This window comes from Cornus florida, unplaced genomic scaffold (assembly GCF_030987335.1).
Source record: "Cornus florida cultivar Cherokee Brave unplaced genomic scaffold, ASM3098733v1 CherokeeBrave_3.0.0_Hap2_Chr01, whole genome shotgun sequence".
Classification (NCBI taxonomy): Eukaryota; Viridiplantae; Streptophyta; class Magnoliopsida; order Cornales; family Cornaceae; genus Cornus; species Cornus florida.
Window position 1 is genome coordinate 21899333 of NW_026775571.1, and position 72089 is coordinate 21971421.

At 38.5% G+C, this 72089-nt stretch overlaps 1 pseudogene; it reads right to left on the reverse strand.

The window, feature by feature from the left end:
• Window positions 1-25995: 25995 nt before the first annotated feature.
• Window positions 25996-56424, reverse strand: LOC132269895 (major allergen Pru ar 1-like; annotated as a pseudogene).
• Window positions 56425-72089: the final 15665 nt, after the last annotated feature.

Consider the following 72089-nt stretch of genomic DNA (forward strand, 5'->3'; position numbering starts at 1 on the left):
AGGATCATTTCCCACTCCCATTTATTGATCAAATCCTAGAAAGGTTAGCCGGCCAAAGCTTCTATTGTTTTCTTGATGGTTATTCCGGCTATAACCAAGTGGCCATCGCCCCCCAAGATCAAGAGAAAACAACATTCACATGTCCCTTTGGTACTTTTGCCTATCGACGCATGCCTTTTGGTCTATGCAATGCACCGGCAACGTTCCAAAGGTGCATGATGTCCATATTCTCCGATATGGTTGAAAGGTTCTTGGAAGTTTTCATGGATGACTTTTCCGTATTTGGCTCCTCCTTTGACTCGTGTCTCAAAAATTTATCTCTTGTGCTCCAAAGATGCAAAGAGACGAATCTCATTCTAAGTTGGGAGAAAAGCCACTTTATGGTCTAAGAAGGCATTGTTTTAGGACATGTCATTTCTAAGCGGGGAATCGAGGTAGACAAGGCAAAAGTTGAGTTAATCTCTAATCTTCCTCCTCCGAATTCCGTCCGTCAAATCCGTTCTTTTCTTGGCCATGCCGGATTCTATCGTCGCTTCATCAAAGATTTTAGCAAAATCTCACGGCCCTTGTGTAATCTCTTAGCCAAGGATGTTCCGTTCAATTTTGATGACGCTTGCATGGAAGCTTTCATCAAACTTCGCATTCTCCTCTCCTCTGCCCCGATCATGAAACCCCCTAATTGGTCTCTTCCCTTTGAGATCATGTGTGATGCATCCGATTATGCATTAGGGGCGGTTTTGGGCCAACGTGTGGATAAACTTCCGCATGTCATTTATTATGCTAGCAAAACTCTCTGTGATGCCCAATTGAACTACACCACCACTGAAAAAGAATTGCTAGCTGTGGTGTACGCCTTGGATAAATTTTGCTCCTATCTTCTTGGCTCCAAGGTCATCGTCTTTTCAGATCATGCCGCCCTTAGGCATTTGTTAGCGAAAAAAGAGACAAAACCCCGCTTAATTCGATGGATCCTCTTACTTCAAGAATTTGACATTGACATCCGGGACAAAAAAGGGACCGACAATGTTGTTGCCGATCATCTCTCTCGCTTACTTATTGAGAAATCTTCGGAATTTGCAGCCATCCGTGATTCCTTTCCGGATGAGCAACTTCTTCAAGTTTCACATTCTACTCTTCCGTGGTTTGCGGATATTGTCAATTATCTTGCGGTTGGCAAAATTCCAGCTCATTGGTCCAAACAAGAGAGGGACCGGTTTTTCTCCCAAGTCAAGCATTTCTTTTGGGAAGATCCGGAATTATTCAAGTATTGCCCGGACCAAATCATCCGGCGATGTATTCCTGAAACCGAGGCCACAAGCATTTTAAATTTTTGCCATACTCTTGCTTGTGGAGGCCATTTCAGTGCCAAAAAGACCGCTAACAAAATCCTTCAAAGCGGATTCTTTTGGCCTACCTTGTTCCGGGATGCATACAATTTTTGCAAATCGTGTGAACGATGTCAAAAACTTGGATCCATGTCCCGAAGAGACATGATGCCCCTCACCAACATTTTAATTGTTGAAATTTTTGATGTGTGGGGGATTGACTTCATGGGACCATTTCCATCTTCTTATGGCTATGAGTACATCCTTGTAGCGGTGGATTATGTGTCTAAATGGGTTGAAGCCGCGGCTACCAAAACCGATGATCATAAAGTCGTGATCCATTTCATTCAATCTCACATCTTTAGTCGTTTTGGTACACCCCGAGCAATCATTAGTGATGGCGGATCTCATTTCCGAAATCGTTATCTCAAATCCGTCCTTGCTAAGTATTCAGTCATTCATAAGGTTGCTACACCTTACCACCCTCAAACGAGTGGTCAAGTAGAGATTTCTAACCGGGAGATTAAGCACATTCTAGAAAAAACGGTTAGACCGGATCGCAAAGATTGGTCATTACGGCTAAACGATGCACTTTGGGCTTACCGGACAGCTTATAAGACACCCATTGGCATGTCACCATATCGACTTGTCTTTGGCAAAGCTTGTCATCTCCCGGTAGAATTAGAGCACCGTGCTTATTGGGCCGTAAAAAGGTTCAATTTTGATCTCAAACAAGCCGGCTCTAATCGTGCGTTGCAATTGAATGAACTTGAGGAATTGCGTAATGACGCGTATGAAAATGCAAAAATTTACAAGGCAAAGACTAAAGCTTTCCATGACAAACACATCGTCAAAAAGTCTTTTGCCCCGGGACAAAAGGTCTGGCTTTTCAATTCCCGCTTGAAACTCTTTCCCGGTAAACTCCGTCAAGATGGGATGGTCCATACATTGTCACTACCGTCTTTCCTCATGGAGCAATCGAACTTCATGATCCTGCAAGTGGATCACTCTTCAAGGTAAATGGCCAAAGGCTTAAGCCTTGCATTGACAGCACAATTCTAACCCGAAAAGTTGAGGAAGTCCCCTTGACGGATCCCATTTATGAGGAATAGTGCCTGCTCCAACTTCGTCTAGCTATCGACATTAAATTTAGCAAAGCAAGGGAATAAATTCTTTCGATGTTCCAAGCTTCTCTACCTTCTTAAATTGCTCGTGCCTTGAAATTTTCTGGGAAATGGTTTCGATAAGCCAAAATTTTGATTTTTCTAAAATGGTCTTCAGTTGTGTTTCGCAATTTTAGACTGGCCTCTTAGACCTTCTTAGCTCTAATTTTCATTCCCGGAAATTTCTATCGCTTTTGAGCAATTTCATAGGACCTTTGGCATGCAACTCATGTGCACAACCTCTCCTTTTCAATGCATTGTTGAATCATGGTTCCTCAAAAATTTTCATGCATTAGAGAGAAGCTGCAAGGTTTGAAAATTTTCTCAAAACTTTCCAGGCATTGGAGATGAAATGCAAAGTTTGAAAAATTTTCATCCAGGCATTAGAAATGTTGAGCAATTTGACAATTTTTCCAAAAATTTTCTATCCATGCATTGGAGAGGTGTTACATTTTGAAAAAATTTCCAATTTGATCCATGCATTAGAAAGAAGTTGAAAAGTTTTCCACATTTTTCTAAAAATCCATCCATGCATTGGATTGGAATAATGTGTCAAGTTTCAAATTTTCCATGCATGCCTTGAATTTAGGACTGACATGCAAATTTTCAAAAATTCTCTATGCTTAAAATTTTCATTTTTGAGAATTCTATCCCTTTTGCATCATGTTGAAATGTTTTAAGTTTGAAATTTTCATTTTTGACAATTCTATCCCTTTTGCATCATGTTGCCAAAAGCTTGAAAATTTTCTTAAACTCATCCATGCATTGTGTGCAGTGCAAAGTTTAAAAAAAAAAAAAAAAAAAAAAAAAAAAAAAAAAAACATTTTTTTTCATCCATGCATTGGAATGGAATGAATTTGCAACGTTTAAAAAATTTTTCTTCAGAAATTGCATTCATGCTTTGTGTGATGTTGTAAAAGTTGTAAATTTTTCCATGCAATTTAAATTCATGCATGCATCATTAAAGAAAAAAAAATTTCCATGAAAAATTTCCAGAAAAATTTTTTTCCATGCAATTTTTTCCATCCATGCAAGCTCATGCATGGCCATGCAACAGCATTCAAGCTCCATTCAAGGTTCAAGCACCAAAAATCATGAGCCTGCTGCCTTCATTTAGAGCATTCTAGCTCCCAGTTGGAGTGCTCTAAGCTTTTTAGCCCATCTTCCGCAGCTGCATGCTACTGCCTCAGAATCGAGCACTCGTAGCCCAAGCTTCGAGTGCTCGAAGCTTCACCATTTGCTTGGCCAACTCACTGCTCTCATTTCGAGCACTCGAGCTTCCTCTTCCGAGTGCTCGAACTCCCCATACAACCCACTCGAGCCTGCTGTCTCCATGCAGAGCACTCGCCCTCCCCCTTGCGAGTGCTCGAAGACTCCATCCCACTCAACAAAACCTCTATACACCTTCTCTCAACCTCCACCACCCTGCCTGCATGCATGCACGCCCATGCGTGCATGCCACCCCTCTCACCTCATCACCCCTCCCACACCCTCATCCTCTCGGCTTACCCCCATGCATGCACAACACCATGCACAACCACCCTTCCCACCCTAACCAACATCATCCCACCTCTCTGCAACCCACTTCTCAACTCACCCATGCTTGCACCACCTCACCACCTCGCACACATAGAACCATGCATGCATCAACTCAAACCTCAACTCCTATCTCTCTCCTCAACCCAACGCACCCAACCAACCTTCCAACCTTCTCTCTTTCTCGGCCTCTACAAACCAAACATCACCACCTCTTGCAACACCACACCAACCCACTTCAAACCAAACTCCCCAAACCACCCTCCAGCTCATGCTCACCACAACCCAAACCATCCACCTCCTCTCGGCATCTCTGCAGACAACCCCATCAACCCACCATCTCTCTCTCTCTCTAAACCATACATCACCACCCTGCATGCATGCATGCACGTCCATGCATGCATGCCACCTCTCAAACCCACATTCTCTCTCTCTCGGCAACACAACAACAACACACCCTCCAACACCATGCACCACTACCACCTCTCGGCCTCCACCCCTCACCACCCAGCTAACCACCTTCCTGCATCCACCCTCTCGGCCATGCATGCATGTAGGCCCATGCATGCATGCCACCCCTTCCACCCCTCACCACTCAGCTCACCACCCTCCTACCAACCATCACAACCAACCATCACAACCAACCTCAAACCCTCACACTGCTCAAATTTCGAGCACTCGAAGACCCAGCCTCGAGTGCTCGAAATCCCCTTCCCACACCCGAGCCCCTCACCCAACTCTCTGCCCCCATTTCGAGCACTCGAAGAGGGCCTTCGAGTGCTCGAACCAAGCTCTCACTCTCCTTCTTTTAAACCCCGAAGCTACCACCTCACTCTCCTCCCCCTCTCTTGGCTCCAACTTCCCCACCCTCATTGCACCCACTTTTCACCTCTCTCTCTCTCTACCTTCCCCAACCACCTGCTCGACCCTCTCACACACCACACCAGCTTTTCTCTCTCTCCCACTCACAACCAAGTGCACAACCACCAGCATGCACCACACCTTGCATGCATGAACATCCAACACCCATCATCCTCGCAGCCAACTCCTCCACCCACCACCTTCAGCATCCACTTGCATAACCAACCCACCTCCATACCTCACCACCCCATCCTCTCACCTCCCTCTTCCTGCCTTCCTTCTTGCTCTCGGATACCCTGACATTCAGGTTTGTGTCCTCTTCCTTAGTTTTTCTTTTCCTTTGTTCATTCATGGTGTTTTACACGGAGGATGGGCTAGTAATGTTGGAGTTTGGTTTTGTTGGTGATTTGTTGTTGCTTTGTCAATGCTAGAGCTTGTTTCTTTGTTAAAAATTTTTGGGTTTGCTCCTCCATCCCACTCACTTTCCTCTTCTCCTTTTTGTGGTGCACGCCAGGTGTTCGCTGAAATTCCTCAACCAAGTCCACCTCTCTAAATGTCTTGTACCGGTCCTTCTCGCCCTCCTCGACCCTCTTCAGGTGCCCGTGCTGTCACTCGTGAGCGACCACGTGATCCTTGGGATCGCAAACAACTCAACTACGAACTCTCATTTCCGCTCACGGATGCCTTTGACATTCTACCCACAACTTCGTGGGCTGTCGCCGAATTGACTAACCGGCGTCTGCAACACATTTGCGCACCCCTTGCCAGGGTTGCCTACCCCCGTGTAGTGCGCCTCTTCTACCAGAATCTCCAGTGCCCTGAAGAGCCACCCATTTCTCTCACTACATCCATTGACGGCACCGCCTATGCTTTCACTATGACCGACATCATTCAGGTTTCTGGTTGCCCCATTGAGTGCCCCGATGACATTGTCAATCGTGAGAATCTCCCTTTATATGAGGAGCCGGATACATTAACTGTGGCGCAGATTGCCGCTGCCATTTGCCCTATTGACGATCCTACTCGGCCCCGGTCTTTTATCCGCAAAACCAATCTTCCGGAACGCCTATGGTTCATTGACACTGTTTTCAAGCACAATGTTTGCCCTTTGGTGCACAGCACCGAGCGTCGGGGCCTCTTTCTGCAAGCCTTATATGCCATGGACCAAGGCCAATGGTTCTCCATCCCAGAGCTCATTTGGTCCACCTTTATGAAGTTTTGGCATGATGCTCATAATGCACGGGCTCCGCGAGTTGAAAATCGGAAATTGCCTTTGCCGTTTTTCATCACTCGACTCCTTCAGCACAAGGGTTTCGTTGTTCCTCCCCACGAACCAAGAGGCGACAAAATCAAAATTTTTACCCAGCGCCGGTGGATCAATGTTCTGAGCCATTCTAGTACCCCTCCGCCTCCTGCCCCCCTGTTCATCCACGCTCCACCTCCTCCTCCTTCTGAGGCAGTTTCCACCGTCGCAGCCACTGCGAGGATAGAGCCTTCGGTCGACTCTCACCAGGACCAGGCTTTCATCCGGGCTTCCATTGCCGGTATTCATGCGCGACTAGATCGTTTTGAGCATTCTTTGTCCGCGTGCACTCAGGCTCTGTGTGAGTCTTCTTCACGTGCTGAGGAAGATCGTCGTCTTGCTGCTGAAGACCGCCGTGTCGCCGCTGAGGACCGTCGTTTGGCTTCCGCTGAACGGCGTAAGACTCAATCTCTCCTCCATTCCATCCTCGCCCGTTTACCTTCTGGCCAGTAGCTTGTTGCGCGTGTGGACCTTCTCTTTTGTTTCATCTGTAACTATTTCTCTTGTATATTTTGTTTTCCTTTTAAACTGTAAGAATTTGCTATGTATAGGTTGCTCTGGTCGACATGATCCCTGTACAGTTCTTTTTGTCATCATGTAAACTCTTTTTGCAATGCAAGTTCTTTATGTTCTGTTAACTTTCGTTACATTCGTTTTCTGTCTTTATGCTTGTGCTATTAATGTGTTTGTGGTTGTTTCTTTTGGTTCTTCATATTGCTTTCCAGGTTGCGCAGTCCGGTTCAAGTTCGGGGGTTTTTGTCTCAAAATGCCATTCCCTCCCCCTGGGTATTGTTGTTCCTTTTATACTCGTTGTCATTTTTGTCTCTCACTTGCATCCATGTCCATATTGAGGACACTGTGTCGTTTAAGTTTGGGGGTGCATCAAGCATTCTTGGTATATTTTTGGTTCCATAATTTTTGCTAAGCAATGATAGTATAACTTGACACTTGTCGGAGATGAAACATATGTTTAATACCTTGTGTATAGAAGCAATTGAAAAATTTTGAAAATAAAGAAAAATTTGAGTTGAAATGATCATGTAAATACAATGTAGTCTGTATAAATGCCTCAATTAGATTCTTGCTGGATTTACACTCTTATAAGCTTCACAATGCACAGATGCACATTGGAAACTTAACTGTGAGGCATGCAACTTGATTGACCTTGACCTTGGCCTAGTTAATCTGATTTGATGAACCTGATAGATGGATACCTTTGGCATGTTTATTCAAAAAAAAAAAAAAAAAAAAAAAAAAAAAAAAAAAAAAATGGAAAAAAAAATGACCAGTTGACGTTCGTAGCCTTTCCAGCTCGAGCTATTAAGCCCTAGGAGTGTCTCTACACTTAGCACCCTAAAGCCATCTGGTTTGGGAGTTGTTGGCCTAACGCTTGCTACAAGGGTTGGTTAGAAAGCTTAAGGGACTTAAACATTGCACGGTCATTCAAAAAAAATTAAACTAGTAATAAACATGGTTCGTTGGAGTTCGTAGCCTTTCCAACTTGAGCTATTAAGCCCTATGGAGTGTCTCTACACTTAGCACCCTAAAGCCATCTGGTTTGGGAGTTGTTGGCCTAACGCTTGCTACAAGGGTTGGTTAGAAAGCTTAAGGGACTTCAGCATTGCACAACCATTCTATGTTTCGCTTATGTGTTGAAATAAATTGTTAACAAGCAACAAAAGTTGTCTTGAAAATAAAATCATGCCTTAGGGACTTCATGTAAAAGGGAATTCATTGACTTGAAAACTTGTACCTTGGAATTGGAAAAGAAAGTAAAAGCCGCATGTTGAGAATCCAATTCACTTTCACTGAAGCGAGAGTTGATTTCCATTCAAGAGATGATAATTGAGTTATTTATATAGACTTTGATGTTGATGCATGTATGTAGAAATGTATGTAGCCAATTTTTGTATCAATGCTTCATATATGCAAGGTAGTTTTCCCAATGACCCCATCTCCAGTTTTTGTCTGTTTCAAGTTGTATTTGAGCTATGTTTCTATCTCATTTTACCATGGAGGATATTTTTGTAGTAGCATGCCAATGGTTGTCTTTTCTTTATGTTTTTCATTGTAGTTTTGCTAAGGGACTAGCAAAATGTAAGTTTGGGGGTGTGATGAGCGCCGAATAATGTATATTCAAGCGCCCTAAATTACATTGACAAAGTCCAGTTATTAATTATTTTATGTAGATTAACTCCAATTCTATGTTTTTATGCATTTTCAGGTTCATTGGCCAAAATGGAACAAGAATAAGGCCTTGTGGAGTCTTGAGCAACAAAAGGGTGCCAATGCTGAATTCTGGCAGCAGTAGAGCCTGGTCTTTGCTTGCCATTTTGACCTTCCAAACTCGAGAACTGGACTTCCCTCATAACATGAAAGATTTAGAGCTCTGAATCAGCTTTCCAAATCTTCAAGTGGTTCATCATTCGGAGTTCGGAGCAGAGAGTTATGATCTTCACAACAGAGGTGCGCAGAACTGCCTGGCAGCACTGATGTACTGCCTTTCTCCCCATTTTCGACCAACCAGACTTGAGATTTGGGTCTTCATCAAAACATGAAGTTTTTAAAGCACTGAATCAGCTCTCCAAAGCTTCAAACAGATCATCATTCGGAGTTCGGGGCACAAAGTTATAGCAGTTTTCCCAAAATAGGTCAGCACTGAGCAAGAGGAGCATGTTGCACATTGCACTAAGTTAGAGTGCTCGAAGTCACCAAGCGTGCGCTCGAAAATCAGGTAGAATGCCCTTCGGAAATGGCTCATTTCAGCCCACTTGCACATTGGTTTCCTCAATGCCATCTTCCCTCTTTATGAAGTGGTTGGAGGTGTCCCTTGGAGGAGAGAGGGTATGGTTGGAGCATAAAAGGCTACCCAAAGGCCACATATATGATTAAGCTTTATCTTGAGCAAGAGAAAAGGAGAGAGAAGAGAGCAAGGAGAGGGTGTTCTTGAGTGCTACAGTAGGAGCTCGAAAATGGAGATGAGGATGATGCTTCTTCCTTCTTCTAGCTCACCAATGGGTAACTAAACCTCATCTAGGGAGGTGATGAAACCCCTCCCTTGTAAGCATGTGTTAGTATAGTTTATTTTTGGGGATTACAATGTATTTTTGATAGTCTTTCCATGGTCAAGAGCCTCATTTTTGTTGTAATGAATGTTGAATGTTTTAAATGATTATTGTGAGTTATTCATCTTGTCTTGGATGGTTGCCTTTCTTAATCATATTGCTTGCACTTCCATGGTGACAATGGAAGTTAGATCATGGAATGGTTTTAATGGCATGGAGTTGGAGAACCTAGATAGTTCATAGCTTAGGGTTTCCCTTTGATGGGCTATACTTGATTCTTAGCTTTATGTGCATTCACCATTTAAATTAGGGCTTGATAATCCTTGGCTTAGTAAGCATGTTCTAAGCTACATTTTAGTTTAGGTAGTTGATCATGTGAACCTTTGATGGTTTATTCTTGCCTTTCTAATTAAATGAACTTCTTAAGGATATTATAGCAACCTAGTATTGTTATGTATCATGACTATCATATATGTTGTTTTCCCCTTAAATTAATCTTAACCTAGCATGTGTATAGGGATGGAGGTGGATTCATTTCTCTAGCCTTCTTTACTTGTACTTCACTCCCTTGAATTCTTGCAATTTATTGTTTTATGCACTTTTAATTTCCTAGCTTAAGTGACATCCAACAAAACCTCTATACACCCTTCATCATTCTAAGAATGATTCTAGACATTTAGGTTGTATTAGACTAGCGTAGTCCCTGTGGTTCGACTTACCCGACCAATAGCCCTATTTTACAATGATTCGTGCTATTGCGAAGGTTGATGTTAATTGACCAACCGATCAACAATGCAAGACTAGATCATGGCCTTACACTTGTCACTAATCCAATGCCTCTTCCAAGACTTAATCTTAAGCTTACACTTGCCACCAATCCAATGCCTCTTCCAAGACTTAATCCTAAGCTTACACTTGTTAACAATCCAATGGTTACATGTGCATCAGTCTAAGGCCAACACATGGATGAATCTCCACCCACCAAATGTCAAGAGGTCATGGTGCCAAGTCTCTTCACCTAAATGCCAACAAATGGCTCCATGAGAGTGTGACACTTGTCACACTTTCCAAAAATTACAAAATGGTCCTTTTTCAAAATATCTTCTAAAATAAATTGCAAAAAGGTCCCTCAAACGAAAAATAATAATTTTGCATAATTACACTAAAATTCCAAAAGTCATGAATAATTACACTAAAGTAAGCATTCATGCCCTTTATGAAAAATAAAAGCAATTAGCATGCTTTTCAACAAAAGTGAAAATACCAATGTCATGAAAATCAAGTATTATGAATGCATGAAAAACCAGATTCAAATCCGAACATCCGAAGTGAGGTTAAGCGAGGAAAAATAATAGACGAGTAAAAGACGAAAAAAAGAAAATCATCAAAATGAAAAAGGAGGAAAAAGTCCGGGTCATTACAACTTACTCTCCTTAAAAGGATTTCGTCCCCGAAATCTAGCCGTACCTGAAAGAGAGAACAAATGGGGATACCGAGAGCGAACCTACTGCTCGAGCTCACAAGTAGCCTCCTCAACGCCGTGATGTCTCCTCAAGACCTTAACCAATGGAATGGTCTTAGTCCTTAAAACCTGCTCCCGTGAATCAAGAATCTGGACTGGACCCTCCTCGTAGGTCACATCCTCATCAACAACAACATCAGTCCACCGTAAAACATGCAATGTATCCGGCTCATACTTCCTCAACATAGATACATGAAAGACGTTATGAACTCTATCCAAGTCTGGCGGTAATGCCAAACGATAAGCAACTTCACCAACGCACTCCAAAATCTGAAATGGTCCTATGAACCTAGGAGACAACTTGCCCGTCTGTCAAAATCTCAGAAGTCCCTTCCGTGGAGAAATCTTGAGAAAGACATGGTCCCCTACCTCAAAAGACAAGGATCTCCTCCTCTTATTAGCATAACTCTTTTGCCTGCTCTGAGCTATAGCCAACCGCTGCCGAATCAACTTGATCTTCTCTGTAGTCTCAATGACAATGTCGGGACCCAAGGCGACTGTATCACCTACCTCAGTCCAACAAACTGGAGATCTGCAAGGTCTGCCATACAACGTCTCAAAAGGTGCCATGCCAATACTGGTCTGGTAACTGTTGTTGTAGGCAAACTCAACCAAGGGTAAGTAGTCTTCCCAACTACCCCCAAAATCCAAAATGCAAGCCCGTACAATATCCTCTAATATCTGAATGGTACGTTCTGACTGACCATCACTCTGAGGATGGAATGCCGTGCTAAAGTGAAGCCCTGTGTCAAGAGCCTCTTGAAAACTCTACCAAAAGTGAGACGTGAACCTGGGATCCCTATCCGAAATAATGGATACTGGAACCCCATGAAGCCTGACAATCTGCCCCACATATAGTCCACTAAGTCTCTCTGCATCGTCCGTCACTGAGATAGGCAGAAAGTGAGCCGTCTTAGTCAATCTATCAACAATGACTCAAACGGCATCATTCCCTGCCTTGGATCTCGGAAGTCCGGTCACGAAATCCATAGTGATGTGCTCCCACTTCCACTCTACCACCGGTAGTTGTTGCAACAAACCTGCCGATCTCTAATGCTCTACCTTCAGTTGCTGACAAGTAAGGCATTTAGCCACGAACTGAGAAACATCCCGTTTCATACCCTTCCACCAAAACTGTCTCCACAAATTGTGATACATCTTCGTACCACCTGGATGAACTGCGAGTCGAGAATGGTGAAATTCCCGAAGAATGTCGTCACAACAAGACAAAGGGACAAACATCCTCCCTCTGTACTTGAGACTACTGTCTGAATGCAAGGTCCAACCATCTACATTCCCACTGCCTGAAATCTGGTCGTGGATGGACTTCATCTCCCCATCCTCCTGTTATGCCTCAATAACTCTGCTAACAAGAGCCAGTTGAGCCATAAGGCTAAATAAAATAGCCGGTGAAACATCCTCATACAACTACAAACCAAGATTTGCAAGCTCTTCTAGCATCTTCCATCTGTGAATGGAAATGCTAGCAAGAGTACCTCATGACTTCCTACTCAATGCATCAGCCACCACATTGGCTTTCCCCGGAAGATACTGCAACACAAAATCATAGTCCTCTATGAACTCAACCCATCTGCGCTGTCTCAAATTCAAATCCTTCTGAGAGAAGAGATATTTGAGACTTTTGTGATCGGAGAAAACTTCAAACTTCTCCACATACAAATAGTGTCTCCACCCCTTAAGGGTAAAAATAACTGTTGCCAACTCCAAATCATATATCGGATAGTTCAACTCGTGAGTCTTCAACTATCGAGAACCATAAGCTACCACCCATTCAGTCTGCATCAGAACACAACCCAAACCTTCCCGGGAAGCATCACAATAGATCACATAACCCAAACCACATTCAGGTATGATCAAAACTGGAGCTGATGTCAACCTGACCTTCAACTCCTGAAAAGCAAAATCACACGCCTCATTCCATATGAACTTGACTCCCTTGTGAGTAAGTCGAGTCATTGGTGCCGCTAGAGGAGAGAAATCCTGAACAAATCTCCTGTAATAGCCGGCTAGGCCAAGAAAGCTCTGAATCTCAAACACTGTCTTCGGCCGCTCCCAATCCATTACAGACTCAATCTTTGACGGATCCACAGCAACACCGCCCCCTAACACGACGTGTCCAAGAAACTTCACCTCCGGTAGCCAAAATTCGCATTTCTCGAACTTAGCATACAATTGGTTATCCCTAAGGATCTGCAAAACTGCTCTCAAGTGATACTCATACTCTTCCCTTGAAGCTGAGTACACAAGAATGTCATCAATGAACACCACCACAAACTTATCAAGATAGTCACTGAATACATGGTTCATCAAGTCCATGAAAGCTGCTAGAGCATTGGTCAAACCAAATGGCATCACCAGAAACTAATAATGGCCATACCGTGTACGAAAAGCAGTCTTGGATATATCCTCATCCTTAACCCTTAACTGATAGTAGCCCGACCTCAAATCAATCTTCGAAAAGCATGTCGCTCCCTTCAACTGATCAAACAAGTCATTGATCCTAGGTAAAGGATACCTATTCTTGATCGTAGCTTGAATCAACTTGCGACAATCAATGCAAAGTCTCAAAGACCCATCCTTCTTCTTCGCAAAAAGAACCGGTGCTCCCCATGGTGAAGCACTAGGACGAATAAAGCCCTTAGCTTTCAAATCATCCAACTGACCCTTCAACTCATCAAGCTCTGCCGGTGCCATACGGTACGGTGCCATAGAGATGGGTGCCGTGCGGGGAATGACATCAATGGCAAAAACCACTTCCCTTAAAGGAGGTAACTCTATCAGTTCCTCTGGAAGACATCAACAAACTCCTCAACAACTGCCGGAAGAACACGGCCTAAACTGCTATCCTCGTCAACTAGCAAACTAGCCAAGTAGGATATGTGGCGACTCCAGTCACCAATGCTGAAAACCATTGCCGAGTGGGAATTGCTCCGATCTCCCACAAAATGGAAACAATCTCCCTTGGGAGTGCAAACAGACACCCTCCCACGGAAGCAATCGATCGTAGCCCGGAAGAATGACAACCAATCCATCCCAAGAATGACGTCAAAACCCGTCATGTCAAGAACAACAAAATTGAACTCCAAAGTCCGTCCAGCTATCTCAATAGCACAACCTCGACAAACACGATCCAAAGACACTGGAATTCCTACTGGTGTGTCAACACAGAGAAAACTATCCCGAAGTGTGACCTCCAGACCCAATGAATGTGCAAATGATGCAGAAATGAAAGAATGTGATGCACCCGTATCAACAAGAACTCATGCCCAAGAACTAAAAACTGGAAAGATACCTCGAACTGAAGAGGTACCTGCGGAAGCATCCACCTGTGGAAGAGCGTAGGCTCGTCCCTGAGCCCTGTTGTGAATTACCTTGATAGCCTGGCTAATGTGTAGAAGCAGTAGGTGTAGAACCTCTGGCTAGATAAGTGCCAACTGGCACTACTGGCTGTGGTGCCTGAGGAACTCTGAAACCAGACTAAACCACTGCAGACTGTGCTGGTACCATCTGTGAATCTGTGCCACTTCGTGACTTATTCAACAACTTTAGACAATCCTTCCTGAGATGACCTGGCCGCTTACAATAGAAGCAAGCTCCCTGCCCTATCTTTGTAGAAACTGAAGTTTGACTGGCCTGTGCCCGAAGCTGTGGGCAACAAGGCTTGATGTGCCCCGGCTGCTGACAATGGTAACAAACCACTCCCTGGGTTGATCCCGAAGATACATGAACTGTGGGTGTAGAATGATTCTGCTGTGATGCCCCCTATGAGTGAGTACTATTCCCTACCTTAGCCTTCTTCCACTGACTCCTGGAAGATGATGGATTATCTCCACGAGGCTACTTGCGTGAACTCCTAATCCGTAACTGATCCCGTTCCTCTGCTTCAGCTAGTATAGCCCTCTGAACCACCTATCGGTAAGTCCTTAAATCAAGAATTGAGACCCGTGGCCTGATGTCAAGATGTAGCCCATCCTGAAACTTCATTGCCCTGGCCTCGTCTGTTGCAACCATATCCTCGGCATAACGAGAGAGAGAAGTAAATCGTGTCTCATACTCAATGACACTCATAATGCCCTGATAAAGACCTGCGAACTGTGTCCTCATCTCCCGCCTCATAGCTCTAGGAAAGAAGCGCTCGAAGAATAAACCCCTGAACTCATTCCAAGTCATCAACTCAACATTGTGGACATTGGTCATAGACCTCCACCAGATATCTGCATCCCCCATGAACAAAGAAGCAGTCAAAGAAATCCTCAACTTGTCTGTGGGCACCGCCATACTGTCTAACTTGCGAACCATAAGGTCCAACCAAGCTTCTGAGACCAGCGGATCTAAACTCCCTATAAATGGATCAATCCTGACCCTCTGAAGTCGCATAAAGTACTCTAGCGCCTCATTGACAATCGGTGCAGGTGCCGGTTCTGGAATCTGTATCCCTGCCACCTGTCTGAGTATCATCTCCTGTAGGGATTCAGCAATTCCCTGAGTGATACCTTAAGCTACTCGCTCCTCGTAAGTCTGTGCCCGCGGCGGATCAGCATTCGTGCCACGAACTAGAATCCTGGGCCTCCCCGGACCCCTCGTGAACTCTATGTCAGCCACCTGCTCCTCAATGCCCTGACGTGAAGACTCTCCACGCGTGACAACCATGATTCTAAACTTGTAAAAGAAAGGAAGACAACAATAACACAAGTTATTATGACTAAATGCAACTCATACTATGAATGCAATGAAGCAAGAAGCAAGACTAGGTATGCAACATACTATCATGCTAAAGACATTAACAAAAGCTTCTAAAATAGTTAAGCACTTAAACAGATAAGCATACATGTCAAACAAAGGCACTCTTAACCATATAGGCATATAAGCATAAAGACATGTCATACTACTAAGCATGTTATCACGAAACATCTAAACATGTTATAAAGTCAAAACATGTTATCAAAAGCATGTGAATGCATCAAAGTACATCAATAAAAGTATGATATGCACCCAAAACCCATCGTCCTAAGGTGTTCAAACCTAGGAGCTTTGATACCACTTGTGACGGCCCAAGGTTTTTCAACACTGTGCGCCAGTGATGAACCGAAAGATGACTCGATAACGAATCCGAATTGCAGAAGCAAAAGATAAAATGACATCCCTAGGGACACAACATGTCTCTAGGACACCAAAGAGACCCTCAATGAGATCATGGAGCCCAAAGAAAAATAAATGCGTAAACAAGACTTCAAAATGGACAAAAAGGAACCCAAGGGTAAAATGGTTATTTCCATCCTAAAAGTGAGTACTACCAAGCACATTGTTTGAAAGACAACAAAAAATTAATGAATTTAGACTCAAGAATCACTTGATTCGGAGTCCGGACGGCAAAGATATCAAGTCTTGAAGTCGACGGAAGAAAAACCTTATCCCGGTTCGAGCCAAAAACTGACACCCCTCCACTAAAACTTGAATAACTTGAGTTACCAAAGGAATCTAAAACTCTAATTGGTACCATTGGAAAGCTTATTTTGATGTGGTCAATTTAGACTCAAGAACAGACCAATTTGGAGTTAAAACGAGGAAGATATGATAATTTGAAGTTGGAGGTGCAGTGCTGAACCAAGACACAAAAACACTCTATGAACAGTACTTTGAGCGCTCAAACTGGGACTTTGAGTGCTCGAATAGTACCTGCCCAAGGCCAAAACTTTCTGCCCAAACTTCGAGCACTCGAACTCCCATTTAGAGCGCTCGAACTCCTGTAGCTGCACCTGGAATGCAACCTTGAAATGCCATTTTGAGGACTTTTTGGGCCTTTTTTGGAAAAAAGTTGTAAAGTAACCCCCCTTAAAATCATGTTTTCTGGTCAACCATGTCAAGACCAACTTTGTTTTTTCAAGTGAAATACCAAAAATGCCCTTGAGGTCTCATTTAGCAAAAATATGTAAATGAATGCTACTCTAAGTGTTCACTTCTTCAAGAATGGTGTTGTGTGCCAAAGTGAACATGCACACATATGTAAAATGAGTAAATACACATGTTCCAATAGCTCATGGTCACATAACATGTCATATACAAAATACAACCTGTCAAACCTCAAATTCTCATCATTTCATAAGACAACTATGGGATTAAACTAGCATACATGTGATATAAATGTACATGGCACTTGGCCTCATGTTATGCATACAAAATAGACATCCTCAAGTGTTCTTAGATATAAATTACACATCAAGGAAGCCATCTTAGCTTCTACAATACCATACATCCATGGTATACAAAATTAACATCCAAAAAGGAAAGAATGCTAAACAAGTGCATGTCAATATACAAAAATGCTTCACATAACTCAAAATCTTCTAAGGATGATGAGCATCGAAGAACATGGTCTCCTTACTTGAAAAACAACCCAAACCACTAGGGTGAGTAATCAAGTTACTCGTAGGAGAAGCATATGCGTATACCCCAAAGTTTTAATATCATTGCAAGATTAATATAGATGAATACGAGGGAGCATTCCACTTAACGTCTATGTTCAAGGTGTTCTAAGGGATCATCTTAAGCTAACTTAAATGTTTCTTAGCAACACAATATCAAAATGGATGTACTTAGCAACATCAAACCGCATATAACAAAATTTACAAGTTACAAATAGCATTAATTGTCAACTTGGAAATGAATGCGAAATAAAAAAAAAGTAGAATCCTTGGACACCTAAGCTCGGAATTCTGCCGAGACCTCAACGGTTATTCCAGGCATTAACCCGCAGGGAAGACCACCTTAAGTGCGCACTATCTCGATTGGGGAGAACTTATACCTCCCGCACTAGAGCCAAACTCTAGCCATATTACTAGTAACCATGTCCCAAGAGAATCCAAAGTATATATCAAGTTCAAAACTTATGTATAGATAACAAGGCATATAAACCACCTTCCATGCACAAGTACTTCGAAACCATAAAAACCATGTCTTCGGGTTCCAAGTCTAGAATGACATGATAGATGACAAGTTCTTAACTTGATATTATGCACAAAACAATATCATTAACTTATCAATTTAAACATGCCTCAACAATAAGCCATATATACTAAATGTTTGCATTTTAGCAAATAGCTTCTAAAACAACCATGATTATCAATAGTAATACACTAGAATGTAGGATTTCCATCACAATAGCATAGTAATTCAAATCATTAAGAATTCTATACAACTTCCACAATCCTACTCAAGATATATACATAACATACATGCTTGATCAATGAAATCCTAAGTGAATCATAAGGATTTCCTATAGTATGCAATACTGCAATTTTAAAAGCATGTATACAATATATATTAAGCCCCAAAGGATTTCAAAACACTTAGAAAATAAACATACTACCACCCCTACCTCAATAGAGAATTGTATCTCTATAATCCAAGCAACCAAGCACTAAATGGAAAACAAGCTTAGGGTTAATGAAGAGGAAAATGAGAGGAAACTTTTACTAGTTAAGGTTCTTAGTCTAAGATGAATGGAAGGGCACCAAAATTAAAGAAGAAAGCTATTAACCAAGCTTTTCTCCAATGGTGGCTAGGTTAGAACTTTGAAGAACTAAGGAAAATGAAGAGGATAAGTGAAAAATGGTGAGTGGAAGGGCTAGAGATCCTCCACTCACTATGTGCTCTTACACTACCTCTCACACACACACAATGCAAGACTAGATCATGGCCTTACACTTGTCACTAATCCAATGCCTCTTCCAAGACTTAATCCTAAGCTTACACTTGTCAACAATCCAATGCCTCTTCCAAGACTTAATCCTAAGCTTACACTTGTCAACAATCCAATGGTTACATGTGCACCAATCTAAGGCCAACACATGGATGAATCTCCACTCACCAAATGTCAAGAGGTCATGGTGCCAAGTCTCTTCACCTAAATGCCAACAAATGGCTCCATGAGAGTGTGACACTTGTCACACTTTCCAAAAATTACAAAATGGTCCTTTTTCAAAATATCTTCTAAAATAAATTGCAAAAAGGTCCCTCAAATGAAAAATAATAATTTTGCATAATTACACTAAAATCCCAAAAGTTATGAATAATTACACTAAAGTAAGCATTCATGCCCTTTATGAAAAATAAAAGCAATTAGCATGCTTTTCAACAAAAGTGAAAATACCAATGTCATGAAAATCAAGTGTCATGAATGCATGAAAAACCGGAATCAAATTTGAACACCCGAAGTGAGGTTAAGCGAGGAAAAACGATAAACGAGTAAAAGACGAAAAAAAGAAAATCACCAAAAATGAAAAAGGATGAAAAAGTCCGGGTCATTACAGATTAATAGTTTAGTTAGAATTGAATTAAGCATTAGTGCTCATTTATTTCTCACTTGTTACTTGTCAATTCGGTACTTTATTATAAGGAAGGTAAACATTGGACCTTAAAGCAAGAATATAATTATGAAGCGTCATTGAATCTTAAAGTATTGCTTAGGAACTTTGTGAGATATTCTTGAACTCTTGTAGCCAAGTTGTTCATTGTTATATATGCTTGAGATAGCCCTTGTCGAGGCTAATTACATTGCTTAATTTCTTGTCCAAGCATAGGCCTTTGTCATGGCTATTTACTTAATTGTTGAAAGCATGGGTCCTTGTCATGGCCATTAATTTCTTGCATTGATATAACATGGGAGTATGAGAACATCGTATGTGGAGGTTGTGAATTGTTGTTGATTGAAGTTATTGGTGTGTTGACTAGTTCTTGTATGCATGGTCTAAGGTAACTAAATATTCCTCTCATTCTTCTAAATCAAAATCTTGAATCATCCATTCAACGATTAAGAGGTAATTCTAGTAGAGCCCTTCCCATTCTTGATCACCCCATCACTTTAATGGAAGATCAATTTGAGAATCTTGGTTTTATGGATCAACAAGGTATATATCATCCTAATAATATACAATAAGCTAATAATGAGCAACAAATTAACAATGTGGACCCTCAAGGTGTGCATCCACCCTTGGGAATGCCACCACCAAATAATGTTGTGCAATAACCTCAACTAGGAATGCCAAGGCCAAATATTGTTTCACCACCCAATGGTGTACAACAACATCCAAATGTGCACATTCCACCTCAAGGCCATGTAGTTTACCCTCCTCAAGGACATTTAGTGTATCCTCTCGGAGTTCAAGCTCCAATTCCTCAAAGAGTCATTCGGGATCACTAGACTACTAATGAATACAATGCATACAATGCCCCGACTTACATTCGGCTTCTAAAATTTAGAGCCTATCACTATGAAATCAAGGCTTCCACTATCCAAATGTAAATGTGCCCACTTTTCTATTGGTTGAGCAATGAGGAACCATATAAACATTTAGATTAGTTCTTGGAAGTGTGTTCCACCGTGAAAATCACGGATGTCCCGGAAGAAGTTTTTAAGTTAAAACTATTTCCTTTCACTTTTTAGGACAAGGCTAAATATTGGTTTAATAACTTAGGGGTAAATACCATAACATTTTGGGCTCAAATGCAAAGTGAATTTTTTAAAAAGTATTACCCCACAAGTCAAACTAATTCAATGAGAACTGCAATTAGGGAATTTTCTCAAGGAGATGGAGAACCCTTACATAAAGTGTGGGAGCGTTTGAACAACTTGCTAAGGAAGTGTCCACATCATGACCTTCGAAAATGGCATTTAGTTCAATGCTTCTACGAGAGCTTATCCGATACTCACAGGGGAATGATAGATGATTCATGTGGAGGTACCTACTTAGAGAAGAATGAAGATGATATTTGGAATCTTTTTAAAAGAATGAGTGAAAACTCAATGCATAGATCTTCATCTTCTCAAGGAGGTAGAAATTCAAATGCTGGAAGAAAGAAAACTCTAAATTAACTAGAGAATTCCATGGAAATTGCCGCCAAGGTTGACTCTCTCACTCAAAGGTTTGATAAATTCCTTTTGAGTTAAAACCCGGCATATCAACCATCTTTTTCTCATCATCATTCTAATGAAATGTGCATGACTTGTTCAAGTTACACTCATACTACTTTGAATTGCCCTCATGGACATGTTCAAAGTGAACAACAAGAATGAGTGAATGCCGCTTTTACAAATCAAGGGAACAACCCTTATTTAAACCAATACAATTCGGGGTGGAAGAATCATCCAAACGTTTCTTAGAGAAATCAAGGAGGTAGTGTAAACCCTCCTCAAAATCCAGGTTTCCAAGCTAAGTATGTGCCCCCTCATCTTCAAATTCAAAATTCTCAAGGGTACTGTCCATCCTATCCTCCTCATCAAAATGTGAATCAATACTCTCATCCACAAGTTTTAAATTCTCATTCTTACTCTTATCTACAAGCTTCCAACTCTCAATCTTACTCTCATCAAACACTTCCTAGGAGTACCGCATTTGAAGATAAGGTTTTGATACCCTAAGGTAGTCTTAAAGCCAACAATCAATTACTCCATTCTCACTCTCAATCCATATCAAAGCTAGAAACCCAAATTGGGCAAATAGCTAATTCCTTGAATGTAAGAAAGAAAGCTAAGTGCCTAGCCAAACCGAGTCTAATCCTAAGGTACAATATATGATGGAATCAAGTCATTCATCGGGATTTCCCACCCATGAGCAAGCTATATCCACATTAAGAAGTGGTAGATAAGTGGACAATAAGGTAGAGAGACCAAATGAAGTTAGTGTACTGATGCAACCAAGTGGTTGTCCCCGTCCTATTCCCAATCTTATTCCTACTTCCTTGGATGCAAGTGGTTCCAAAAAGAACCTTCCTTTATCATCATCATCATCATCATCTCCCCATTTAGAGAGGTCTTACGAGCTAAAAGCTCTATTTCCATAAGCATTGAAAGAGGCTTCACCAATTGGGAGACAAGAGGGAAAAATCCATGACATGATAGAGGTTTTTAAGCAAAGTTAAAATCACGAAGCAAGTGAGCTCCATCACTATACATAACACTACTCCTAAGTTCAAAGACCCCGGTACTCCAACCATTTCTTGTGTCATAGGGAACCATGAGGTTCGTAGGGCTCTTCTTAACTTAGGGGGAAGTGTCAATCTCATCCCTTACTCCGTGTATGTCTAATTAGGTTTGGGTGACTTGAAGCCAACTTCGGTAGTACTCTAATTAGCCGATAGATCTACCAAGAAGCCTAAGGGAATTAATTGTCAAAGACATCTTTATCAAGATTGATAAATTCTACTTTTCGGTTGATTTTGTCATGTTAGATCCCAAGTTGGTGCCCAATCCTACCAATGACATTCTTATCATCCTAAGACGACCATTCCTTGCCACCGCTAATGCAACTATCAATTGTAGATTCAGAATTATGGATATTTCTTTTGGTAACATGATGGTTAAGCTTAATGTGTTCAATACAAGCTAACAACCTATAGATGAAGGCGAATGTTTCCTAGTTGATGTCTTGGATGACCTAGTTGAAGAGTCCATTCCTTCTATACTTTTAAAGAACCCTCTTGAGGAGAATCTCTTCTTTCTTTTATTCTTTCTGAAGATCCTCTTGAGGCATGCCTTTTGGAAATGTATAAAAATTGTTGTTTTGACAATAATTGATCCATAAGCGAAGTCAATGCTTTGATGAAATCCGTTGCCACCATAGACTTCCCACCATGGAAAAATTCTAAAGAACTACTTCCTCAACTCTCTAGTACTACACCAGTTCTATCCCTCATCTCTTCACCCACTCTTGAGCTTAAACCGTTCCCTTCCAATCTCAAATATGCCTTCTTAGGCCCAAAAGAGACTCTTCCGGCCATCATTGTGTCAAATCTTGAAGATGACCAAAAGAATGACCTTTTGGATGTGCTTAAAGAGAATAAGGAAGCCCTTGGGTAGAATGTGGCCAATCTAAAGGTCATTGACCCTTTTGTATGTATGCATCACATTCATATAGAGGAGAATGAAAGGCCCTTTAGAGATGCTTAAAGGAGATTAAACCCAAATATAAAGAAAGTTGTCAAAAATGAGGTAGTGAAGTTATTGGATGCGGGGATCATCTACCCTATCTTCGATAGCAAGTGGGTAAGTCCGACACAAGTAGTTCCCAAAAAATCAGGAATTACGGTTGTAGAAAATACCAAAGGTGATCTCATTTCTAAACGCACTACCACTTCATGGCGTGTGTGCATTGATTACCAAAAATTGAATTCCGCCACTAGGAATGACCATTTTCCTTTGCCCTTCATCGATCAAATCTTGGAAAGGTTGGTCGAGAAAAAATACTATTGCTTTTTAGATGGTTACTCGGGGTACAATCAAGTGGCCCTAGACCCACTTGACCAAGAGAAAACCACCTTTACCTGTCCCTTTGGCACATTTGCTTACCGACGAATGCTATTTAGATTCTGCAATGCCCCCGCCATATTCTAAAGGTGTATGATATCGATATTCTCGGACATGGTGGAAAAGTACCTAGAAGTCTTTATGGATGATTTCTCGGTCTGTGGGTCCTCCTTTGATTCGTGCCTTCAAAATCTCTCACTTGTGCTTAAAAGATGTCGTGAGACGAATCTCGTGTTAAGTTGGAAAAAGAGCTATTTCTTGGTTCAAGAGGGGATTGTGTTAGGTCATGTCATATCTAAAAGGGGAATTGAAGTTGATAAAGCAAAAGTAGAGTTCATTTTCGAATTGCCTCCACCTTCTACGATGAGAGAGATCCACTCCTTTCTAGGTCAAGCCGGCTTCTGCCGCCATTTCATTAAAGACTTTAGCAAAATTGCTAGACCCTCATGCAATCTTCTCACCAAGGAGACACCATTTATCTTTAATTAAGCATGCCTAGATGCTTTTCATCAACTCCTCACTCTTTTATCATCCGCTCCCATCATGCAACCTCTAAATTGGTCATTACTATTTAAGATTATGTGTGATGCTTCCGACTATGCAATGGGTGCCATCTTGGGGCAAAGGGTGGATAAGCTTCCATGTGCCATATACTATGCAAGTAATACTTTCTCAGGAGCTCAATTGAATTACCCCACCACCGAAAAGGAATTACTTACAGTAGTGTATGCCCTTGATAAATTTCGGTCATATCTCTTAGGATCCAAGTTTATTGTGTTTTCTGACTATGCCACTCTTAGGCATCTTTTGTTAAAAAAGGAAACCAAACCTTGCCTTATAAGATGGATTTTGCTCCTCCTAGAATTTGACTTTGAAATCAAGCATAAGAAAGGCTCTAACAATGTTGTTGCCGACCATTTCTCAAGATTAATGATTGAATCTCCCTCCAATTTTCTAATTCATGACTCTTCCAAGTTTCTAATGGGAAGTTGCCTTGGTTTGCCGACATTGTAAATTATCTTGCAATTGGCAAACTTCCCACTACTTGGTCAAAATAATAAAATGACCGATTCTTTGCTAACATCCGGAAATACTTTTAGGCAAATCCAATTTTGTTTCGTTATTGCCCGGATCAAATAATACGAAGATGCGTGCCAAAAAGTAAGATTCCAAGTGTTCTTGTATTTTTGCCACACACTTGCATGTGGTGGGCATTTTAGTTCAAAGAAGACCGCCTTAAAGGTTCTTCAAGGTGGGCTCTTTTGGCCCATTATCCATAGAGATGCTTATAACTTTTGCAAGGTATGTGTGCAGCGTCAAAAATTGGAGTCCATGTCAAAGAGAGACATGATGCCCTTGAATTCAATTTTAATTCTTGAATATTTGATGTTTAGGGCATAAATTTCATGGGACCATTCCCAATGTCTTATGGCTTTCAATACATCTTCCTTGCTGTTGATTATGTTTCTATGTGGTTTGAGGCTTGTGCTACCAAAACGAATAACTACTTTGTGGTAATTGCATTTGTAAAATTAGACATCTTTACTCGTTTTGGTATGCCAAGGGCAGTTATAAGTGATGGAGGAAAACATTTTTGCAATCACTTTTTGTAGCAACTTTTCTTGAAATACTTTATCACTCATAAGGTGGCCACTCCCTACCATCCTCAAACAAGTGGGCAAGTTGAGGTTTCAAATAGGGAAATTAAGCACATTCTAGAGAAAATGGTGAACCCAGACCAAAAGGATTGGTCAAGAAAATTGAATAATGGTTTGTGGGCTTACCGGATGGCTTACAAGATCCCAATAAGCATGTCTCCTTATAGACTTTTTTATGGGAAACCTTGTCACCAACTGGTTGAGCTTGAGCACAAGGCTTTGTGGGCAATTAAAAGGCTCAATTTTGATCTTGACAAAGCCAGTAAAAATCAATTGCACCAATTAAATGAGTTTGAAGAGCTAAGGAATGATACTTACGAAAATGCCAAAATCTACAAAGCAAAAACAAAAGCTTTTCATGATAGCCATATCGTGACGAAGTCTTTTGAGCTCGAACAAAAAGCATAGCTTTTCAACTCAAGGCTCGAATTCTTTCCTGGAAAGCTTCGCACTAAATGGGAAGGCTTGTATGAGATAATTTCCGTTTCTCCTCATAAGGCAATTAAAATCAAATGCTTAAAGGATGAGAGAATCCTAAAGGTGAATGGCTAAAGGTTGAAGCCCTACATTGAAGGGTAAGCTATTCAAAGAGATGTGGAAGCCGCCTTCTTAGTGGATCCCGTCTACATTGATGATTAAGAGTATTCCAACGTCTTGCTAGAGACATTAAAGACTAGCTTTCATAGGGTTTTCAAACTCTATTCCTCCTCATTTCTTTTTGTTTTTCATTCTTGCGGAGTATAGATATGTCCCCTTGCACTAATAATATTTTGAGTTAGACACATTGAAAACAAGAAGTAATAGAAAGCTATTTTCACTTCTCATTCCTTCTTATCTTCTGAGTTATATATTTCTTGTTCTATATTTTGTTCTATATTTCTAACACTAACAAATTTACTATGTTTTTGGTGGACATAAAATATTACAAACTCATTTAATTAACTTAGCAGTGATTGTAATGGTAACTTTTCGAACTTCTTATTGCTGCAAAACGAATTGACAGGACTGAAGTGGAAGCCAAAACTAAGAATTGCACTTCCCTAGCCCTATATGTTTATTTTGTTATATATTGACAATTCATTGACAACACCTCTATCTTCCTGAACAAATAACTTATTTACCATAAACATTTTTCAGTATATTTATTGAAAGAGTGCAACAGGAGCTTTTTAATAAAATCTATTAGTACAAGCAACCTAACAATCAAAAGCCAAAAACAGTGTTTGGAAGGCTGAAAAAAAAAAAAAAAAAACACATAGATGGCAACTAATGGAAAATAGGCACTTCAAATGCTGTATTTAATTAGTTGTAGGCATCAGGATTTGCCAAGAGATAGGCCTTAACAGCCTTGAACATTCCTAAAGCCTTTTCTTTGCCACCCTTGATTTGGTCCTCTGTGATTCCAACATCACCTTTGGTGTGATATTTGCTACTATTCTTGCATATGGATCCTCCATCAGAGGAAGCTTTGATCTTGATCTCGTAGGAGATTTTCTCAAGAACACCCATCAAAGCATCACCTTCGATGATGCAATAACTATAGACAAAGTTCTCTTTGTCAAGCCCATCAACTTGGTGTTTCATGCTCTTAAATTGGCTGCCTTCGCCAAAAGAAACCACCTTGAAATTTCCAACTCCTCCATCTCCTTGGATGATTTCACCAATCTTAATTGCTTGTGGAAATGGAGCTTTTAGCTTGTAAGACCTCTCTAAATAGGGAGATGATGATGATGATGATGATGAAAGGTTCTTTTTGGAACCACTTGCATCCAAGGAAGTAGGAATAGGATTGGGAATGGGACGGGGACAACCACTTGGTTGCCTCCCCGGCCCGCGTCTCACTCTACCATACAAGGACTGCGATTCTACGCTCACATGAGCTTTACTCACATCAACCGTCAGACTAAGGTCTCAAAACATCCAACCAACAAAACAGATAAACAGGTTCCCCACATTGGTCCTTACAAAATGAATTTCTCCTATCTAAGGAAGAAACTAGTAAAACAAGAATACACCCAAGGGATACGATAGACCCTAAGTGACAATGTCAAAACTAGGCATAAAAGGAAACATCTAACATGAAACATATCATGGACTATCTACTCACACAAGTAGCAAGATCACATAAAGCATAACAGTGTATACATGAGAAGAACGTAAAGCATGACGATATGTTGCATATAATCCTGTCAAGATGAACAAGCGTATACAATGTACTCAGACAGATAAGTATATACCACATGCTAAAATAACAAGCAGGTACCATGTGCTAAGGTAAACGAGCATACATCATATGCTAAGACAGTCAAGGTAAACTTCTAAACAAGTTGCCACATAAACAAACAGACATGTTATCAAGTCAAAACATGTTATCATACAAGACATGTTATGACGGCCCAAATTTTTCAACTCGGTGCTTCAATGATGACCCAAAAGTTAATCCGATAACGGATCCAAAATGCAGAAATGAAAGATAAAACCAAAGTCTATAAAGAGATAAACCATCCCCAAGACTCCAATGTGACCTTCCATGAAGTCATGGAACTCAAAGAAATAACCAGAAGCGAAAGCTAGAATAAAAAGGTCAAACAGTAGCCTATGGCACCAATGACAACCAAATGAACAAACCTAGTTCAAACTAGGCAACGTATGTAATTAAATAGCTTAAACGAGATCAACGAAGTTGAGTAGGAACAACGAAACAATAAAAGCCTGAAGAAACAACAACCAAACAAAAACCTACCAGGCAGCTCCATTTCGGTCGACCGAAATGGAGCTTCGGTCGGTCGAAGTGAGCCAAGAAAAGGAGAAGAATGAACCTTCAGTTCGGTCGACCGAAATGACAAACCGGTAGACCGGTTTGTGGCTCGAGATGAAAAATGGCTACTGGAATGGTGATTTTACTGTGCAAATGAAAACCAAAAGAGCATCGGTCGACCAAAACAAGCCACCGGTCGACCGAAATAGGTTGAAAATGTGTAGAATGAACCTGCTATGCACCAAAAATGAACAAAAGTCCCTAAGTCTCAAATAGATCCCCCATAGCATGATCAAATTGCATTATATGCTATTATATGATGTTGTGAACATACACGCAAGTGTAATATGGCATTTTAAACATGCTACAATGACCCATGGCCTTATTACAATTCATTTACAACATTTGACATGTCTAACCTCCAAGTTAGAAAGATTACATTTCAAAGGCAAACTCAAACATGTTAACACTTGCATGTGAACAAGAATACATTTAAATGGACTTCAAATCTACATTTCACCCAAGGCAAGTGCAGAACTCCAAATCTCGAATCCTGTGCCTGAAATATACCCCAGTAACTTTGGGGTGAGCAACATAAAGTTACTCATAGGAAATGAGCATGCATCGACCTAACATTTTACAATTTTATCACCTTAAGGTGAAACATGTTAAAGGGGCTCATGCCACCTAACGGCTATGTCAAGATGAGACTCAGGGAGCATCCTAAGCTACTCTAGATCATTTCTAACATCAATTACATCATCCATGCAATTCAAACCACATAGAGGCATGCTATACAAAACAACAAGATATAGATTCTCAAAGTCATCAACTTCAAATCTAAAGTAGAAAAACAACTAAATATAACAATTTAGTGTAATTAGAATTTATAATACCACACATCAAAACATAGATTCTCTAAGTTATCAACTTGAAATCTAAAAGTGCGTAAACAACCAAAGTGGGTCATGCCACCTAACGTCTATGTTCCAAATGAATCTATAGGATCATTCCTAAGTCACATTTTGAACAATATAGCATAGATGTACTTAACAACATCAAAACCTGCAATGATTCATTAGAAATCATAAAACCTGAATGTACTTAACAACATTAAAAGCATGCTATGATTCATTCAAAATCATAATGCATAAATTTAATTAACAACATTAAATCGCCAATAACCAAGACCACAAGTCACAATTAAACATTGGTTGTCAACTTGGAATTGAATGCGAAAATAAATAGTGGAAGACTTGGACATCACGTCTCAGACTAAACCAAGAACAAAATGGTTATTCCGGGCATTAACCCACTGAGAAGACCACCCTAGTGCACACTATCTCAAACGGGGAGAACTCATACCTCCCGCACGAGAGCCAAACTCTAGCCATATCACTTGTAACAATGTCCCAAGACTCCAAAATAAACCAAATAAGTTCACAACCTATACATAATTTAAATAATGCATGAAATCACCTTCCATGCATGAGTAGGTTGTAACCACACAACACATGCTCTAAATCCACAACTACTATAGGATGACAAATGTCGAATCTTCAGAGTGCGATTCGTTACACGCTATCACAATATATTTCAACATTGAAACATAAACTCATGCATCCATTTCAAGTTTAAAATCATGCTTCAATTATAATACCAATGTCAACGCATGATTTAATCAACAATGCAATAGAAACATAAATTAATCAAGTGAACTAATCAATTTCTCTAAGTTTCAATTTTCATCCATATGGCCCCTAATTAATACATATTATACAACATAGCATGGTATTTACGTACATTCACTAAAATCTCAATTAGGCCAATGGTACAAGAAGGTATAATTTAATCAAATCATGATAATTAAATTTCTAAATTTCAAAGCAACTTCAAATGGTTCCAAATTAACATATGCTAGTGTACTAGTCCTAGTCATCACCAATATCAAGTAAAAACTTAATTAAGCCAATGGAACCTTTAAAATAGATTTTAATTAATCATTTTAATTAAAATCTATAGATTTTCATACTTATCCAAATGCTCTCAAATGAAAGTATGTTAAAGAACAAGCCAAAACTTAAATTAAAAGCATATCACAAGTTAATTTCATGCAAGGTACGGCCATATGAATTAATCTTTCACAAAAGAAAAATATTAAATAAAAAATGCATTTCTTATTCAAATAATCCCAATTTAATATATGTTAACAAACATATTAAAGTCTAATTTATCATCATGCCACAATTCAAATCTAAAATATATACATCCTTGTAAATTAAATCTCATACAAAGAAATAAATATTACTAATTTTCTAGATTTGATACAAGGCAGGCAACCAAGTTGTATAATCATGGGAAACACACAATACAACACATAAATAATCCTAAAACATCACCCACCTCAATTTGAGATGAAAATCTCAGAAGCCACCAAAATGAAACGGCTCCGAATCTGACGATACTTCATTCACACAAAAGCTTAATTAGGCCCATGAAAGCATAAAAATAGATTTTAATTAATTTTCTTAATTAAAGTCTCTAGATTTCCAAACTCAACCAAATGCTCTCAAATTAAAGTATGTTAACAAACATGCCAAAACTTAATTTAGAAGCATAATACAACTCAATTTCATGCAAGGTACGGCCATGAACTTTAATCTTTCACAAAAGATAAATATTAATTAAAAAGTGCAATTCTTATTTAATTAATCCAAATTTAATATATGTTAACCAACATATTAAAACAAGATTTTCTACCATGCCACAATTCAAATCAAAGTTATATATCATCATGAATTTTAAATCTTATACAAAGAATTAAAAATTACTAACTTTCTAGATTTGATACAAGGCACATATATAAGTTGTATAATCATGCTAAATACTCAATACAACACACACAAAAGCCTAAAACATTCCCTACCTCCATTTGAGATGAAATCTCAAATCCCCACCAAAATAAATCGGCTCCGAATCGGACGAAACTCCTAGGTTTTGTTAGGGACAACACCACGAACATGAATCCCAAGGAAGCCCCATCAAAAACACAACTTGACTTCAAACCCAAACTCAAGAAATGGCCAAAATGAGATTCCAATCGGTTGGAATCGAAGGCCTCGCCGAGGGGAACAATAAATATAAAAGCATCACCACTTTGTAGTGAGGGGAGGAAGCTCAAAAGAAGAGAGAGAAGGTGGCAGCCAAGGCTGCCATGAGATCCGGCCAAGAGAGGGGAGAGAGATAGTGAAATCTGATTTTTCACTTAAAGGCCCCCTATTTATAGAAAAACTCAAAAAGTGCTCCGAACGGGCCCCGTCGGGTCTGGAAAAGTGAAATCTGAGCAGACGTGCTCAAACGAAAAGACTCTATGAACGGAAAAGATTTCAAATGAAAAAATATGAACAACGGAAGAAATGGCGTTGAAAACCGAGTCCCGAGTAGAGAGTTATGCCCAAAACAAGTTTGGCGCAAATTGGGGCAAAAACCCTGAAACTGGAAAACATCGTCCAGGAGGAAATTCTAAGAGTCCATGACTTGACAAAATGTGAAAATGAGTCCCGTAGAAGGATCCAAGCTCAAAATAAGGCATTGAGCAATAACTTTCATTAATTGCACAATGGCCCCTCCAAAAAAGTGAAAACTGCGAAACTGCCCCAGAATGAAAATATTTTCCAAAAGATATTTTCTTAAATACCCCTGAAATAAAATATCTTCAAAAGATATTTACGAAAAACACCCTAAGAAAAGGAAATGTTCCAAAGAACTTTGCATTCATGCCCCTATGGGCACCGAGAGCAACTAGAGTACTTTTTCACGAAAGTAAAGATACGTATCTCATGGAAACCACTGAGAATGATGATACGTGAAGTCAAAACCAACTCCGAACACAAGAAGTGTGGTTACGCAAACAGACTGACAAACGAGGAAAGGACGAAATAAGGAAAAAGACAAAATAGGGAAAAGACAAAAAGTTAATAGTGTCGAAAAACGAAAAATGCGGAATTGACTCGGTCCCCAAAGGAAGTTGTCAATCCACAGAAAAGAGTCTCAGAAATCACTCCAGAGCACTCGAGATGACACTAATCGACAAGAAACCAAACTCGGAAGGGAAAAGACAACGAAAAAAATTTATCCGAAAAATCCAAGTCATTACAACCTTCCCACCTTAAAGGGATTTCGTCCCCGAAATCTAGCCCAACGAAACAGAAAGCAAAACCAGGATAACTACAGAGTACATCTCTGAGTATCCCTCACAACGCGCTACACCAGTGGCCTTGAAGTTGAAAGGAACACACAAACCATTGTCAATTGTACCCGCGTGCTCATGACAAGCAACCCCTCTAGGGAAAAATGACCACATAGCCACACGGCAAGTCTGAACTCACACAGAGAACCCAAGGTCAGACAAAAGAACGGAAAACAACAACTGTAAGCATCCCTCCTGACAAACCATCATAAGGAACCAAAAACAACCACCAAAAGAACTCCAGATAACCACATATTAAATCAGGGTATAGAACAAACATAACGTGGCAGTACGAATAGCGACCAGAACTCGCCCACGACGTACTCAAATGTGTGGTAGTAATGATAGTATCTAGTGCTCGCCCACACTTACTCGTCAGTAAGGTAGCATCGACAGCAACTAGCACTCGCTCACAACACACAACTTGTACGGTAGCATGACAGTATAAGGCACTAGTTCATAACCTGCCCCCCACTAGGTCTACCCATGAAACCTCTTGATACAAATGACATCAATGTCAAAAATGATCATTACCAAAAGCACTACGGGGACCAACATTTTGTGAGAGTTGAGATATGGTCCAAAGATGTCCGACTGGACCATCCTGGCCAATCCCAAAACTCTGACAACAATGCTGTAGGTACCACTATGCTTAAGGCCTTAAATCCTCAATACAACAAAACTAGCATCTCCAATGTCTCAAAATACTTCAACCAACAACATTAATGACGAATCCAAAGCGTAAAAAGCAAATCGGAACCTCCAAAAATCAAAACAAACCTCTCCACAAGACATTTCATCGTAAGTCCTTCATATCTTCCTGAAACAGATCAACTACAAGACTACACCATAATCAAACATCAGATCCGCATCCCTATCATGGATAACTAAATCCTTAAAATACAAATCTACCAAGTGGCACATACATCAAAATGCTAACAACCAAGGTCACAAATGAATCTCTCAAAACCATACTTGGAAACACTAAGTTAAATCAAAATTCCTCAATTTCTATCGATCCATAAACAACCACTGGAACTACGATTCCTCAAGACCATGCCTAGTCATAACTAGGACGAGAAACTCTACAACAAGCCATATCCAACAGCAATCCTCCAAATCTTCTCCTAGAAATTAACTACATCAAGGTCTCCAAAACGGAAACAAGTCTCCAAAAGACATTCTCATAAGAGCATCGAGCTCACCTCTCGAATCAAACGAATCCTCAATAGTATGGACACAAGTCCCCATAAAATGATCTCATACCAATCAACTCACTCTGAGCACCACAGCCTTCAACAACCACGGCAAAAACTCCCTAAGGGAAGACACGAAAGCAAGGGAACTACCAGTCCTAAAAAGGACAACTCCACGACTCCATCTCTGAAATGAAAAACAGCAAAGTCAAAGACTTCACCCCCTACATGGAAGTAAGTCGACTAAAATCCATCAAATCCTCACCAAGGACTCAAGACAACGACGATGATCCTCATGGACCAACCAACCCCAAAATAATGCATAACACAACGGAAGAAGAGACTCACTCCATGTGAAGTCCCTAACACGAACCAACACAAAACCCTTGTGGAAATCCGCATACACATTACGTATGACCGAGGGAAATAAATGAGAAAACCAAACCTGGAAGTCATGCATATGACAAGGAATGCAACTACTAGAAAGAAAATCTACTCATATAGATAAAAATCAAAGGTACATGCAACACGTCTCCACGTAAGCACAAAAGCATGTCACTAAAGTGCAATAACAACATGGTATCTCTAAGCATATAAAGAAGGCATGCTAATGCCACACAACAAGAAGGCAAATATGGATACACCTCCACCTACTCATGCATCACAATAACATAAATCATACTACTAACATGGTAGTAAATGAAACTACATAAGACAAAATGATGTAACAATGCACCCTATAGACATCGAGTCCTAGAGTGTCTAGGTAAAAGGAAGGACAATTCTTAGCCATAAACTGTCTCTAAAACCAATGCGACAACAACCTGTCTCCAAACAAACGTGAGCCCTTACCACAACGGTAAGACTCTAGCAATCTAACTCTGAATCTAAAAGTGACACTGCAAGTGACACTAACAGTGCAGTGCTCTCACTATCCGTAACATCAATCAATCTACTTGATCCCAAAAGCGTCATCACGCAAGAACTCCTCAAAGAAAATGGCAACTACAGCTATACTAACAACTAAATCAATCACCACGACTGATCTCCAAAACAACTATCATCATCACCGATCAAAAGGATAACGCCTATCAAAACAAAACCAACATTGATTCCATCCGAACTGTACTTGTAGCTCGCCAGTATGGTAGCATGACAATGCCCTGCACCCGCCCACTAAAAAATGCAAGCTCTAGAGGAATCATCCTGAACAATCAAGGATCCTAAGAGGTCCATAACCTCATAATGGCCCAAAACCAACAAATCCACCACTATGGTAACGCCAAATGACTCATCTCACAAGAGCCTAAACAAAAGGTGACCATCCACCTACCTTAAAACTAATACTAGGTCGACAACAATCTATATTACCACGAAACTATGACTAAAATCAGCATCAACCTCAACTCGTGCCTCAATGACCAATCTCGTGTCATGCCAAACATGCAACACAATTATGCATATATAATTCTAATCTAGCATATGTCACATGTCATGCTCTTTACATTAGAATAAAACAATGCTAAACAAACGACATACAACATGTAGCACGTAAGCACATAAACATGTTATCAACCAAAACATGTTATCATAAAGCATATAAACACTTAGAGCATGGCAACAAAAGCATGATATGCACCCAAAACCCATCGTCCTAAGGTTTTCGAACCTAGGAGCTTTGATACCACTTGTGCCGGCCCAAGTTTTCCAACCCGGTGTGTCAGTGATGAACCGAAAGATGACCAGAGAACGAATCCAAAATACGAAAGCAAAAGATAAAACAACGGTCTCTAAAGATACGTTGCATCTCTAAGAAACCAATGTGACACGCAATGAGGTCACGAAACCCAAAGGAAACAAATGCGGAAGCAACATTTCAAAAACGGACAAGAATGCACCTAGGGAAAAAATTGTCAATGTGACTCTCAAGAAAAATTGAAAAATACTCAATGTGAAAAGCCTAAAATGCCCTCCCAAGAAAACTGGTCCAGAGGGTCCAAAAAGCTGCTAAATTTAAAAATTGAGAGCTGAACTTTGGAAGCAATTTCCGATGTCAAGACGACATTTTTTGGAAAATCACAAAAAAGAAACCCCCCCTAAAATCATTTTTTCTAATCAACCATATGAAGAACGGAATTTATTTCCTAAAGAAAATTCCTAAAATACCCTTAGGTCAGAATATGCAACAAAAGTGAAAAATGAGTCCGTAAGAGGCTCATTGCACCAAAGAAGAAGCTTTGCCCGGAAACGACCATGCACGCAAATGTAACTTACCTAGTAAGATATGCTACAATGGTCCACGGCTCAAAAATATGGCCAATACAAAATATGACCCCCGAACGGCCAAAATGCCAAAAACGAAGTTTGGAACGAAAACTTGGAATTTAAAATCATGAGATGGTTTCAAAATGCCATTTGGCCCTTGGCCACACTTCATACATGGTGAATGAATGCTAATGGAAGAATCAAAATGGAATTCCCACACCCAATGCAAACATGGTGAAGCAAAAACTCAATATTTTTCAATACTTTCATAATATTCTATGAAGTCAAAAATTACATAGGATACAAATTACATGTCATTGGCCTTCGGCCTCATCTCATACATGTCAAATACATCGTAAAGAGTGTACTTGTGATACCCCCTAATTTTGGAACACGGATTGATCAAGTCCGCGCACAAAATCAAGGGATATCAACACAATTTAAGTATTTAACAAGCACAGAATACAAAAATGAATAATAAAGAATAAATAAACCGCTGAAGAAAACTAATAAATAAATATTACTTAATGATTCTCCAACAATTACAATTCGGAAATCCCATAACTCAAGGACCCCTTAAAACATTATCCAATAATCCAATACTATTTAAAAGTACACAAGATGAATAGACGAATGACAGTCTCCCAGCCGCGGATCCTCAACTTCGAGACTGGAACCTCTAATAACCTGAAAAATAAATCGTGGGTTAAACCCTACGAGCAAGTTCACTCTACCAGGCCTCTGAAAACCAATAAGCAGATCATCTCTGATCAAAACCAAACCTAATAAAGTTTTAACTTTAATAAAGCACGATATACATGTCTATATATAATTATATATACTATACTAATCACATCCATTAATAGGTTTATTAAATTTCCATACCTATTAAATAATTATTAAAATAATATTCATACCTAGACCAATCTACCATTTCATTTTATAAAAACTCCTTTGACCTTAATCCCATCCTAGTCAGTTGTTTAATCATTTAAACAACAAATTATAATAAAAGAAATACTCTATTTAATCCCAACCCGATAATGATTTTAATTGTTTAAATCACATATCCAAAATCCAAGTTTTGACAAATCATCCACGTCTTCCCCAATATTATTTTATTAATGTAAAATAATACACTAACCAGTAAGTACTAAACTATTCTCATTTAAGAATATCTAACCCTAATCCAATCCATACATACAACAACCATAGATGATATTTTAATCATCTAACACATAACAACGTAATTATGCTTTGGCAAATCAACCATGCCATTGTAAATATTTTTATTTATATATTGGCAATTCAACCATGCCTCCATAAGTATATTTATTTATACATTGGCAATTCAACCATGCCTCCGTGTAGGTATATTTATACATTGGCAATTCAACCATGCCTCCACAGGTATATTTATTCATACATTTAATTAGCAATTCATCCATGCTTTCCATATATGTATTATATTCATACAAATATTTAGGTAATATATTTAATCATTTGACAATTCATCCATGCCCACGCTTTAACCATGAATTAACTTTAAAATTAACAATACGCTAAATCATACATAGCCATCACATGTATATTATACGCATATCATTAATTTAACAACCAGCCTATTAAGATATGCCAAATAAGAATGATAATATTAATCATCTTAAATGATTTATATATATATATATACCTACACATATGTTATTTAATGTATATATGTGTTTAACACCTTCTTTAATAATCCTTGATTATTTAAAATCAATATACATACATACATATATATATATATATATATATATATATTCATCCTTCCATACAACTCATAGACAAATTAAACTATATATACACATATATAAATAATTTTATATATATATATATATATATATACACTTCCTTCCATAACAAATTATTAATTTATTATATTTACACAAATTAGTGCAACTAAATATGTCAGAAATAGTTTCCTTTAAATACTCCATATTGGTTTAAATAGTTTTCCGACACTTTCTCACTAAAACATAAATATCTCCTAGTAGGATGGGAATCTGATAATAAAATTGGTACCATTGGAAAGAAGACGAAAAATCCTTGAATTTGAGCTCAAGAATGACCCAATTTCGATTTAAAATGACTAAGTTATGACCGTTTTAATTTCTAGTGTCGAATTAGGCCAACATAGTTTCCCACGCGCGCCCACGTGCTTACTATGCACTTGCACGCGCTGGATTCAAGCCTCCTTGTGTGCTGGTATTGGCTAAGCTCTTTCAGCTACCGTGAGCTCACCACACTGAATCCATCACTTCCTTTATGCCGCATCCAATGGTCATAAATGAGTGCGCAAATGAACACGCTCACACTAGATTATTTTCTATTAACTATAATAGATCTAAGGTCCAGATCAGTGAGTGCACCATCTTCTCATGGTCTGCAATACACCAAATAATCCCATAGTTGACCAGACCATTTCTATGGTCCAGATACACATGCGCACCAAAGTTTTATGCGCCGCGATGCACCATATCAATTCACATAAGTTTAATTAATCAAATGGCCCTAATTGGCGTATACACCCTATTATCCTACACCGCGCTGCACTGGATCAATTCTTTATTGTGCCGCCGCTCCACATGCGCCAGTTACCTAGTATATATATATATATATATATATATATATATATATAATTATTTTCCTAACAAATAATAGGAAAATAAATCCTAATAAATTCCTAAAAATATCAGAAAAATTCCAGAAAATTCCAGAACAATTCTAGAAAATAAAGAAACCATAATTAACTCTCTTGGGTCACAAATCCACCTATAGATTGATTTTAAAATATACATAACACCTATATATATCAATTAAAATCCAAAATCTAAAAATCAAATATAATAGTTTATACTTTTTAATTATTCCGATCTAACCATAATTTTTAAACAAATAAATTTAATTAAAGCCTTGATACTCAAGGTGAAATCCTTATGAGTTCTAAGAGGAAAGTTAGAGAAAACTCGCCTGAAGGTTTCGAAACGAAACCGACGCTTTAAACTTTAATTATCTCTTCCAATTCTGACGTCCTCCTTTTCAGATCCGACCTCCTCCTTGTCAGCCCTTCTTCTTCCTCTCTCTCTGTCTGTTTTATTTTTCTAACGTGTAAAACCTTTAACCCTAAAGCCTTATGTGTATTTTTATACACCTTAAATTCCAAATCCTATTCCAACTAGTATTATGAATTAAAATAATAATCTTTAAATAATTTATATCTATAAACATATATATATATATATATATAAATATATATTCCTTCCATAATTAACTCATTAGTTAATTAAATCATATATACTTATAAATATCAATAAATATATATCTATATATATATCTTTCCATAACAATTATTAATTAATTATATTTATATATAATTATATATATATATATATATATATATAAATATAATTGATACAAAAGTGATCATTTAAATAATTAAATAACCATGGACCTTCATTAATTAACCCAATAAGGTTTCATACAAGCCCAAGACCACATCTTTTGGTCCAACTTTCCTTAAGCCCAATCCAATTAATTTAAATAAATAAGATAATTAATTAAATACAGAAATTAAAATAACTAATTACATGAAGCACATAAACAAACAAGAATTTACAACTAAGTCATATAATACCAATAAAATCAACACACCAATAATTCAATTAATAATCAACCACACAAACAATCAATCATCATACATAATCACGAAATATAACTTAATTAAAATAAGATAATTAATCTAGCACTCAATAAAATAAAATAAATCATTGAAAAATAAAATAAAATAATTAATCCTAATTAATAAATCTTTTAAAATTATCGGGGTATTACAGTACTCATGTACACATGTTGACATATAAGACTACAATTGGCATTCCAAGCCAACCTTTACAAAAATGGGAGTCTCCAAGTCCACAAACCATCCAAGCATAATGAAGACCTCAACTTTGATTCTTGTACCTGAAATATGCCCCAGTATCGTAGGGGTGAGCAACATAAAGCTACTCGTAGGAAATGAGCATGCATTGACCTACGTTTTACAAGTTTGCATGATTTAATTATTGTGGTTCATTCTACCTAAAGTCTATATCAAAGGTGAGACTCAAGGAGCATCCTAGCTGCCTAATATCATTTCTAGCATCAATCACCTCATTCGTGCAATTTTAGCAGCATAGGATCATGCTTACACAAAGCAACAATATGGGAGCATGCTTACACAAAGCAATAACATAGGAGCATGCTTACACAAAGCAACAACATATAGATTCTCAAGGTTATGAACTTGAAGTCTAAAATGCAACATCAACTAAATATAACAATTTAGCATAATTAGAATATCTAATACCACACGTCAAGACATAGATTCTCTAGGTTATCAACTAGAAATCTAAAAGTGTGAAATCAACTAAATATGTCAATTTAGTATGGATGTACTTAACAACATCGAAATCGCCAATAGCCAAAACCACAAGTCAACAAGGTAAACATGATTGCCAAGATTCCAAAATAAGCCAAATAAGTTCATAACTTATACATATTACTGCTACATAATAACAAGTTAGCAATATAGCTCTCAATTGTGCATAATAAGCATTTCATATCCATAATGCTACGAAATCACAAGCCAACAATATATTCATAGAGAAACATACTCTCATGAATATAAATTTAACAACAATGCCCTTCAATGAATATAACACAATCAAGTGAATACTTCACAAGTCTAAATCCATGATCTTAAAATAAAAGCACCTTCTAAAACATGTTTAAATCCATGGATAAACAAAATATAATCTAATTACATCAAAATAATTAAACTCTCTAGATTTCAAATCATTTCCAATGGGCCCCAATTTAATATATGCTAATAGATAAATCATGGTCATTACATATATTCACACAAAAGCTTAATTAGGCCCATGAAACCACAAAAATAGATTTTAATTAATTCTCTTAATTAAAGTCTCTAGATTTCAAAACTCAACCAAATGCTCTCAAATCAAAGTATGTTAACAAACATGTCAAAACTTAATTTAGAAGCATAATACAACTCAATTTCATGCAAGGTACGGCCATGAACTTTAATCTTTCACAAAAGATAAATATTAATTAAAAAGTGCAATTCTTATTTAATTAATCCAAATTTAATATATGTTAACCAACATATTAAAACAAGATTTTCTACCATGCCATAATCAAATCAAAGTTATATATCATCATGAATTTTAAATCTTATACAAAGAATTAAAAATTAATAACTTTCTAAATTTGATAGAAGGCACATATATAAGTTGTATAATCATGCTAAACACTTAATAAAGCACACACAAAAGCCTAAAACATTCCCAACCTCCATTTGAGATGAAATCTCAAATCCCCACCAAAATAAATCGGCTCCGAATCCGATGAAACTCCTAGGTTTTGTCGGGGACCACACCACGAACATGAATCCCAAGAAAGCCCCATCAAAAACACAACTGATTTCAACCCTAAACTCAAGAAATGGCCAAAACGAGATTCCAATCGGTTGGAATCGAAGGCCTTGCCGAGGGGAACAATAAACATAAAGGCATCACCACTTTTTAGTGAGGGGAGGAAGCTGAAAAAAAGAGAGACAAGGTGGTAGCCATGGCTCCCATGAGATCCGGCCAAGAGAGGGGAGAGAGAGAGTGAAATCTGATTTTTCACTTAAAGGCCCCCTATTTATAGAAAAACTCAAAAAGTGCCCCGAACGGGCCCTGCCGGGTCCGGAAAAGTGAAATTTGAGCAGACACACTCAAATGGCAAAACTCTATGAACAAAAAAGATTCCAAATGAGAAAATATGAACAACGGAAGAAACGACGTCAAAAACGGAGTCCCAAGTAGAGAGTTATGCCCAAAACAAGTTTGGCTCAAATTGGGGCCAAAAACCCTGAAACTAGAAAACATCGTCCAGGAGGAAATTCTAAGAGTCCACGACTCGACAATGTGAAAATGAGTCCCGTAGAAGGATCTAGGCTCAAAACAAGGTATTGAGCACTAACTTTCATTAATTGCACAATGGCCCCTCCAAAAAGTGAAAACTACGAAACTGCCCCGGAATGAAAATATCTTCCAAAAGATATTTTCTTAGATACCCCTGAAATAAAATATCTTCAAAAGATATTTATGAAAAACACCCCAAGAAAGGGAAATGTTTCCAAAGAACTTTGCATTCATGCCCCTATGGGCACCGGGAGCAACCAGAGTACTTTCTCACGAAAGTAAAGATACGTATTTCATGGAAACCACTGAGAATGAAGATACGTGAAGTCAAAACCAACTCCGAATATAAGAAGTGTGGTTACGCAAACAGAGTGACAAACGAGGAAAGGACAAAATAGGGAAAAAGACAAAATAGGGAAAAGACAAAAAGTGATAGTGTCAAAAAATGAAAAATGTGGAATTGACTTGGTCCTCAAAGGAAGTTGTCAATCCACAGAAAAGAGTCTCGGAAATCACTCCAGAGCACTCGAGACGACACTAATCGACAAGAAACCAAACTCAGAAGGGAAAAGACAGCGGAAAAAATATATCCGAAAAATCCGGGTCATTACAATACTTGAACATAGATTAATATGAATGACATTTTTAATACAATTAAGCAAGGTTTGGAATAATCCATACAACAAGACAAGAGAATACTAGAATGCAAGGATCACCTTATCAGTGTAATTAACATGATCGGAACATACCAGTTTACATGACAAGAAGTATACTCAGAATCAAGAACAAGGCATAATATCTATGTAGGTAAACAAGATTGGAACATTCTAATTAACACGACATGAAGTATACTTGAAATTAAGAACAAGGCATAATATCAATGCAATTAACAAGATTGGTGCATTTCACATAACATGACAAGTTAAAATCTTCAATGAATAGCAACTTGAAATTTAATGAGTGAAATCAACAAATGTGGAAACTTGGATATCGCCTTGATTAAAACCGTACTCTTAGTTGATACATGCCTTGTTCTTGATTGATATCTCAAGTCCCAAAATCAACAAGTTATGCAAGTCAAGATTGTATCAAAATACAAGAAATGCATTAACCATATTTCATGCAAAACCAAGATTTTGGAACACACAAGTCATGCCCTAAGTTCTCAACTATAATGGCATGTGAAATGTCAGGAAATTATAGTGTGCATCTTATATAGACTAGAACCAAGGTATATATAGCACAAGAAATCTATTGAAGTAAATATACCACAAGTATAAGATACATGATTCAATTACTTACTAAACAACACGTGTAATTAAACCATTCAAAGACAAATATGCATGTTCATTAAGTACGTTAATGAAACCAAGATGCAAGGGGTCATGGTTAAATTGATGGAAGGATAAAAGGGAATTTAATCTACTTAAGAGATTAAATTTTTAAGATTTTAAGGCAAGTCCAAATATTCTACAAACAAGGCATGTCAAGGATCACGTCAAGAACAAGTTTAATATCAAGTTACAAGTTCATTTCATACAAGACACAACAATGTGAATTAAATTCCATACAAAGGAAATAATTAAATATAAGTTTCAAAACTTATCCGATTATTCTCAAATTGATACACGTGAAGGAACTTGTCATGGAAATCATAAATACAAGGTTAGAAACTTAATCAAGACCAAGGAGCAATTGAATGGATTTTAATTAATTCATTTAATTAAAATCTCTAAAATTTGAAATTCATCCAAATGATCTCAAATTAATACATATTATATAACATGTCAAGACTTGATTTAAAAGCATGCTACAAGAATTTTCTATGCAAGGTACGGCCATGAGTATTCAACTTTAATACGAGAAAATAATTAAATAAAGGTTTCAAAACCTAATCAAATATTATAGATTTAATATATGTGAAACTACATGGCATGCACATCAATAAAATCAAGTCGGAATTCCAATGGAGTGAATAGTACACATAAAATAAATTAATTTATCAAATCAACTAAATACTACTAGATTTCTAAACATCTCCGATTACTCTCAAATTCACCTATGTTGAAGAGGATGCTAGGGCCTAATATAATATGCTAACACATATTAATTTCAAGCTAGTTAAGGCCACATGAATTAAATATTTATTCAAGATAAATATTAAATAAAATCTTTAATACTTGTCCAAAAGCTCTCAATTTAATATATGTCAATGAACATACCAAGGTGTAATATTCTATCATGCCATATGTTTAAACCACGCTATGAGCAACCAGGAAGATTAAATCTGACAGAAAGAAACAATTAATTATAGTTTATAGATTTGATACAAAGACATGTAAATGAGTTGTATAAGTATCACAAACATGCAATATAAAAAGAAAATAAATTATAACACCCCCTACCTCAATTTGAGATGAAAATCTCAAATCTCTATCGAAAGAAAAGTGTTCCAAATCTGACGATATCGCGGGGTTTTATCGGGGACAACACAATGAGCAAGAATCCCCAAGAAGCCCCATGAAAATCACAACTTGACTTCAAACCTGAACTCAAAATTTAGCCAAAAAGGGGTTCTAATAAGGGAGAAAGGTAGAGCACGACAAGGCGAACAATAAACGTTAAGGCCGAAGACTTTTCACTAAGGAAATCAAGTGGAAGAGAAGAAAGAATGAAGGCAGCCCCTTGGGCTCCTATGGCTGCCAGCCAAGAGGGGGAAGAAGATGAAGAAATCTGACTTTTTGACTTAAGACTCCCCTATTTATAGAAAATCTCAAAAAGTGATCCGAATGGGTCCCGCCGGGTCCGAAAAAGTGGATTTTGAGCAGACGCGCTCAAACGGTGAAACTCCGTGACACTAAACAAGTTTGGGAGCAACCGGTGTCAGAAATCCCTAAAACTAAGGAAAACATCCGGGAGGAAATTCTAAGAGTCCATGACTCAACGAAAAGTGAAAATGAATCCTGTATAAGGATTCAGGCTCAAATCAAGGTATTTTGTAATAACTTTCATTAATTTCACAATAACCCATACAAAAAGGGTTAATTGCAAAACTGCCCTAGAATGAAAATATCTTCCAAAAGATATTTTCTTAGATACCCTTGAAATAAAATATCTTCAAAAGATATTTATGAAAAACACACCAAGAAAAGAAAAAGATTTTAAAAAACTGTGTATCCATGCCCCAATGGACACCGGGAACAACTAGAGTACTTTTTTGCAAAAGTAAAGATACGTATTTTGTGGAAACCACTTAGAATGAAGATACGTGAAGTCAAAAACTAACTTTAAGCACGAGAAGTGAGGTTGTGCCGAAAAGTGGCAAACGGGGAAAAGACGAAATAGAGAAAAGGACGAAATAGTGCATAGTATCCGAAAGGTGAAAATGTGGAAATGACTCGGTCGTCAAAGGAAGTTGTCAATCCAAATGAAAGAGTCTCAAAAACTATTTCTGAGCACTCGAGATAACGCTATGTGACGAGAAACAGAACTCAGAAAAGAAAATTAAACGGAAAAAAAATTATCCGTAAAATTTCAGGAAAAAGAAAGGAAGGAAAATGACCGGGTCATTACACATAAGCTGTCTCAAGGTTAGGAGTAGATGAAGAAGTGACTCCACCTTCAACTTCTGTGGTGGATTATGGAATAGAACTTGAGGAAACATCCTTGGGATGTGGATTATAGATGATAGGAACAATAAGAACCCTACGCCTCTCTTTTTCTTCCGGTCTCTTTTCAACTTGATTATCAACCACTCTACCATTTGTCAATGTAGTAATAGCCTGAACATGCTCATGATGAATACCTAAGGAATTGGTTTCATCAATCATGTAAGTTTGCCCTTTTGGGTTGGCTACTGGCTAATTAGCCAGCTTTCCGAGCTCTCTTCGAGATAGAGTACTCGCTATTTGCCCAACTTGTGCCTCTAGCTTTGCTATGGCTTGTGAATGAGAATTAAGAAGTTGGGTATTGGCTTTAAGATTAACAAGATCATTGAGTACTTGATCCTCAAAAGCAGAATTTCTAGGAGGAGCTAGAATATTAGGAGTTTGAGTGGGTTGATTCCTGAACTGAGGTGGATGATACATACCAGATTGATTAAGAGAGTTAAGTTATGGCATAGGATTAGATAAATTTTGATATTGTCCCTGTGATTGAGGAATAGTGGTTCCTTGACTTTGATTACACCATGATAGATTTTGATGATCTCTCTAGCCAGAATTATATATAGAAGCATATAGATTGTGAGCTGGTCTAGAGAATACAACATTCACTTGCTCCTATGGGATCTCAGATGATTGTCCCATCATAGGGCAAGGGTCAGCAAAATGAGAAGGATTAGCACAGATTGAACAAACTTCCTTTGGCAAGGCAGTTTATGGATTAGCAACAGGAGCAAAGCCAAATGATAAGATTTGATCAAACCTACAGTTCAAGGCTTCTATTTGAGCTGCTAACTCACTAGATTTTTCTACCTCATAGAGTTTTTCAACTTCATGCATTCTAGGTGAAGACCTAGACCAAGAGGAAGACGCATGTTGCATTAAATTTTCACTTAGGGCCTCAAACAATTCCCACGCATCAACCAAACTCTTATGCAGATAGGCTCCAATACTAGATGCATTAACCATGTTTCTATAAGAATCAGATAGACTATCATAGAAAATCTGTATTAAATGCCATTGAGCAATATCATGGTGTGGACACTTTTTTAGAAGATCATTATATCTTTCCCATGCATTATGGAACTATTCTCCTGAGATTTGGCAAAATGCCATGATTTCTCTTCTCATTTGACATGTTTTACCCACTGTGTAGTACTTTTTCAAGAACTCTTGTTGTAACATATCCAATGTAGATATGGAATTTGGTGGAATGGAATGCATCCAAGTTCTTGCCTTGTCTTTGAGAGAAAATTTGAAAAGTTACATCCAAAATGAATCATTGGTAAGAGTAGTCAACTTGGTAGTCGAACACAATTCAAAAAATACATCTAAGTGCGTATAAGGATCTTCTGTTGCAAACCCATGGAAGGTAGGAAGTATTTGGATCATAGCAGGTTTGATCTCAAAATGGGTTGCATCAGGATTCGAAAATATAAAGCACGAAGGAGAAGTATATGTGGTAGGAATAAAATGATCCCTCAATTGTGGTTGTGGAGGAACAGATGGCACCCGTTCTCCATTACCATTATCATTACCATTACCCGCTGCATCATGATTATCAGCCATGATATCAGAGGAACTTCCTATTGTATTCAAATGTTTTCTAAGTTTTCTTAATTGACTAAGAGTTCTCTCTTTTTCAGGATCATGCACTAAAGGTTTTGACCGAGTTTGACGAGTTAACATGCATTAATTCCACTAATCCTAAAAGTAACAAAAATAAAAAATTTCAAGTAAAAGAAAACAGCAAAAACTCACAGAAGGTTTAATAAACCGAAGCTTTTTATCCCTTAAGCGTCTTTGTCCTTACTGCTAATTTCCTATTCCTGAAAAGAAAAGGAATTAAGGTGAGATATCAGAAAGTCCGAAGACTGGTAAACAAAAAATAAAACTAATTAAAAACTAAACTAAATAACAGATCTCCCCAGCAATGGCACCAAAAATTGGTGTGTTGATTTTACTTTCCAATAATAAAATACCACTCGCAATAGAACGAATCCTTGTAGGATAGCACTATAGAGCGGGTGTTGAACCTACAGGGAGATGAATATTTATGTTCTGCTTTAATTAATCTCTATTAGTTTATAGGTAACTGGTTGAATTGTTTGATAGGTTGTCATGATTATAAACTAAAATTAAACTGAAATTAAACTAGAGTGATTAGAGAGAGAAAAATATTGGGGCTTTGACTTCACCACAACCTTCATACTATGGTTAACTGTTCAACTCTAGGGATTTAATAAATTATATTTTAAATGAATTGAATGAATTGAGCTCAATAACATTCGTTCAGTTCAGATTTTAAAGAAAGATGTTATATAAAATTCAGTTAACTATAGCCTATCTACGGTTAGCATGGACTATCCACCTACCTACTCTAACTATTTTAACTACTTTATAAACAATCCATCTTTCCTAAGCATAGACTATGAAATATTCTTTTATAAAAAACATTGGAACATCATTACATGACCTCTATTCTTATGTCCGGTAGGGCTCCGCCAGATACGGTCCAATAAGAATAGGTTAAGAATAGAAAACAAACAATTATATCTAAGACAATGTAATAACAATTTGAAAACTATTTAAAGCATTAAATCCAATTGAGTTGTCTCAATTGCTCATAGTCATGTAATAAAAAACATAATATATATTAAAATATCCCAGAGTTAAGAACAATCAAACCATAGTACTAGATTGGGTTACATCAGTGCCCTAAGAGAGGAATTAGGTACTCATGACAATGCCGAATATCATTTGTGTTGTAGTCATCTCCATCGTCACGGACGGCACTTCTCTTCTCAGGATCTTCACTTTCTAAGGTTATGGAAACCCTAAAAGCTACCACCACAATATCAGCCTTAAAAATAATACGAGAAAAAGGGGACTTCTTCTATCAAGGCCTATGCCTTCTTTTATAGAAGAAAATAAAGGTCTAGTAGGCTTTTAAGTCTTCTGGCCCATCTGGAATGAGATACGACTTGTAAAAAGAATAATCTCGTAACTTAAATCTGATCTGTCATAGAAGGCTTGGGCTTTAGAAAGTAGAGCTCGACCTTTGAGGTTCAGGCTCGAGCTTTGGGATCAAGGCTAGAGCTTTACTGAGTTGTTGCTCGAGCTTCATGGAATGGTGCTCGATCTTCACTTTGACATTTAGCCAAATTTCTTCAACTATTTTCTAAAACATCTTTTCATTCAACACTTGGTATATTTTGGGGTTCATCTATTTTAACATTGCTTGATCCAAGCTTCACGGGCTCGAGCACTAGGTACCAGGCTCGAGCTTTAGGTACTCAAGGCTTGAGCTTTGGTTAATGGTGCCGATCCTTAGGGCTTGGCACGAGACCCTGAGAGCTTGGTTCTTTCATTAAATCAACTCTTCAAATTCCGATGCCTTGTGCTCAAGCTTTAGGGTCAAGGCTCGAGCACCCTGAGGTTATGCTCGAGCACCAATGAGTAAGGCTCGAGCTCTGGAGGTGCAAAGCTCGAACTTCAATGCCTTGTTGATTTTTCTTATTTTTCTTGCACGGCACGAGCCTCTACACTTGGGCTCAACCTTTGGATCTTGAATTCTTCCAAACTTCACCATTTAAGCTCTCGGCTTGTTCTGAATGACCGGCAATGACTCTGTAAACTTCGATATCAGTCTTTTCATTATAAAGTCCCGATTTTAACCGTTTCTCTGGGAAAGAACCTATAAACACATATTAAACATAAATCAGTCTAACAATGGATAGAAGTATCATTTTAGGCCTTAACATACATATATTTAGAGGCTCGAATATACAATATTCTGCATTCATCACACCCCCAAACTTATATATTGCTAGTCACTTAGCAATACAGAACTAAAAAGCCGCTTTCATGGGAATCATGGTTGCATTTAGCTTATGCAACAAGCCTTTAAACCCCTAGGTTACCCCTAGTGGACGAGTTGTATTCTCGTGAGGTTTCCAGTAATGGTACCCATAAACATCTTAAAGCAGTGCCTTAATTACACGATAAGTTCATTCAAGCCTATTTTCAAATCATAATATCCCTGCTGCTCATTAATCAGTCAAATAGAATAAGTACAACCAATCATGTAATCAGAAAAACTTTCAACTTCCAATTTCAATTTAGCAGCCATGGACCCCATATATCAATTTAAGCATTCATTCAACAATCTTAATCTCCAAAAATACTTTTTGAAAGTGATCTTACAATTAAGTGTGTGGCTTTTTGTGACGGCCTAAGTTTAATAAACTCGGTACGTTAGTGATGAACCAAAGATGATCCGATAATGGATCTGAATTGTGGAAGTGAAAGATGTAAAATGGCCTTTAGAGATGTACGTCATCCCTAAGGCACCAAAATGACTCCATATGATGCCACGAAATTCAAATGAGTCAATTATTGAAGCAAGGATTCCAAACCCGAAAAGAAATGAACCAAGGGTAAAATGGTCATTTCAAACTGACATAGACATCAACGTGCACACCATTAGAAAGACAACAAAAAATTAATGAAGTTAGACTCAAGAATCACCTGATTTAGAGTCCGGACGGAAAAGATATGAAAATGGAATGAAATGGTATTCTCTGTTCAGGAGATACCACGACGTTATCTCACTAAAACTGTAATAACTCTTACTATGGTTGGAGTTTTGGTGTGTAGTTAGAACCATTGGAAAGCTAACTTCAAGCTTTTAAGTTTAGACTAGAGAATGACCTAATTTGGTTTACGAATTAAGGAGATATGAGTCTCTGAAGTTGGTATACGAAAGTTGTCTAAGGAAAACTGAAAAGGCAAAACTCTAGGGAGGATCAGCCAACTGACAGCAAGGACTAGCCAGCCAAAATTCAACCATCACCCGGCTGAAGCTCAATCATCAGGCGTCTAAAATGACCTTTTTCACTAGAAAGGCTACTGAAATTGAGCTCGAGGATGTGTCAGCCGGCTAATATTAGTTATCAGTTGGCCGATGCACCTTATGACAGTAAAAATAGCTGCTGTCAAGTGTGTGAGAGGTGCTCGGTCCAACTCTTAAGCTATATATGCATCCCATACGATCTGAAACAAGTATAAAAATATTTCTTAGCCTCACTCAAGCATACATACATGCTAAAGAAAAAGGAAATCTCAAGTCATACTCTAATGCATGAATTTTGCATAAAAATTCATAAATCATCAAAAAATAATTCCAAGTCAAAATGTAAGAGTTTTATGAGATGTGAGCATGCACACAAACATAAAATGGTATGGTAGACGCGCTATAATGGCCTACGGCCTCATTACAATCCCTTTACAAAATTCGACATACTAACCTCTATTTTTCACAGAATGGGCTATAATGACAATACTTGAGTTTTAAAAACATACTTGTAAACCTTAAAGTTAATGGCTCTTGGCCTCATGTTACATATACAAAATAAGTGTCAAAAGTATACTTAGGTACACATTACACATCAAGGAAGCCACATTAGCTTCTAAAATATCACACACCCATGGTATACCAAAATATAACATCAAAAGTAAAGCATGCTAAACATTTGCATGTCAATATACGAAAATGTTCCAAATTGCTCGTAAGCCTCAAGGAAGATGAGTATCCCAGAACTTAGTCTCCTTACCTGTAAAATAACCCAAAGAACTAGGGTGAGTAATCAAGTTACTCGTAGGAAGAAGCATATGCGTATACCCTAAAATTTTAATATCATTGCAAGATCAATATAGACAAATACAATGGATCATTCCACTTAATGTCTATATTCAAGGTGTTCTAAAGGATCATCTTAAGCTAACTTAAATGATTCTATTATAACACAATATCAATATTAATGTACTTAACAACATCAATTTGCTAATAACTAAATTTACAAGTCACAATTAAGCATTGGTTGTCAACTTGGAAATGAGTGCGAAATCAATTAGTGGAAAACTTAGACATCAAATCCCGGATTAAACCAAGACCTAAACGGTTATTTCGGGCATTAACCCACTGGGAATACCACCCTAGTGCGTACTATAAATGGGGAGAACTCATACTTCCCGCACTAGAGCCAAACTCTATCCATGTCAGTTGTAACAATGTCCTAAGAGAATCCAAAATCATAATGAAGTTCAAAACTTAATTACAATAATTAAGGCATATAACCACCTTCCATGCACAATTAATTTGAAACCACACAAACCATGTCTTAGGGTTCCAAGTTTAAAATGGCATACCAAATGACAAGTCCTCATCATGATAGAATGTGCAATACAATACCACCAACTTATCAATTTGAATCATGCCTCAACAATAAGCTTTATATACTAAATCTTAACATTATAGTAATAAGCTTCTAAAATAATTACAAATAGTAATCAACAAGAATATAGAATTATCATCACAATATATATAGTAATTTAAGTCAATAAGAATTGTATGTTACATTAATAATTCTACACAAGGTAAATATATGTCATACATGCTTAAATCAGTAAACCCTAAGTCAAATATAAGGATTTCCTATAATATGCAATACTATAATTCTAAAAGCATGTACACAATATATATTAAACCCCAAAGGATTATAAAACACTAAAAATATAAACATACAACCACCCCTACCTTAATAGAGAATTGAATCTTTATAATCCAAGATAACCAATCTTAAAATGGAAAACTAAACTAGGGTTTGGTGGAGGAGAGTGAGAGAAAACTTCTACTTCCCAAGGTTTTAAGTCTAAGGTTAGTGGAAGGAGGATAAAATGAAGGAGTAAGCCCTTAACCAAGCTTTTCTTCAATGGTGGATGGGTTAGGGTTTTGAGAAAATGAGAGTGAAGAAGATAAAATGAAATGGGGTGAGTGGAAGATTTAGTATTCCTCCACTCACTATGTGATCTTACTCCATAGTCTTCACACACACAAAGTGTAAGACTTAATTATGAGCCTACACTTGTCACCAATCCATGGCTCCTTCCTAGGCTTAATCCTAAGCCTACACTTATCAACCATCTAGGCCAACAAGTGCACCTATCCTAGGCCAACAAGTGGGTGAATCTCCACCCTCCATTTGTCACAAGACTAAGCTTCCAAGTAACTCCATCCCAATGTCAACAAGTGGCTCTATGAGAGTGTAACACTTGTCACACTTTCTAAAAATTGTAAAAAGGTCATTTTCCAAAATATCTTCTAAATTAAAATGCAAAATGGTCCCTAAGATGAAAAATAATTACTTTACATAATTACACTAAAACCCCAAAAATCAAGAATGTTTCCAAGGAAGTATGCATCCATGTCCTTTACGAAAAAAGTAAGCAACTAGCATGTTTTTCTATGAAAATAAAAATACAATTATCTTGGAAATCAAATATTATGGATACATGCAAGGCTAGAAACAAATCCAAGCACATAAAGTGAGGTTATACAAGGATAAATGATAAATAGGAAAAAAATAATATAGGGAAAAGGACCAAAAAAAAAAAGAAATTACCGAAAAAAGAAAGGAAGGAAAATGATCGGGTCATTACAACCTACCCTCCTTAAAAGGATTTTGTCTCCGAAATCAAGTCGTACCTGAAAGAGAGAACAAATTGGGATACCAAGAGCGAACTTCCTATTTGAGCTCCCAGGTAGCGTCCTTAATACAATGATGTCTCCACAAGACCTTAACCAATGGAATGGTCTTGGTCTACAAGACCTGCTCCCGTGAATTAAGAATTTGGAGTGGACCCTCCTCGTTGGTTGCGTCCTCATCAACAACAACATCTATCCACTGTAAAGCATACGATGGATCCGGCTCATACTTTCTTAACATAGATATATGAAAGATGTCGTGAACCCTATCTAGGTCTTGCGGTAATGCCAAATGATAAGCAACTTCACCGACGCGTTCCAAGATCTGAAATGGTCCAATGAACCTAGGACATAACTTGCCCATCTGTTAAAATCTCAGAAGTCCCTTCCGTGGAGAAATCTTGAGAAAGGCATGATCTCCTATTTCAAAAGACAAGGATCTTCTCCTCCTGTCAGTATAACTCTTTTGCTTACTCTGAGCTGTAGCCAACTGCTGCCGAATCAACTTAATCTTCTCTGTAGTCTCAAAGACAATATCGGGACCCAAGGCGACTATATCACCTACCTCAGTCCAACAAACTAAAGATCTATAAGGTCTGCTGTGCAACGCCTTTAAAGGTGCCATGGCAATACTGGTCTGGCAACTATTCTTGTAGGCAAACTCAATCAAGGGTAAATAGTTTTCCTAACTACCCCCAAAATCTAAAATGCAAGCCCGTATCATATCTTCCAATATCTGAATGGTACGCACTGACTGACCATCAGTCTGAGGATGGACTGCCGTACTGAAATAGAGCCCCGTGTCAAGAGCCTCTGAAAACTCTACCAAAAGTGAGACGTGAATCTGCGATCCCTATCCAAAACAATGGATACTGGAACCCCGTGAAGCTTGAAAATCTGTCCCACATACAATCCACTAAGTCTCTTTATGTCATCTGTCAATGACATGGGCAAAAAGTGAGCCGTCTTAGTCAATCTGTCAACAATGACCCAAATGGCATCATTCCCTACCTTGGATCTCAGAAGTCCCATCACGAAATCCATACTGATGTGTTCCCACTTCCATTCTGTCACTGGTAGTGGTTGTAACAAACCTGCTGGTCTCTGATGCTCTGCTTTCACTTGCTGATAAGTAAGGCATTTAGCCATGAATTGAAACATCCCGTTTCATACCTTTCCACCAAAACTGTCTCCGCAAATTATGATACATCTTCGTATCACCAGGATGAACTGTGAGTCGAGAATGGTGAAAATCCTAAAGAACAACGTCATGACAAGACAAAGGAACAAACATCTTCCCTTTATACTTGAGACCACTGTTTGAATGCAAGGTCCAACCCTTTATATTCTCGCCGCCTGAAATCCGAACGTGGATGGACTTCATCTCCCCATCCTCTTATTGTGCCTCAATAACGCTGCTAACTAGAGCTGGTTGAGCCACAAGGCTAAACAAAATAGCCGGTGAAACACCTTCATAAGACTGTAAACCAAAATCTGCAAGCTCTTCTAGCATCTTCCATCTATGAACGAAATGCATCGGCCACCACATTGGCCTTTCCTGGATGATACTGCGTGACTTCCTACTAAATGCATCGGCCACCACATTGGCCTTTCCTGGATGATACTGCAACTAAAAGTCATAGTCCTCCATGAACTCGACCCATCTGTGCGATCTTAAATTCAAATCTTTCTGAGAGAAGAGATATTTGAGACTCTTGTGATCAGAGAAAATCTCGAATTTCTCCCTGTACAAATAATGTCTCCACTATTTCAGGGCAAAGATAACCACTGCCAACTCTAAATTATATGTCGGATAGTTCAACTCGTAAGTCTTTAACTATTAAGACCCATAAGCTACCGCCCATTCAGTCTACATCAGAACACACCCTAAACCTTCTCGCGAAGCATCGCAATAGACCACATAACCCAAACTACGTTCAAGCATGATCGAAACTGGAGTTGATGTCAACCTAACCTTTAACTCCTAAAAAGCAGAATTATAAGCCTCATTTCATATGAACTTGACTCTCTTGTAAGTAAGTCGAGTCATAGGTGCCGCTAGACGAGAAAAATCCCGAACAAATCTCCTGTAGTAGCCGGCTAGGCCAAGAAAGCTCTGAATCTCAAACACTGTCTTCGGACACTCCCAATCCATCATAGACTCAATCTTTAATGGATCTACAATAACACCTCCTCTTGACACAACATGTCTAAGGAACTTCACTTCTGGTTGCCAAAATTCGCATTTTGCGAACTTGGTATACAATCGGTTATCCCTAAGGATTTGTAAAATGGCTTTCAAGTGATACTTGTGCTCTTCCCTTAAAGTTGAGTACACGAGAATGTCATCAATGAACACCAACACAAATCTGTCAAAATAGTCACTAAATACATGGTTCATCAAATCCATGAAAGCCGCTAGAACATTGGTCAAACCAAATGGCATCAACAGAAACTCATAATGGCTATACCGTGTGCGAAAAGCGGTCTTGGATATATCCTCATCCTTAACCCGTAACTGATAGTAACTCGATCTCAAATCAATCTTTGAAAAGCATGTCACTCCCTTTAACTAATCAAACAAGTCATCAATCCTAGGCAAAAGATACCTATTCTTGATCGTAGTGTGATTCCACTTGCGATAACCGATGCAAAGTCTTAAAGACCCATCCTTCTTCTTCGCAAAAAGAATCGGTGCTCCCCATGGTGAAGCACTCGGACGAATAAAGCCCTTAGCTTTCAAATCATCCAACTGATCTTTCAGCTCATCAAGCTCTACCGGTGCCATATGGTATAGTGCCATAGAGGTGTGCGCTATACCGGGAATGACATCAACTTCCCTTAAAGGAGGTAACTCTGTTAGTTCCTCTGGAAAGACATCAACAAAATTCTCAACAATTACAGGAAGAACACGGCCCAAACTCATATCCTCGTCAATTAGCAAACTAGCCAAATAGGATTTGTGGCGACTCTAGTCACTAATTCTAAAAACCATCGCCGGGTGGGAATCGCTCTGATCTCCCACAAAATTGAAACAATCTCCCTTGGGAGTGCAAATGGACACCCTCCCACAGAAGCAATCAATCGTAGCCCAAAAGAATGATAACCAATCCATCCTGAGAATGACGTCCAAACCCGTCATGTCGAGAATAACAAAATCGAACTCTAAGGTCCACCCAGCTATCTCAATAGCATAACCCTGAGAAACACGATCCAAAAATACTGAACCCCCAACTGGCGTGTCAACATAGAGAAAACTATCTTAAAGTGTGACTTCTAGACCCAATGAATGTGCAAATGATACAGAAATAAAAGAATGTGATGCACCCATGTCAACAAGAACTCATGCCCAAAAACTTAAAACTAGAAAGATACTTCGAACTGAAGAGGTCCCTGCGGAAGCATCTGCCTGTGGAAGAGCGTAGGCTTATCCCTAAACCCCTGAGCCCTGCTATGAACTGCCATGATAGCCTGACTAATGTGTAGAAGCAGTAGGCGTAGAGCCCTTGGCTCGATAAGTGCCAACTAGCGCCACTAGCTATGGTACTTGAGGAACTCTCAAACCAGACTGAACCACTGCAGACTGTGTCGGTACAACATGTGAATCTGTGCCGCTACGTGACGTATTCAACAACTTTAGACAATCCTTCTTGAGATGACTTGGTTGCCTGCAATAAAAATAAGCTCCCTGTCCTGCTCTCGTAGAATCTGATGTCTGACTGGCCTGTGGTCGAAGCTATGGGCAACGAGGCTTGATGTACCTCGGCTGCTGACAATATTGACAAACTACACCTCGAGCTGATGCCGAAGATACGGGAACTGTGGGTGTAGAACGAATTTGCTATGGTGTCCCTTGTGAATGCGTACCATTCCCTGTTTTAGCCTTCTTCCACTGACTCCCAGAAGATGACAGAGTGTCTCCGTGAGGCTGCTTATGCAAACCCCTGATCCATAACTGATCCCGATCTTCTATCTTAACTAGCATAGTCCTCTAGACCACCTCTCTGTAGGTCCTCAAATCAAGAACTGAGACCCGTGGCCTGATGTCAAGATGTAGTCCATCCTAAAACTTCATTGCCTTGGCCTCATCTGTCACCACCATATTCTTGGCATAACAAGAGAGAGAAGTAAATCATGTTTCATAATTAATAACACTCATAGCACCCTGATAAAGACCTGTGAACTATATCTTCATCTCCTGCCTCATAGCCTTAGGAAAGGAAAGCTCAAAGAACAAATCTCTAAACTCATTCCATGTCATCAACTCAACATTGTGGATATTAGTCGTAGACCTCTACCTAAAATCTGCATCTCCCATGAACATAGAGGCAGTCAAGGAAATCCTCAACTTGTCCGTGGGTGCCACATACTGTCCAACTTGCAAACCATAAGGTCCAACCAAGCCTCTGAGACTAGCGGATCTGAATTCCCCGCACATGGATCAATCTTAACCCTCTGTAGTCGCATGAAGTACTCCATTGCCTCATTGACTATCGGTGCTGGTGTCGATGCCAAAATCTATATCCCTACCACCTGCCAGTGTATCAATTCATGTAGGGATTCAGCAATCCCTTAATTGATTCCCTAAGCCACCCGCTCCTCGTAAGTCGGTACCCACGGCAGATTAACTTTTACACCTCGAACTGGAATCCTAGGCCTCCCCGGACCCCTCGTAAATTCGGTCTCATCCACCTGCTCCTCAATGCCCTGACGTGATGATTGGCCATACATGACAACCATGATGCTAAATGTACGAAAGGGAAGAGGTCAAAAATAACACAAGTTATTATGACGGAACGCAACTCACACTATGAATCCGCGAAACAGGAAGCAACATAAGTATGCGACATATAGTCATGCTAAAGCAATCAAAGAAAGCTCTTTAAGCAGTTAAGCACTTAAGCAAATAAGCATACATGTCAAACAAGGATGCTTTTAAACACATAAGCACATAATCATAGAGACATCTCATAATACTAAGCGTGTTAATAAGAAACACGTAAACATGTTACAACACCAAAACATGTTATCAAAGGCATGTGAATATATCAAAATAGGCCAACAAAAGCATGATATGCACCCAAAATCCATCGTCCTAAGGTATTCAAACCTAGGAGCTCTAATACCACTTGTGACGACCCAAGTTTTATAAACCCGGTACGTCAATACTGAACCAAAGATGATCCGATAACAAATTCGAATTACGGAAATAAAATGTGTAAAATGGTCTCTAGAGATGTACGTCATCCCTAAGGCACCAAATGACTCCCCATGAAGCCACGAAACTCAAATGAGTCAATTACTAAAGCAAGGATTCCAAACCTGAAAAGAAATGAACCAAGGGTAAAATGGTCATTTTAAACTGACATAGGTACCATCGTGTACACCATTAGAAAGATAACAAAAAATTAACAAAGTTAGGCTCAAGAATCACCTGATTCGGAGTCCAGACGGAAAAGATATGAAAATGGAATGAAATGGTATTCTCTGTTAGGAGATACCACGACCCTATCTCACTAAAACTATAATAACTCTCACTACGGTTAAAGTTTTGGTGTGTGGTTGGAATCATTGGAAATATAACTTAAAGCTCTTAAATATAGACATAAGAATGACCTGATTTGGATTAGGAATGAAGGAGATATAACTCTCTGAAGTTGGGGTATAAGAAAGCTATCCATGGAAAACTGAAAAGGGAAAGCTCCAGGGAGGGTTAGCCGACCGATGATAAGGACCAGACGGCCGAAACTCTACCATTAGCCGGCTGAAGCTCAATCATTAGCTCACCAAAATGACCTTTTTCATTAGAAAGGCTACTAAAATTGAGCTCGAGGATATCAGTTATCACCCGGCCAATGCACCTTATAACAGTAAAAATAGCTGCTGTCAAGTGTGTAAAAGGTGCTCGGTCTAGCTCTTAAGCTATATATGCATCCCATATGATCTGAAAAAAGTATAAAAACATTTCTTAGCCTCATTTTAGTATACATAACATGCTGAATCAAGAACAAAGGAGGAAGGTATTTTGGTCAACCGAAACATAATGGCGTTTCATTTCGGTCTACCGAAATAAAGGCTGACAACCAACCTTGAACTATTTTGGTCAACCGAAACACAATCGTGTTTCATTTTATTCGACCGAACTAGCACAGATTCGAATCTGAACGGCTATTTCCTCTCGAGCAGTGTGCACAATAGCTATATTTTTGAATTAGCTGCTGAAACTCTATAAATAGAGTAAGGGGACTTCGGGATTAAGGGTTGCTACCATAGAAAAACATCACATAGCATCTAAAGAGCTTTTGTTCTTGTATTCATATCATACTATCTCATCCCATATCATTCATAGAGTATTAAGCTTCAATCTATTCCTATATATATATTTTAGAGTGAGCTGAAAGTTGTGAGCTAATATTTGCATATCAATCTTTGAGAGATTGATATGCAACAAATCTGATCTTTATTTGTAAGGGCTGGTATGGCCTAAGGAAGAAGAAGCAAGCAAGCTTCAATTTGTAAGGGTTAGTGTGACCCAAAGGAAGACTAAGAGAGGTTGTCTCTTAGCAAAGTAAAGCAAGGAGTTGTTTTATGTAAAAGTTTGTTCTCCACCCGTAAGGAGGTGCCATAGTGGATTAGGAAGTCTTAAAAGGGTCTTAAGCTGAGGAGTGGGAGTTTTCGAACCTCGCTAAAATCACCGTGTGAATGTTTGTAAATCTCTCTTCCCTTATCTCCTTTACAATTATGCTATTAATTTCTTATGCCTATATATTGATTGTTGCATAAATGTTATAAAGTGTGTGTTAGAATTGTAAAATAATCAAAACCAAAAATTGGCCATTATATGCCATAGACTCTATTCACCCCCCCTCTAGAGTAAATACTTAGGCAACACTTTCCATAAGCTTCGCTCTCTTCTTTCTTCATCTCCTATTATGAATCTTCCAAATTAGGCTCTTCCATTGGAGATCATGTGTGAAACATCTGATTATACTATAGGTGTTGTCTTGGGACAACGAGTAGATAAACTTCCTCATGTTATCTACTGTGCGAGTAAAACTCTTTCAGATGCATAATTGAATTATACCGCTACTGAAAAAGAGTTGCCTAAAGTAGTGATCTATTCTGATCATTCTGCTTTGAAACATCTTCTCTCCAAAAAGGAAACCAAACCCCGTTTGATTCGTTGGATCCTTTTGCTTCAAGAGTTTGATTATGAAATCTGGGATAAGAAAGGGTCAGAGAATGTGGTAGCTGACCATCTTTCTAGAATTTGAATTGAGGATACCTCAACTCCATTTCTAGTTTGTGATTTTTGCCTTGGTTTGCCGATATTGTGAATTACCTCGCAATAGGCAAAATTCCTTTGTCTTGGTCAAAGCAGGAAAAAAATCGATTCATCTATTAGATTAAGATGTACTTTTGGGAAGATCCCCATCTCTTTAAGTATTATGCTGACCAAATCATTCCTAGATGTTTTCCTGAGAGTGAGTTTCATAGTATTCTGACCTTCTGTCATAGTTTAGCTTATGGAGGTCATTTCAGTGCAAAGAAAACTGTAGCTAAAATTCTTTAGTGTGGTTTCTTTTGGTCTTCACTATTTCGAGATGTATACTTAGTCTGTAGGTCATGCCTTCGATGTCAGCAGTTAGGATCAATTTCCAGAAGAAACATGATGCCCTTAACTCCGATCTTCGTCATTGAGGTTTTTGATGTATGGGGTATTGATTTCATGGGTCCTTTTGTTCAGTCAAATAAAAATGAATATATTCTTGTGGTTGTTGATTATGTGTCCAAATGGGTTGAAGTAGTGGCTACTAAAACTGTCGATCATGCAGTCATGGTTAAGTTCATTCAAACGAACATTTTTAGTCGGTTTGGTATACCACAGGCTATTATTAGTGATTGGGGTGATCATTTCTGTAAGAGGTATTTAAGTACTTTGGTCCAAAAATACTCCATCACTCATAAAGTAGCTACTCTCTATCATCCCCAAATAAGTGGCTAAGTTGAAATATCCAATCGTGAGATTAAGAGAATTCTTGAAAAAATGGTTAAGACTAAATGATGTTTTGTGGACTTACCGAACAGCTTTTAAGACTCTAATTGGTATGTCACATTACCGTCTCGTCTATGGTAAAGGGTGCCATCTTCCTTTAGAGTTAGAACACAGAGCTTTCTGGCCATAAAAAAGCTTCATTTTGATATGAACTCTGCTGGTTCTAACAGGAAGCTTCAACTAATTGAGCTCGAAGAATTACGTAATGATACTTATGAGAGTGCTAAGGTTTACAAATCAAAGACTAAGGCATTTCATGACAAGTATATCTTGCGTAAGACTTTTGAGCCTAAGAAGAAGGTTTGGTTGTTTAATACACGACTGAAACTTTTTCCTGGAAGCTAAAGTTACGTTGGGAAAGTCTATATATGTTATTTTTGTTACACCTTATGGTGCAATAGAGATACAGGATTGCAAGACTGGACAAATGTCCAAAGTCAATTGACAGAGACTTAAACCCTATATAGAGGTAGTGTACAGAGAGGCACTGTGGAGGCAGTAGATTTTCATGATCCTATTTACTTGGACTAGAGAGGTTAGTTTTCATCGAGTTATCGACGTTAAACTTAGCATGCTGTCGAGTTATCGACGTTAAACTTAGCATTTGTATGTTGTAATGTAGTTTATTTTTATTTTTTGTTTTTCCTTTAATTTTTAGGTTTTAGTTATTTTTATTGTTATTTTATTCCTAGTTTAGTTTAGGTTAGGTTTATTAAGAAAAAAGAAATAAAAAATTGAATAAACAGAAAAATACAAAAAATTGTCTCAAAGCTCGAGCTTTCATTTTAAAGCTTGAGCATCAGCTATCAAAAGCTCGAGCTTGTACATACTAAGCTCGAGCCATTCATCATTGTTAACTTAAGGGTTTTCAATGGCTAAGCTCGAGCCTTAGTCTTAGGGCTCGAGCTCTAGTACTTTAAAATATATTGAAACCTTTGTGCTGAGATTGAAACCCTCGTGCTGAGATTGAAACCCTCGTGCTTTCACTCATTTTTGCCCCTTTTCACTCCCAATCTCTTCGATCTTCTTCAATCCATCATCTTCAGAGTCTAAGGCTTTGATTCTACATCAAAAGGTAAGAAATCATCTCCATTTTCCTTCAATTTATATAGATATATATATATATATATGTATATATTCTCTCTTTCTATATATATATATATATATATATATCATGGTTTTGCCCCAAACTAATGCCCAAATTTCCTAAAACATAGGTTTAATCACCTATTTTCTTATCTAATCCTTGATAATCATCCAAACTTGCAGAAATTCTAGATATAATATAAGATTTGAAGAACACAGGTTTGGGTGTTTTGGAGGTGTTGGGATGAAATTGCTAGAGTTTGGGGTTATTTGGTAAATATATAGAAGTGTAGGGTAGATTTGGAGTTTAGTTTGGACGAATTTGGAGGGTTTTGGAGGAATTTGATTTAGTGTTTACACCCAAGAAGCTCGAGCTCTCATTATTGGGCTCGAGCCTTTGCTTGCAGAAAGCTTAAGCATTAGGAACAACAAGCTCGAGCCTCAACTAGTGGAAAGCTCGAGCCATAGGCTCTTTGACACAATTTTGAGTTTTTAGGGGCAATTGTTGGGAGGAGTTGCTAAGGCGATTGATATTATTATCGAGATGCCTCGATGTCCACGAAAGAGGATTGTTCGGACTCCAGCTATGGCACTGGATGATGCTTGGAGGTATAACACAATTCATCATGAGACAAATTTTATGCTGGAGGATTTTGAGCGGCACAGAGATACATTCTGGGTAGTAGAGGCCTTGTGTGCTCGACAGTTGTCGAGATTTCTGAGGCATCCAGCACAAATTTCCTATGCTCGACTGGTGCATGCATTTTACCGCACTTTGCTTTTACATACGGGTGATGATGGCGAGGACTATTTTACAGCCGCTATCGAGGGAGTAGTGCTGATAGTGGACTGTGTGGCTATAACGAGAGCTATGGGCTGCCACCATAGATGCCCTACCACTCTTTAGGAGCAATTTCCACATATTCCCCTTAGCCTATCTAGAGAGGTGATGGTCAGAGCTCTTGGTCAGGGGGGGCACTCCACCACTTTAGAGACAATACAGAAGTCACAGCTTCCGTGCCAATTTTGGTTTCTAAATACGGTCCTTATAGCTAATGCTCGCCCTATCGGACATAAGGTAGGGCGGTGCATAGTTATGGTGGATGCACACTATGCTACCTATTCTGGCTATTAGGTGTCCATACCCCAGCTGATGTTCTTATAGATACGTGACGATTAGCCGTTAGTATACGCCAAAATAATGTAGTGAATGTGTGGTCCAAGAAAAGCCTTTTATGTCAAATTTAAATTTATAAAAACCACTACCAACACTACTACTAACGTAGCAAGAGTGAGTAGGGATCGTCCCAAGGGATTGAGTTGTTGTACTAGCTTGAGGAATCAAAATTAGGGTTAGTAGGTTGAGTGATCAAAATAGTGGTTGGTTGGTTGGATTAAACTAGATGCAAATTGAATTAAAGTAAGCAATAATGCAATAGAGAGAATAAAAGAAAGAGAGAGATCTTGGGGTTTAGAGATCACCACTAAGCATAGCTTTTCTACACCTTCAATGAATGATTAATGAGGGGAAGAACATGTATTAGAATAAAGTGTGTGTGTGTGGTTGTTCCAACAAGCATGGATGACAAATTAAGCATATATTGTCTAAACAACATGGTGGATAGCACAACATATCAAATTAAGCCATTAATCCTTTCTGTAAGCTCACAATCCAAACACATCAAATGTTAGAGATATATGTTACTTAATTTTCATAAGTGTGGAACATCAACAACAAGCATGGATTGTCCTCCCATTTAACAACTACATCACAACTAAGTTAATGGCATGAAATTAAACTAATTAAACTAAGGGAGAGGCACAATCCATCAAGCAATGAGTATGAACCATCAAATAAACCACAAGAACATGACATTAAGCACTATGCCTTGACAATCTCTAGATCTATATCATCAACACACATAGACATGCATCAATTACACAAGAAGTAGAGACAACCACATGAACATCTATTCTGGCATACATAGACATATGGATAGAATGAAATGATCAATTGGAAGCATTAAACCATATAAATCATTGAAGAAACAAGATCTATATATATAAAAGTGTCAAGACATGAATCACAATACAAATCCCCTTAAAAATACATAAATCAAGAAATAGAAAGCATCCTTAGGTCTAACTTTAGCCCCAAGAGGATGTCTAGCCACTCATGGATGATGTCCTCCAACCCTCAAGGGCAAGTCGTGCATCAAATATTCTCCAATGATTGGATAAGGACAGCTTTCAATGAGCTGGAAATTTGACTTTTTCGCACTAGAGGAAGTTCAATCGATCGAACATTGGACTTGGATCGAATGAACTAGCTGAGATCTATCGAACTGAGGCTGGATCGATCCTCAATGGCAGCGCCTTTTTGGATAAAAACAAATTTGAGATATTTTGAAGATATTTTTGGGAAAAGGACAAAAGTGGTTGGTAGGGTGGTACAACTGGATAAGATCAATCATTTAGATAAGAACAAGAATGTTCGATCGATCGAAGAAGGAAGTTGGATCGATCGAACTTTTGAGATCTTTAAACAAGGACAAACATGGCTTAGATCTATCTTAAAGTGCTGAGATCAATGAAAGTTGGATCGATCGAACTTTTCTTGAGATCGATCGAAGTTGCTGAAATTCCACCATTTGCTTCCTTTTGCTCTACTTTGCTCCTTTATTTGATTAATCCCAGAATTGCTTCAATTATGCTCTTATTTGGCTGAGTTAGCTTATTTTGGGGGTAAGTACCTGAAAATGGAAATAACACGAAATCAATACAAAACGGTAAAATAAAGTCGATAAAGATTGTAGAATACCTAAGCTTAAGGGGTTTAAATACGCACTTTTCAGTGCTCATCACACCCCCAAACTTAAACATTGCTAGTCCCTAGCAATGAGCTAGAAAGTAAAGGAATGAAATGAACAACTATACAACTATGAACTAGAAAGCAATAAATGGATAACGCCACTTTCGTAGGGAACACGATTGCACTTAGCATATGTAACAAGCCTTTTAAACCCCTACGTTACCCCTAGTGGATGAGTGAAGTCTCGTGAGGGTTTCCAGAAATGATACCCACAAACAATATGCTCATTCTTTCAAAAGAGGCACCAATATTGCAAACAAGCATTGGGAGAAAAGTACCTCAAGTATGCAATTTTTAAAACATTTCCAAGCAATCTCCCAAAATTTCAACATCAAGTAAGCAAATATGGTCCTCCACACATTAAGAAAATGATTATGCAAATTAAAGCAACTCTAGAATCCCTTTTGAGTGGACCGGTATCAAATATGTTGCTATCTAAGCCAACTAAAGAATTAATCACATTCTTACCCTCCAACTAGCACACAAATCTAGTACCGATTATCAAGACAAAAAGTGGACCTTTTATTAAAACTTCATTCATCTAGGTGCGCTTATTCTTTTCACTCGATTTTTTCTTTTTTTATTTTATTTTTTTTTTAGGATCAAAGATGGAAGCATAGTGCAATGTGTTGATCTATTAAGCTTTCTAGCGATTCATGAGGTTGAGTGTTAGGTTAATGACTCCCAAACCAGATGGCTTTAGGGCATTAGGCGTTCAAACACCCCTACAGACTTACAAACTCAAATCAACTAGGCTACAAATCAAGACGACCTCCATCTAATCATTTCCCACTTCCCACCTTTTGGGAGAAGTCCTCATTTTTTACTGCTTTTGCAATTTTATTATTTTTTTTTTTGTATTCAATTATTAACCTAGAGTTTGGACCCTCCACCTTTCAGCATGAGAAGTTCAGTGCTTGATGAGGCTAGAATCCCAGCTACTTAGTGAAAAGGGGTTGTTATCCACCTTTATCAAGAATGAAAGCTTTCAATGCACTACTAGCTTAATTGGGATATAACCAATTTAATAATCAACAAAGCATGTATCCCACAAATGAATGCTAGTGTGTGCTTGTACTAGTGTAGAATCCCAAAGTGAATCTCAAAACAATCACAAAATCAAGATGATGTGGACCATAAATGCAAGCAAGATATCAATCTTTCAAAAAATTTACTCATAAATGGCATCCGCAAGGCATACAAGGAGTATTAGACTCTCAAGTCAAGCAATTTTTAAAGTTTAAGCAATATAGTCCTCAAAAGATCAAAATCATTCATCGCTAATATAGACCAATCATAGAAAATCTCTCAAATACACAAGTCATGCTCAAAATTTTGAATTCAAAAGCAAACACTGTAATATACACCATTACCCCCAAACTTAAATGGCACAGTGTCCTCAATATGCAAAGCAAACAAAGAGAAAGAGTATACCAGTGCAAGTAGCAAGAATGATCGGGACAGAAGTATCCAAAGTGGGTGGCATGGCCCCCCAAAACTTGATATTAATTATGGTCCTGAAATTTAGCACTTAGATAAACTCATCAGATAACAAAAGGGATAATCAGATAAAGTAGAGAGAGAGGTATAAGGGTGGTCCTAAAAATTGGGCAGCACTCTCTCTCACTGAAGTCACTGTGATGCACCTGATGGAGTCAAATAGACAGATATGAGAATATAAAAAAAAAATGACATCCATAAAGAAAACATATGTAAAGAAAATAGAGTACAGGGACATAAAAATGTTAAAGCCAACAGACCTGGCTGTAAAAATAATATACAACGACGAAAATGAAGTATGAATGACAAAGATGTAGTATAAAAAGATAGAAGAAACTGGGAATCCAACGTGGACGAGGCAGGACGGGTAGGGAGTGCTCCGCGGACATCCCTAGATAAATCTCAGAACATAATCACGATATCCGTGCGGAGTACAGCAAAATCAACTCTGTGGGCAACAATATTAGCTTTGAGGGCAGTAATATCAGCTCGTATAGCAACCACTGCATCCTCAAGAGCCTGAAGGCGCTCTCCAAAGCCGGGGGTCTGACTGGAAGCCTCAGGTACATAAGAATCTGAAGAATGAGAATCCTGAGTCTGCTCCCCCTCGTGTACTGGCGACCCAGCTGGAGAATGCTACTTTGCATCATCTGCTGGTCACTCTAAATAGATGCCCATGCGCTCGGCAATCGGATCAACTGGTGCGTCATCCGATGCTGGGTCTGTTGCTACTGCTGCTGGCTCCTCAGCCTCTAAATCCTCTGCCGCCTGTGCAGCGTCCTCCTATAATCGGGCAATAATAGCATTATAGCTCTTATCCCAATCCTTCTTCAGGAAGTGACAGGATCCTCTCTCAGGATGCTCCCGAGGATGGAAAGGATATCTCTGGTCTAGCAGGATCTGGGTGATGAGGTGACCAAATGGGAGAGACTTAGCCCTTTTGGGCCTCTCCTTGCTGATATACTCATCATAGAGCTTCCTCATCACGCTCCAGATGAGCACGGGGATAGACACCCAGTGCCCTATATAGAATGCGTATAGGGTTGTCAGATAATCTCCTCGCCTCTGAATCTTATGCCTGGCTATGTATATATTGTGGAACAAGACAGAGTCAATGAACCACTCTTTATCTGTAAGATAAGTGCGGGTGGCGAAGGTCTCGCCAGCGACATAGTGACTTATCAGAAATACTGCCATGTCGGCATAAGAAGGCCTGTATAGCCTCGGATATATCTCCTGAAGCTTCGGAGGGCATCAATGTGGACAATGGCATGATCGGGATAGTGTGTCCATAGTAATAGAGGTCTGGTGGCCATCAATGGTGGTAATCATCTCTGCCGTGGTACGCGGGGATGGCCGGAGGTTCTGGAAGAACACTCGTACGAGCCTCGGATACACAGGGCTAGTAACTAGTGCAAGAATAGCTGCAAGGCCCCTCCAGATAATGTCATCATAAGCGGATCGGGTCAGTACCGATCTGGAGAAGAAATCTGTGTCAAAAACTGACTCATGGGCCACTGACATCTGTGCATATCTGGATACGGGTCTGTCAAGCTTCTGGGCTGGCTGAGCTGGTGAAGGAGATGGAGATGGTGTAAACTCAGCCTGAGCCTGAGAAGGTGACTGTGGTGGAGTAGGCTCTAATGGCTCCTCCTGTACAGGGTCTTGTGCATGAGAAGGACTAGCCTCATCATCAAAAGTGTGCCTGCCCCGGCAGTGATAGTGTCCGCGGGCTACAGTCTTGACCCGAACCATGGCCTGAAAAATAATTGAAAACTTACAAAGGAAGTCAGTGCCAGAATAAAGAATTGAAAGCACAAAATAAAAACATGCATGTCAAATAAGATAGACAAAACATATATGACATGAATCTATACAAGTGACAAATGTGAACATGCTAAGCAGTATAAGTGTAAAATGCATCCAATGTGGAAAATCATAGGCATTGGGCATGAATGAGATAGTATGGACACAAGATAAGATGCATGGAATGTGTGTATGAAATCTTTGAAATTCGATCGATCGCAAAAATTGTGAGATCGATCTCACTCGATCGATCTAAGAAATTGAGAAACTAAGTTCGATCGATCTCACTAGATAGTGGTGTTGTCCCTGATAAAACCTAGGAGTTTTGTTGGATTCGGAGCCGATTTATTTTGGTGGGGATTTGAGATTTCATCTCAAATGGAGGTAGGGAATGTTTTAGGCTTTTGTGTGTGTTGTTTTGAGTGTTTAGCATGATTATACAACTTATATATGTGCCTTGTATCAAATCTAAAAAGTTAGTAATTTTTAATTCTTTGCATAAGATTTAAAATTCATGATGATATATAACTTTGATTTGAATTGTGGCATGGTAGAAAATCTTATTTTAATATGTTGGTTAACATATATTAAATTTGGATTAATTAAATAAGAATTGCTCTTTTTAATTAATATTTATCTTTTATGAAAGATTAAAGTTCATGGCCGTACCTTGCATTAAATTGAGTTGTATTATGCTTCTAAATTAAGTTTTGACATTTTTGTTAACATAATTTAATTTGAGAGCATTTGGTTGAGTTTGAAAATTTAAAGACTTTAATTAAGAGTATTAATTAAAATCTAATTTTGTGGTTTCATGGGCCTAATTAAGCTATTGTGGGAATATATGTAATGACCATGATATGTCTATTAGCATATATTAAATTGGGCCAATTGGAAATGATTTGAAATCTAAAGAGTTTAATTATTTAGATGTAATTAGATTCAATCTTGTTTATCTATGGATTTAATCATGTTTTAGAAGGTGCTTCTATTTTAAGATCATGGATTTAGACTTGTGAAGTATTCACTTGATTGTGTTATATGCATTGAAGTGCATTGTTGTTAAATTTATATTCATGAGAGTATGTTTCTATATGAATATATTGTTGGTTTGTGATTTCGTTGCATTATAGATATGAAATGCTTATTATGCACAATTCAGAGTTATATTACTAACTTGTTACTATGTAGTAATAATATGTATAAGTTATGAACTTATTTGGCTTATTTTGGAATCTTGGAACATTGTTGAGTTGAGATGGCTAGGGTTTGGCTCTAGTACAGGGACATTAGTCCTCTAAGTCATTGAGATAGTGTGCACTTAGGGTGGTCTTCCCTGCGGGTTAGTGCCCGGAATATGCATTGAGGTCTTGGCAGAATTCCGAGCGTGATGTCTAAGTCTTCCACTATTTGTTTTCGCATTCAATTCCAAGTTGACAATTATGTTTACCTTGTTGACTTGTGGTTTTGGCTATTGGCGATTTTGATGTTGTTAAGTACATCCATACTAAATTGATATATTTAGTTGATTTCACACTTTAACATTTCTAGTTGATAACCTAGAGAATCTATGTCTTGATGTGTGGTATTAGATATTCTAATTATGCTAAATTGTTATATTTTGTTGATGTTGCATTTTAGACTTCAAGTTGATAACCTTGAGAATCTATATGTTGTTGCTTTAAGTAAGCATGCTCCTATGTTGTTGCTTTGTGTAAGTATGCTCCTATATTGTTGCTTTGTGTAAGCATGACCCTATGTTGCTAAAATTGCATGAATGAGTTGATTGATGCTATAAATGATCTTAGGTAGCTAGGATGCTCCTTAAGTCTGACATTTGACATAGACGTTAGATGAAATGAACCACAATATTTAAATCATGCAAACTTGTAAAATGTAGGTCGATGGATGCTCATTTCCTACGAGTAGCTTTATGTTACTCACCCTTACGATACTGGGGCATATTTCAGGTACAAGAATTAAAGTTGAGACTTCCATTATGCTTGGATGACTTGTGGACTTGAAGACTTTCATTTTTGTGAAGGTTGGCTCGAAATGCCAATTATAGTCTTAATTGTCAAATGTGTATATTTGATTTGAAACTTGTAATGTGTGCCTAAGCACACTTTTGATTCTTATTTTATGTATAAGACATGAGGCCATGGGCCAAACTTCTTTTAGAATCACATTTATGTCATGGATGTTGATTTTTGCCCTTAATGAGATTATATGAAATTCATGCGTTTTAGTATTCTATTTTGTATCAGAGCATGTATTGCATATGAAATTCATAATTTAGAATTCATTTAACATGTATGAGGTGTGGCCAAAGGCCAAACGGTATTTTGAAGTCATTTCATAGTTTTGAATTCCAAGTTTTCATTCCAATTTACATTTTTGGCATTTTGGCCGTTGGGGGGTCATATTTTGTATCGGCTATATTTTTGGGCATGGACCACTGTAGCACATCTTACTAGGTATGTTACATTTGTGTGCATGGTTGTTTCTAGGCAAAACTTCTTCTTTGGTGAAATGAGCCTCCTACGGACTCATTTTACACTTTCGTTGCATATTCTGACCTAAGGGTATTTTGGGAATTTCCTTTGGGAAATAAATTCCGTTCTTCACATGGCTGAATAGAAAATGTGATTTTAGGGGGATTTTCTTCTTTGTGTTTTTCCGGGAAATGTCGTCTTGATATCGGAAACTATTTCCGAAGTTCAGCTTTCAGTTTTTAAATTTAGCAGTTTTTTGGACCCTCTGGACCAGTTTTCTTAGGAGGGCATTTTAGGCATTTCACAGTGCATATTTTTTTATTTGTCTCATGTATCACATAGAAAACTCGATTTTGAGGGGGATTTATTCTTTGTATTTTTCCAGAAAATGTCATCTAGTCCCTCAAATTTTCATTTTTTCGGGAAAAACCCCTGCTGCCAGGGTTTCTTGCTGCCCATTCTGCCGCCTTCACATCTAAACGGTTACGAGGGGTTTCGTAACCGGTTAGATGAGTGTGGGCAGTGTATATGTCATGATTTTTGGCCTCCTAACCAGTTAGGAAGGTCTCCTAACCGGTTAGATGTTCTTGGTTGTCACCTTTTTGACCGTTTTGCCCCTTCTTCTTCCGTTAGCCATATCTTCTTCATCCGGACTCCAAATCAAGTGATTATTGAGTCTAAATTGATTAATTTTTCGTTGTCTTTCCAATGGTGTGCTTGATGGCACCCACTTTTAAGCTAGAAATGATGATTTTTCCCCTAGGTTCATTCTTGTTCATTTTTGAAACGTTGCTTCCGCATTTGATTCCTTTGGGTTCCGTGACCTCGTTGAGGGTCATAATGGTGTCTTAGAGCCATGTTTTATCTCTAGAGACCGTTGTTTTATCTTTTGCTTCCACATTTTGGATCCGTTATCGGGTCATCTTTTGGTTCATCACTGACGCACCGGGTTGAAAAACTTGGGCTGTCACAAATGGTATCAGAGCTCCTAGGTTTGAAAACCTTAGGACGACGGGTTTTGGGTGCATATCATGCTTTTGTTGCCATGCTCTATCTATTTATATGCGTTATGATAACATCTTTATGTGCTTATGTGCTACATATTGTATACTGTTTGTTTAACATTGTTTTATTCCAATGTAAAGAGCATGATATGTGACGTATGATTGATTAGAATTGTATATGCATAATTGTGTTGCATATTTGGCATGACATAGGATTAGTCATTGAAGCACGAGTTGAGGTTGATGGTGATTATAGTCACAGTTTCGTGGTAGAATGGGTTGTTGTCGACCTAGTATTGGTTTTGAGGTAGGTGGATGGTCACCTTTTGTTTAGGCTCTTGTGAGATGAGGCATTTAGCGTTGCCATAGTGATGGATTTGTTGGTTTTGAGCCATGATGAGGTTATGGACCTCTTAGGATCCTTGATTGTCCAGGAAGATTCCTTTAGAACTTGCATTTTTTGTGGGCGGGAACGTTTGTGGGCGGGTGCATGGCACTGTCATGCTACCGTGCTGGCTAGCTACAAGCACAGTTTGGATGGAATCAGCGTTGGTTTTGTTTTGATAGGCCTTGTCCTTTGATCGGTGATGATGATGGTTATTTTGGGGATCAGTCATGGTGATTGATTTGGTTGTTGTTGGAGTGGCTGTAGTTGCCATTTTCCTTGAGGAGTTCTTACGTGATGATGCTTATGGGATCAAGTTAATTAATTAATGTTTCGGGTGGTGAGAGCACTGCACTGTTAGTGTCACTTGTAGTGTCACCTTTAGATTCAGAGTTAGATTGTTAGAGTCTTACCGTTGTGGTAAGGGCTCACGTCTGTTTGGAGAT